The 63,791-nt window shown below is 39.3% G+C and overlaps 1 protein-coding gene and 3 pseudogenes across 1 annotated transcript; 1 reads left to right on the plus strand and 3 right to left on the minus strand.

Moving 5' to 3' along the window:
- Positions 1-11,521: 11,521 nt before the first annotated feature.
- Positions 11,522-12,242, minus strand: LOC112482501 (annotated as a pseudogene).
- A 13,509-nt stretch (positions 12,243-25,751) lies between these two features.
- On the plus strand, positions 25,752-26,699 carry LOC102887682 (olfactory receptor 8B3). The gene has a single exon (XM_006915226.1). The coding sequence runs from the start codon at positions 25,755-25,757 to the stop codon at positions 26,697-26,699; it is 945 nt and encodes a 314-aa protein (XP_006915288.1). The 5' UTR covers positions 25,752-25,754.
- Positions 26,700-27,102: 403 nt separating this feature from the next.
- Positions 27,103-27,741, minus strand: LOC102887430 (annotated as a pseudogene).
- Positions 27,742-29,762: 2,021 nt separating this feature from the next.
- Positions 29,763-29,883, minus strand: LOC112482540 (annotated as a pseudogene).
- Between the last annotated feature and the right edge of the window lie 33,908 nt (positions 29,884-63,791).

Consider the following 63,791-nt stretch of genomic DNA (forward strand, 5'->3'; position numbering starts at 1 on the left):
CCCAGCACCATTTATTGAAGAGGCTTTCCTTTCTCCACTATATGTTTTTGGCTTTTTGGTCAAAAATTATTTGCCCATATAAATCTGGGTTTACTTCTGGACTCTCGATTCTGTTCCACTGGTCCATGCGTCTGTTTTTCTGCCAATACCATGCCATTTTGATTATTGTCGATTTGTAGTAAAATTTGAGGTTAGGAAGAGTGATACCTCCAGACTTGTTCTTTTTTCTCAGGATGGCTTTGGCAGTTCAGGGCCTTTTGTGCTTCCATACCTTTCTCAGTCCATTTAGATGTAGTTTACAAAAAACAAGAAGAGAAAACGATATAGAAAATCCTGTGTCTAAATAAGATAATCAGTTAAATTCAATTTATATATATGATTTACAGTATACATAAATGTAAGATACATAAGTATGTGTATGTATATGTGTATGTGTATCTCTGTCTTCTTATGAAGATTTATGACAGTTACATAAATCGAATGGATATTAGGTCACAAAACAAACCTCAATAAATTTCATATATTACACATAGTACAGATAATGTTCTCAATCACTGTGCAATAAATCTAAAACCTAATAACAGAAGTTATTAATAAGCAGAAAACAAAAATCCTTTATTGCTTGGATATTAAAAACTCCCTTTAAAGCTACTTGTGTAGGTGAAAGAAAAAATGCAAAACTGTTAAACATTTAGAAAATGAATATGAAAATGTGACATTTCACAATATATAGGATATGTGTACAGCTAAAGCAGAAAAATAACTCATAATCTTAAATACTGTACCAATAAGCAGAACAAGGAAAATAAATGAATTAAGCACTTAATAGGTCAGGAAAAGGAACATAATAAAATTAACCAAAAATAGAGAGTAGAAATTAATAAAGTTAAAATCAAATTATTGAATTAGAAAACAAAATAAAATTAATAAATAAATTCAACAGCTGGTTCTTTCAAATTTGATAATAAATCAACTACTATATATTCTAAATTCAGAGGGGAAAAAAAGAGAGCAAATACTAAAATTAACAAATACAAGAGAAACAAAAATAGAGGAAATAAGTTCAGCTCTATTCAAATGAATTAAAAAGCCTGGATGAAATAGACCATTTTCTAGGAAAATGTAATGTAATAAAACTAATACTGGAACATACAGAAAATTTAGAGAATCCAATTCTATGCAATAAATAAAGTTGTCAAAGATTTATATTACAAAAACTACCAGTTCCAGTTTCACAAAAAATTTTTACCAAAGAACAAATCCCTTACTATTTAAACTGATCTAAAGCTTAGAAAAAAGAAGAAAAACTCCAAAATTATTTTTGTGAGGTGAGCATAACTTTGGTGCCAAAATCTGACTAGATCACATACACAAAAGGAAATTACAGACCAACCTCGTTTATGAATATCAATACAAAAATGCTAAGTAAAGTATTAGTATATATTTCAGCAGCAGAAAAAAACAGTAACTCATCATATCATAAGTAGGTTTATCCATGGGTGCATGGATGGTTCAACATTAGCAAATGGAATAATATAATGTATTAATATAGCAGAAGAGAAAAATCGTATTATCATTTCAAATGCTGAGAAGATGTTTACTAAAATTCATCATACCATCTTGATTAAATTCATCTCACAAAATAGGACTTGATAGAGCCAATTTGAGGTTTGGATCTCTCTTCTCCCTCTCATTGTCTCGCTCTCAAAACCCTATTGGCTCTATTCCATTCACTTTTATTTCTAGCCATATATGGGGCCCATCAAACTGCCTGTTAAACTATCCACGCACTCATGGATAAACCTACTTAGATATGATGAGGCGACAGTGAAAATGTTACATTTACCTAATATAGCATGAGTCACTCAGGGCCTGGGAAGAAATTTGACAAATGAAAAGTCTGCGCAGTCGCAGTCAAGCCCAAGGCCCTGGTGCATGCTCGGTGGGCCCAAGATGACGGTGCTGCTCATTACCCACACCCCAGGAAGGTCTTGTGGACGTCAAGCCAGGTAGTGTGCACCGTGGGATGTAAGAATACAGTGCCTTGGGGAAATTTTGCGGTTGGAAAGTTGCTTAGCTAAGCCTTTGAAAGTAGCTGAACTGGGTGGTACCGGATCTAGCGATTAAGAGAATGGATCCGCACCCTGTCCCTGTCTGTCTCCGCTCCTTTTATTTTGTGGCTGTTTCCAGGTTCTGGACAAATATTCTGGGCTCCATAATTTTAAGAACAAATAACAGTATATTGTCCTTAGCTAAGGACAAAAGGCTATCTGCATCATGAAGTTTGTTTTCTTAATTGTGCAAATATAGTTCTAGTGCAAAAAAAAAAAGATTTTATTTCTCTTTGAAAATTTTAGGAATAAATTTAGACCAGAGGCTATATTGATAAGCATTTAAAACTAGAGATTATTAAAAAACTAATTATGTTCATAGCACTTTCTACAAACATCTATTTTATAATTATTAATTTATCAAAATTTTCATTCCCTCCATAACTATTTATTGTATTCCAGGTGTTGGGAATAGAGCAGTAAACAAAACAAAAAATTCTTGAGCTAACATTCTAGCAATTTATTATATTGACATCATTCGTTTATATTTGTGTATGTTATTTATATCGTGATTGCCATGTCTTATCCATGCTTTCTTCATGACACAACACAGTAAGTGCCTGATAAGTTTCACATATTGAATATATTCAACATATTTAAATTTTGCTTTGAAGAACACCTTTTTTAAAAGTTTATGTTTTAATAATGAGTTAAATTTTTTATATAAGAAGTTATATAAAAATCCATGTATATATTTTAGGGACCTAAGAAAGATGCAAAATATAACCTTAAGCAAAAAAAAATTTTTTTTTTTTTTTGGTTTAAGCAATGTTACTGAGTCACCAGCACAACCTGGTGGCTGCTTAAATGAACTGCTTCGTTCAGTATTCATTTCTTTTGGGTGATTCCATTCTTGTATTGGCCTAGCCCTTTTTTGTTTTTTGTTTTTTAATCATATTAAGAATTTTATAGCTCTTGTAATTAAAATTTATGCAACTTTTTGTAAAATAAATATATGTATTTAAAATTCTCATCCTCTGGTAACAATGTGATTAGAAGATTCATCTCCCCCCAAAGTTCATTTCTAAAGGGCAAGAAGAGTGTTATACACGTTTTAATTATAGTCCTGCTCCTCTATAGGAACTTAATATTTTTGTAAAATAAAAGCAATTACCGTTTTATTTCTTTGCAACATTTTAAAGGGTTTATGGGTTTTTCAGGTGATTGATGCCACTTAATAGAGACTGAGAAAAGAACTTTTGTTAGATCTATGATATCTGTAATCTGAGGGAATGGAGACAGCCCTTCCTCCGAGTGACTCCGGCTAGAAATATCAGAGCAAAGCTGAATAATCAGCTGCCAGAAATGTCTTAAAAGGCATTTCACCATGGATGGGGGTGGTTGCACTGGAAGACCTGTGATTCTAAGATTTTCAAACCACTAAGGATTCATTAAAATAGATAGGTTTCATCTGCTTGTGCCTCCACAAACTAGTGAAGGAGTTCAGACCCTGTGAAATTTCCTTAAGAATTTCTGGGAGTCTCTAGAAGGATCTAGTTGTGCTCAAGAACCAGTCATCTCACTGGCAGAACACTACTCTTCCAGGCCTCCGCTGATCTCCTGCAACCTCCTCCTCCCCAATAGTCAGAGGATACACAGCTCTACAAAGAAGAATGACGGCTTGTGCCCCCTGAGTTTCTGTCCGATTTGCCTGCTGCCCTCTCTCACCAGAACTCAGAGAGCAGTCCAGAGGAGTACAGACACATTCTCTGAGGTTCTGTTACCAGCTCCTGACACAGAATTCCATTTCCTCCGTTCTTCATTTCCCACCTCCTACACTCATCTGCTGCTTTTTGGATACTGGCAACTCTCCTTGCTTTTTTCTTTTTTATATATCCATGTAAGAAGCATCGAAATGAGCACCTACGATGTACTGGGCCCAGCATTTGGCACTGGGGATAAGTACTGAACTATGCAGATATAGTCCCAAGTCTCATGGAGTATCCATCCCAACAAATACAGACGAAGACAAAACAGATCACCTCACCGTAAATTAATGAAGCCCACCACTTCATCAGATTTTGTGAATCTCTTTTGGGCTTATCTGGACTCCTGTTAAATAAGTTATTGATTTTACTAACTTTGGGAAACAACACAATCTTTACTGAGTTTTGGATGAAAATGTAGGCTTAATCTAAACAACAGGCAACGATGGTAGTCCATGTGACTCACGGATTAAAAACATATTCTCCCTACTAAGTTAAAAAAATGCATACATAGATGTGGGTATACGTGTATATATGTATTATTGTTTCCAAGTTCTATATATATAATAGTTTCCACATTCTGTATATGTGCTGTTCTTTCCAGAATACTTTCCTACCATGTTCCACACTTCTTATCTAACAATACATAACGTCTCCTTTTGTTCCGTTAACTCACTTCCTTCTGTTTTCCATGTAAATATTACTTTCTCTAGTAAGTCTCCCAGCCTCTTACCAATCTTATGTGCCTGAGTACCAACATATATATTATCTCACTGTAAACAGAAAATTGCTTGTCGGATTCTACCATAAACTTTAACTTTTTTCAAAACAAGAGCCATGTTTAAATTATTTGTCACAGTATCAAGATGTCAGGGGTGTTTTTGATATGTAGGCAGCAGGTTTCTAAGCTCGGAAATACTCCGAAGAAATGAGTAGAGAGCTGAAAAACAATGTGCATTACCTGGCATGTGCTGTCTTATTTATTAATTCTCTTCTGTTTTACTTTTAATCTTGAATAAATCTCATGGGTTCCAGAGTACATAGTGAGTAAAATGAACATTATGTTGAATTTGGCTGGGCACCGAATTGCCACGGCATCGCTAAATATCCTGAGAATGTGATTTGAATGTAGCCCAAATTAGACAATCCAGGTGAACTAAGTCCTTTTGATGCTCTCTGCCCCATATTTTTTAATAGTAGTAAAATTTGTATGTAACTTACCTCTAATAGTTTTTAGTGGCAAAACCCCTGAAATTGTACAAACGAGGCTGATATTACAGGCAAGATGACTCATTATTAGGAAAGCTAATGATGTTTCTTGCCAGAGTAAGAAGCTAGAATTTTCTCTTTTGATAAGTGAGGTACAGGGAAGATTGCAAAAACTAGTACTTTCAATTATTAATTGTGAATCAAGAAACCCTGAAACCTTTCTTTTCACAATGTTTTAAACTTTCACATATATTTTGCCAGTTAGTCCACGATTTGGCTTATATGGATGCAGGGAGAAAATACTGTATTAAAGTTTATGTTGACAAGGAATAAGTGACTCTAGCAGTTTATAGAAAGAACTTTGGGGATGCAGAGACTTGATGTGGGACTATAAAACCACACTTGGAGAACAGACAGAACCAAAGCAATCCCAGAGGCTGAAAGCAGAAAGTATTTCAGGAGGAACAGCCGGGCCAAAATCCCACACCCTTGCTCCAAACAACTGACACAGCCCTTGGGCACTGCTGGAGCCACATAAATGGTTCCCAACTGTGCCGTTGTGTCTGCCTCGTTCCCATCAGCTTAATTTCTCAGGTGGGAGCATGCAACTGGCTGAGCCTAGATTAATGTGCCTGTTTTCTGGGTCCCAGGGGCCTGAGGGAGGGGTTTTCTTCCTCTATGATTTCTGTAGTAGGAAGGTGGGTACTGAATCTCATTAGCGTGATACTGACTGGAATATTACCCACAAAAGACACATGCCGATACAGTTGTTTTCGTATTTATAGAAGGAAAGAACATACATTTTCAACTCTGGTTAGTGATTTGTTTACATAATAACAAATATGACATTTGGAGGTAGGTGCTTGGTTTTTTATTGTGTCATTAAATTGACGCCAGGGGAATTCGGGTCATTTTCCTCTAACTTGCTTCAATTTGTTTTCATTTGTTTAAAATGCTTTTTTATTTCTGGCAGCACTATTGAATATTGGTAAAACTGAAGAGTGAGTTGGCTGGAAAACTATACGTGTAAGCCCCAGTAGCATGAGGAAAAGTATAGAAGGAGAGATTTGGACTGACAGATGATTTAAACTTATGTGAATCAAAGAAATCAGTTCAATTAGGGTAATTCGACAATGTTTATCAATATACCAATATACGTACTATTAGATTTAATGACTGCACTCTAAAAACATATGCGTGCCTAATGATTTATGTGTTGTTACTCATTATAACCTTTTTTTGTAGTAACAAAAAAACTGGAATTAACCTAGTTATCTATGAAAAAGTGACTGATCAAAAATTCTTCAGACATTTGTACAAAAAGAAAGTGAAGTGGGTGAATGAAAAATAAGACTATCATTATGTATGACTATGAAATGATCTTCAAACTATATTGTGGAAAATGTAAGTGGAAAACCCGTCTCATCCCACTGTTCCAGTCTACTACACTGGTTGCTTTCGAGGCTAGCGGCACAGCTGTCATCCTGGGACTTCTCTTCACTACCCTTCTGAATTTACTCTTTCCTGGACCCTAAGTCTTACTCATCCTCTAGTTGTTTCTCAAGAAATGGTATATATGAAACAGCGAGTTAAACAATAGTGCATATAGTATACTACCATTTGTGTAAAATCAGTGGGGTAATGTGTATGAATTTTATTATATATGAATAAAATATCACTGACAGCACGAATAGTAACTTATAGCACTGGTTTCCTCCTGGGAGAACAACTGGGTGGCTGAGGCACGAGAAAAAAAACTTCACAGTACCCTTTTTATACCTTTTGAATATTGAACAATGTAAATACATCATGAACTCAAAACCTAAATAACTAAAAAGAACCCCAATGCTAAGAAGCTTATATAATGAGTTCTAATCCTACATATACACATAGAAAATAAAAACAGCAGAAAATCTAAGTAGAGGTGGTGGTGGTAAGAGAATTTAGTAAAAGGAAACTTTCCAGTGGAAACGGCATCTTAAGAAATAGCAATGAAAGGTCTAAGCAGAAAGAGAAAGCATGACATCAGGAAAAGTGCTTTCATAGGAGAAAATATATATTGATGTAGGAAAAGGCTCCTGACAGCAAGTGATCAAAAACAGAGTGTGAAACAAAGGAAAAAATCAACAAAATGAAAATGCAACATATGGAATGGGAAAAATTTGCAACCCAAGTAGCTGATAAGGGATTGATATTCTAAATATACAAGGAACTCAACTCAGTAAGAGAAAAATAAAAAACATGATTTAAAAATGGGCAAATGACCCAAATATTCATTTTCCAAAGAAGACATACAAATGGCCAATAGGTACATGAAAAGGTGCTCAACATCACTAATCATCAGGGAAATGTACATCAAAACCACAATCTTTATTTACTTACACTTATAAGGATGGTTATTATCAAAATGACAAGAAATAACAAGTGTTGGACAAGATGTAGAAGAAAAATATTTGCATACTGTTGGTGGCAATGTAAATTGTTTCAGCCACTAAAAACAGTATGGAGATTCCTCTAAAAATTAAAAATAGAACTACCATATGATCCAGCAATCTCACTTCTGGATACATATCCAAAAGAAATGAAATCGAGATCTTGAAGAGCTATTTGTACTCTCATGTTTATTGCAGCATTATTTACAATAGCAAAGAATACAACCAAAGTGTCCATCAATAGGTCAATAAAGAAAATGTGAGATAGATATAGATAGATAGGTAGATAGATAGATAGATAGATAGATAGATAGATAGATAGATAGATGATAGATAGATAGATAGATATAGATATATACACACATAAAAATGGGATATTATTCATCCATAAAAAGAAGAAAGTCCTGCCATTTGTAACAACACAGAACTTGAAAACATTATGCTAAGTGAAATAAGTCAGATACAGAAAGACAAATATTGTATAATCGCATTTACATGTGTATCTTAAAAAGTCGAACTTATAGAACCACAGAGTAGAACAGTGGTTACCAGACACTAAAGGGTGGGGACGTGAGAAGACATTGGTCAAAGAGTACAAACTTTCAATGATAAGATGAATAAGTTCTGGGGTTCCATATTTGAACTTTGCTGAAAGTAGATCTTAAGCATCTTGACCACACTCCCAAAAATGTGAGATAATGGGTGTGTTAATTAGCTTGATTGTGATAATCATTTCACAGTGTCTATATATATCAAATCATTGTGTTGTACCCCTTAAATACATATAATTTTCATTTGTCAATTTCCACCTCAATAAAACTGGTAAAGAAAGAGTGCATAACTTAAGTATAATATCACACCAATTTTCCCCTAAATATATCTGCAGGTGCAAAAAGACTTAAAGGTAATACACCAAATTATGGATGGTCATTTTACCAGTGTGGTATCTGATACCTAACATTCTAGTAGTCAGAGATTACTTTTGAGGGCTGTTACTCCTCATTAAGGAAATAAAATGCAATCAGTTCACCATGGTTCAAGCCAAGCCTGAGGACTACGCCCAACAGCAAATGTCTCTACTCTGCTTCTGCTGCTGCTCCGAGACAACAAAATCTCATCCACCATGATAAATTTTTGTCTTCTAAAAGTACCACAGCCACTTTGCATGCACAGCTACTATATTTGCTTGATTTTATCATCTTCTACTGACATAAGCTTTAGATTCAATTTTGAAGACTGATTTTTAATTTCACATATATAATAAGTAATTCAACACACCCCCATTTCATTTTAGTTTCTGGAGGTAAAATTGCATGTTTTTCCTAATTTATGTTTTAACCAAACCAAATCAGTTTTGTTGTTGTTGTTTCAAAGGAGATCCAAGTTCTTCAGAAAGAACAAGTTATTCTGCAAATGGGAGTGCTTATTATTCAAAGATATTAGTCAATTTGAAAGACACATTTGTTCTACTAGAAAAGATGGCATTTCTTCCTATCATATCAAACCACTCTTTTTTCAGTCTCAAAGATTTTATAGCCATGAATTTTTAAAAAGCTCATTTTCTGAAAAACATGTTAGTTTTTGTTAACAAAAAATTTATAATTTGCCTTAGTGAAAAATAATATGAAAAAAGTTCAAGCTACTAATTACATGAATTTTATTTTGCCAGATTCTAGTCTAAGCATGTGTAGGAGAAATAGGAAGATGTAAAAACCAGATGGTAAAATTCTACTTGATAAGACAGAGATGTAAACAAAATTATGATTGTCTGACATATTTATCATATATCTCTGATGTTATTATAACGAAAGTCAGATTAAATTAATTAGGTTCATTTTCTCAGTGACTCACTGGTATTAACATATTCCATACTTATTCTTATACATTAATACTTATGTTTCTTTTTGACTAAGCATAAATATCTCACAGATAGCACAGAGTCTTTAGTTTTCCAATCCCTGATGCAGCCCCTAAGAAAGTATCTTTCTTTGACCCTACTAAGAATCATCAAAGGAAAGAAATTAGTGTTGTATCTCTGTATACACATAAAACAAGAAACTTGGTAGAGCTATGGTGTTTAACATTATGAAAATACTAGGTATTTCTTTTTCCAAATATACAATATCATAATAATTAGTTCTCATTTAAATATTCACAGATTCTGTCATTTGTTGTCACATTGTACTAAATTATACTATACTATATTTTTATAAAAAATCAGATTAAATATTTCTAGACGCATAAACATATCTCCAACTTGGCATTAGAGATTTTATCAACCATCCTTCGACTAACAGGGATTTTTGGTTAAGGGTATATTTCCTACTTACGCTTTCAGACTGATTCTAAAATAATTCTGCAGATTTTTATTAGAGTTGATATTCAATATAATTTTATATTAGTTTCAAATGCACAGTCTAGTGGTTAGACATTTATATAATTTATGAAGTGATCTCCCTGATAAGTCTAGTACCCACTTGACACCATACATAGTTATTATGATGTTATTGACTATGTTGCCTGTGCTATACTTTACATCCCCATGATTATTTTGTAACTACCAACTTGTACTTCTTAATTCTTAATTTCTTCACCTTTACCCAGCTACCCAACCGCACCCCCATGTAGCAACCATCAGTTTGTTCTCTGTATCTGTGAGTCTGTTTCTGTTTTGTTTATTTATTGTGTTCTTTAAAGTTCACATATAAGTGAGATCATATGATATTTGTTTTTCTCTGTCTGACGTATTTCACTTAGCATTAAGGGACCTTCTAGGTCCAGCCATGTTGTTGCAGATGGTAAGATTTCACTCTTTTTAATGGCCAACTAATATTCTAATATATATATATATACCAAATCTTCCTTATCCATTGATGGGCTTCCTTGCCTTATATTTCCCATTTTTTCCTTTAATTCCATCCTGAGAAGAAAATGATAATGTGGAAAGAACAGAGGATTTGGAATTAGATAAATTGGATGCAAATTTGGGCTCTGCTATGAACTTTTTATGTGACCTTGAGCTGAATCTCTGAATCTCATTTTCTCCAACTATAAAACAGGACATTAAGACTTACATTATAAAGCATTTATGAAATGACAACTCCCAGTAAGAACTCAACAAATGTTAATTCTGTCTTCTCCAAAGTGGAAGTTATAAATCAAAAGTGAAAAGCCCTCCATGACAAGTTTCTGTCTATTCTTGTCTTTATGTCTTGAACAGAACTAGAAAGACTCCTAACCTTTGCAAAGGGTTCTTTTTGTGTATCTGGGCAGAGAAGCCTAATGTTGCACCTATAACTTTATTTTGAAACCAAGGATACTCACTAAGCCATGAATTTTATTTGATCTATAGGTCATAAAAATATTAGGAGAAAAAAGCTGACTAGTAGACAGGACAGTGACAATTCTCTTTGTATTATATCAGATTATTTTCCCAAAGCTTCGAAACATAGCCTGTTTCTCAAGAAATGTAATTTTCTTCATTGAAGAAGGTGAGCAGGTTGGTGACCCTCACTCATTCTTACCCATCCTCAGCACAAAAGAAGAAAAGGGCTCAACAAGTTATCTTTCACTATAGCATCTGTGAGTTAAGGAAAAAACATATATAGGAACCATGTCTAAAAGAACTCTAAAATTCTGGAAAATTTTTTGCTTTATAGTCTAATCTCGTGTTGTAATACAGTAGAAATTCCTAAAAGGCTTAAAAACAGAAAGGGCCACATATAATTTGCGGGGGGCGGGAGGGAGACAAAGCTGGTATTTATCTAAAAGATGGTATTTCACTATAATGTTTGCTTATGTATTAAAAGTATATGGAAAGAGGTAAAGTGGGAGGTGGCCTTAAAAAAGAGTAGGAATTGAAATCGCGTCTCTGGAGCATGCTATTAAAAATGAAGGTCAGTTCAGTGAGTAAGCGTGGAACCAAAAATAATCATGAGATTCAATAATATATTTGTCTGTCTAAATATGCATGCGAGAAAAATGTATTTAAAGCTACAACCCTGTTCTGAAGAAAATTGTGAGGAAACAAACACACAGTTTTCTACTTAGTTTGCAGTTCTCTTTAGAGTTTCCTCAGAGCAAGTTTGACATCCTTGTTCCTTAGACTATAGACAAAGAGGTTCAACATGGGCACTACATTGGTATAAAATACTGAGAACTTCTCCTGGTCCATAGAACCATCAGAAGAGGTCTCGAGATATATAAACAATCTAGAACCGTAGGAGAGGACAAAAGTGGGAGCCACAGATGCTGAAAACTTTGGGTCAACCCTGAGCTGATGAGATGTGAATGATATTAGAGTGGATCTAAGCACAAGAAATGAAAATAATGAAGCTGGATATTATTACAATTGTGCTCACAATAATGGAATCCACCAGCTCATTGGTATAGATGCTGCTGCAGGGGAGCTAAAGGAGTGGGAAGATGGCACACATGTAATGGTCGATGATGTTGGAATCACAAAGAGACTACCTGACTATATCTCATGTGTGGACCATGGCATCAGCAAACCCCATCACAAACCAAACATCAAAGAAAAGACGTGCGGGGACATGATGCTTACAGATGGCCACATAGCAATCAAACGCCATGGCTGTCAACACAGAACGGACAAGGAAAGAAAAAAAATCTCATGATTATTTTTGGTTCCAGCTGAGTCATACATCCTGCAAAAGAGATAAGGCTCTTCTCTGAAACAAAACTCAGCAGTAATTTAGGGGTAATGACCTAGAAGTGACAGAGATCTATGAAGATGGGTTGAAGATGAAAAAGTACATGGGAGTGTAAAGGTAAGAATTCAGGTATATTCAATTAATTAAGCTCAAATTCCAGAGTGAACATATAGTTCAACAAAAGAGAAAGAAGAGGGCTAACTAGAATCGAGGTTAATCTGTACATTCTACCAGGATGAACTGTTACTGAAGAGTTATTTTCCATAATCATCATCCACAGGAGTGTGAAGAAATGAGATAAATGTCACATTAGGAAAGAATTCAGATCCTTTGTTTCTAGACTGAGACCTTGTATTGCCCCTCAGTACGACTATCCAGACAGCACTCTGGAAAAAGAGCCAGGGTAAGGACTCCCCATCTTTTAACTTTCTTCTCTCCTTTGGTCCTTTCCTTCCATGTTTTCAAATCTCAGCTGTAAACTCCTCACCTCCCCTGGGCTGACAAAATCCAGGATGAAGTCTTTTATCATGGGCTCAAAGGCGATATTCACATTTGAGAGATAAGGAAACAACATCTTGATGAATAGGCTGACCAAGGTCATACAGCTAGAGAGCAAAAGAGACAAGAGTTGTAGTTCGGACCATTTCCTATGGAAATTCCTGAAGTCTGAGACAGTGAAGGCACTGAGATCCCCACTGCACCCTTTGCTCAACCCACTCTCTCACTCTTACCTTTCGGAAATTCAGTACCTGGCTTAGTGGAAGTGCTGAGTGTCCCCTTTGGCCCTGTACTCCTCCTACCCATTCTTTCATCCAATCTTACCTCAAAATCACAGTGAATTGTTTAGGAAAGACAGGTGGTCTCCCCACACCTTTCCACTGCTGTAGATTTGCAACAAAATCAATGTTCTAATACTTTACATGTAGTACATAATTTAACCCACATGACAATTATACTTTTCTTACAGATATGAATACCAAGAATGAAAGAGGTTACATAACTTAAATAAAATATCAAAATTAGGAAGTGGAATTTAAATCCAGACAGTCTGACTTGAGGGTCCACTCTCTTAACCACCTTGCCATGAGAAACCACAACTTCGGCCTAGTAGAATCATTGGCCCTCTCTGCTCTCCTGACACTGTACCATATTCACAACTATGCTACAGGATGTGGGTACTTCCTACTCCTCAGAATTCAGTGAGCATCCTTCATCAGTGGCAGCACAGCTGCTGGTCCTCATGGCCTGCTTGACCCTTGCAGAACCTCTGCATCTACCAAGCTGGGGGTAGGGGGTGTTGATAAGAGGAGCCCTATGCAAAATAACACAGACTCCCATTGTTCTTACATAAAGTTCAACACTTTTTAAAGCATCAACATTTCTCAGATTGTAGTGAGCTTTGGTTGATTTCCAGAGTGCTAAAATTGTTTTTGCCAATTTTGTCTAAGTTTTTAGAAACTTTTGTGAAAAAAATGTTGCTGACCGTCTCAATCAGCCATAGCTGGAAGATCCACTGAAGGTCCTATTATTTCACTTACCCACCTTTTCCAAGAAATATAAACTATGTTTGCAGCTTACTTCTAATAATTATTAATGGAAAAATCTAAAGTTGTAACAAATGGGTTGATGTTACGTGAAACAGGACTTGTTATTGGGAAAATTAACTGTAACATTGTTTGCCAAAAAGGAAGCTACAAAAATTACACAAATTTCAATGATTAATTTTGAATTAAAACCTCCTAAAATCATGTAATGCAAAGTTTATTCATATTTTTTTATTTTTAAAGGTTATTTATTAATTCAGATACTGGGTGAAAATTGTGACTTTTTTTTATTTTGATGACAAGAGCATACATTTAAGCAGCTTTCCTCTCTCTCTCTCACCCCCACCCCTTTTTAAACTCACTGTTAGAGCTTGCTGGTTCTAAGCAATTTACTCATATTTTTAGCTTAGACTTTAACCCATTTGACAGATATATGTTTTGTCAGTTAGTTCATTATTTGCCTTACAGATGTGGGAAAAAAATATCATATTAGGATTTATGTGGGCAAACAATAGAAAGTGACTCTAATACAGTGCTGTGTGTCAATTATATCTCAATAAAACTGGGGAGTGTGTCTCTAGTTCTTTTAAACAGAAAAAGAGTTAACAGAAAAAATACTGGGAATTGAGAGTCTTGGTGTGAGGTTGTAAAACCAGAGTTGGAGAATAGGCAGAGCCAAGGCAACTCCAGGGGCCAGAGCAGGAAGTATTTCAGAGGAACAGGGCTGCCCTGATACTGCAAGTTCCCTACGCTATTCAATACCACTGACACAGCACCTACACACAGCTGCAGCTACATAGATGGTTCTCATCTGTCCCATTTCATTTGTGTCATTTGCTCCAGATTTTATCTCATGCAGGATATGGGACTGGCTGAGTATAGGTCAATGTGCCTGTCCTCTGGTTACCAAAGAATGTAAGAATAAAGTTTCTCTCCCTTGTAGCTTCTGTAGTGGGAGGTTGGGAACTGCTTCCCACCCAGATGATGCAAAATGGGATTCTCTCTAAATATGAGTGAGACTCCTGTCCATACCCTCCCACAAAAAAATTGTGGGTACAAATGTGTTACATATTTATAGGAAGGAAGAATTTATGTTTTCAAAAAGAGAGAGGTTTATTTACATAAAATCAATATTACATTTTTGCGGGATGTGTTAGTTGTACTTTTTTATACAAACTTTTTATTTTAAAATAAGTTTAAATTCAGAGAAAAATTGCAGATAGTGCAGAGGATAAGGCGTATATATGGTTCACCCAAATTCCTCCTAGTTTAAATTTCTTACATATCCATGGTACATTTCTTAAGATTAAGAAATAAACTTCAGTACAACACTGTTAATGAAAATACTGGCTTCATTTGGATTTCACCAGTTTTTCCACTAATGCCATTTTTTCTGTTCCCAGATCAAATTTAGGATGTCACATTGCATTTAGTTGATATAGTTCCTTAGTTGCCTCTCATCTATGACAGTGTCTCAGTCTTTGTCTTTTTTTTATGACTATAACAATTTTGAAAAGTATAGGTCAGATGTGTTGTAGAATACCCTCATTTAGTTTTATATGATGATTTCTTTTGATAAGACTAGAAGAATAACATAGAGTCAAGTGTCTTTACCATTGCATCATATCAGGGGCTACATGGTATCAACAACGACTTACACTGGTGACATTAACTCTGGTAAGTTGGTGAAGGTGGTATCTGTCAGGTTTCTCCATTGTAAATTTACTATTTTTCACATTCCATATTTTGGAATGAAGTCACTAAGTTCAAGAGAGAGAGAGAGGAATTAAGCTCTACTTCCTGAAGGAGAATTATCTAGATAAGTATTTTGAAATTCTTCTCTAAGAAAGATTTGTCCTTTCTGTTATTGTTATAAGTTATGCTTATAACAATATGGACTCATTGGATATTTACTTTATTCTTTGGATTATAAAAATAGCATCATTAATCATTTTGTTGTTCAAATAGTTCCACTCTGGTCCTTAAGAGCTCTCAGGGTGGATCCTAAGAACTTTTCACCACAATTCCATCTTCTTTTTAAAATCTATTCTTTATTTCTGACACTACAAGATGCTTCAAGATCATTTTGTAATTTCCCAGGTCCAGCCCTAAAATGAATCGTTTCTAAAAGGAGCCCTGGTTCCTATTATCAGAGAAAGTTATTAGAAACTAAGATCTGGGTTCTGATTGTGTTCATTGCTACTGGTAACCACTACTTCTGGACCCTCTCAGTGGAGAGAGGTAGGGAATACGTGTATGTATGCAAACCTTTGTGTATATCTTTACCTGTCTATCTATATATGTATCTGTCTATAATTATTTCCTTATCTATCTATCTTTATATTTAATATAAACATGAATTTATTATCTTCAACTCAATATGGCACCTCAGAGTTCACTGTAGCCTCTTTTGTGTATTTGTAACTTACTTCTGTGACAACGGAAAACATGGCCTCCTTATTTACCATTTATTTACTTATTTGACTATATCGTAAGGATAAAGAAAAAGAACTGGATATAAACAATAATATAAATCTATAGTAATATTAATAACATAACATAATAATAATAAATGTAATGTAAATATCCTAAATTTGTTTCTCACATTAAGTATGTTCGCAACTCTGAAACTCTATTGCATGATACCGAGATTGAATAAATAATAATAAATTGTAGATAATAAAAATTTCATTGTACTCAATACCATTTCTCGACTGATTGCTTACGACTAATAATGATGATGTTGTGGGGTGCAAGCGTAGCAGCCTCGAGGGCTACCTACCTGATCCACCTGCACGACTCTGCACAGCAACTGCCACAGGAGCCACCACGCTCACCTCCACAGAGCAGCTCCACACACTGTGCAAAGGGTCCATCCTGGTCCACCGGGTGGAAGGGGCTCCCCTCCGAGGCCTACTCCGAGCACAGGGGCAGCCTCACTGTCACCTTCTCCAGAGAGTCTCAGAAGACTGGGCCAGGGGCAGCTGAGCCATTCCAGAGAGAATCCACGCCCACAGCTAGAAGCATTGTGGAGTTCCCCACCCCAAGGCCATTCCCACCTCACAGCAGGCCTGAGCTAGGCCGCCCACCAGCTGCCCACAGCCTGGGCCCAACAAGGACAAATGTTCGGCCATCTTCTACGTGGGCAACTTGGAGACACGGGTTGGCTGGGGCGCCCTCTACCAGCCAGGCAGAGGAGTGCGGTGGCTGTTTTGCCCCATGGAGAATACACGCAAGGAGGAGCGTCCACAGCCACTTCCAGGTCTTCTGCGAAAAAGGAGACTGGTATGGGGAGCCAGGGGAGGGCCCAGCAGAGGAGGACACCAAGAACAGCAAGGCGAACAAGTACATGCCCAAGATCCTGGGTCTGTTCTAAAGTAAGAAGTAAGTCTCCTGGCCCGCCAGCCCAGACCCGAGTGCCTGCATCACTGTCTCCCATCAAGCAGAGCACCTGACACTCATACCAAAACAGTTTGGAACCTGGCTGAGCCCAAAGCTTGGCTCTACATTTTGGCTCACCCAGTGGATGCCCTGCACCTGTCCTTTGATCTCTCAACACTTGGTGCTCCAGCCCCTCACTGCCCCAACTCCCATCACCTCAGTCTTCATATCCTCAGCCTCCTCTTCTTAGGTATCTACCTCCACCATGCCTGTCCTTTGACCTCTCAACACTTAGTGCTCCAGCCCCTCACTGGCCCAACTCCCATCTCTTCTCAGCACCTCAGTCTTCATACCCTCAGCCTCCTCTTCTTAGGTATCTACCTCCACCATCTCTTTGGGCTTCAGGTCACCTCAGTGACCCATCTCTTTTGCCCCTTAGTTCCCCATCTTTTAGGGTGGGCCCATCTCTTCGTGTCTCAGACTCCCATTCTCTCAAGGCCCCGTGTCTCAGGGATTCTGTGTTCTTAGAGTTCCTGTCTGCTCACAGCCTCCTGGCTATGCTACTTCTTCACTCTGCTGCTTCTTCGCTGTCTCTTGGCAGCCCCGTCCATTCTCTCAGGGCTGGTTCTCTCCCACTTCCATCTCAGGTGACTGGGGGCTCACTTCTTGTCCTGTTTCGATTCCAGTCTTCTGGCTACTTCCTTCCCTGCCTCCAGCACCTTTCTTGATGGCCCATCCTTTTGCTGTGAGGAAACAAAGCTGGTTGCAGGAAGTTTGTGAGGGAGAGCTGGAGCCAGACCCAAAGGGTGTCCCTGTTGGGAAGTATAATAGGGCAGGCCACTGGCAAGGGGGCAGGGTTCAGAGGACCTCTGAGGGGTTGCCCTGCAGATGCCAACTGAAGCGGACCTGTCCCACTCCTCCAGGAAGGCTCTGGCCAGCAACTAGGCTCTACAGCACAATAAAATCCAGTCTGGATGGATAATGCCCCAGCCTCAGGGAGGGTCTGTGACACGCCCTGACAGACACACATTCACAGGTGCCATCCCCATCCATGCCTGGGGCTCAGTGTGGAGCACTTACTCTTGAACAAGTGAGGTCTGAGGAGAGAGTGCAGTGGCTCCAGCCCCAGCCCACTGCTCTGAGAAATCCTGGTGCCCACGAGGTGGGAGTGGTCCTTGCCCTGTAGGAACCCAGCAGACTCTCAATTCCACCCTGTTGCTGGATCCTTTCCTCTTTGTCGCCAACCTGCAAAGTCTGTCCAAGGTTTTCTGCTTAACTTTCTTTTATCTTGTTCACCTCCAGAGAATAACTTTGATGTGAAATGACACATTTTGGCATCAAACGCTTAAATAGTCTCTCTCTGTAGGTGCTAACATTGTGAAATTAGTGTTTCTGCTATTTCTTTTCAGTTAGTTTTCGTTTTTCTTAAAGATTAAGAAATCCCAAAAGGGAAAGGGTTTAAGAAACGAGGCCAAGAGCCAAGGCAGCAGTTCTGACTCCCAGGAGCAGGAGAAGGGGGAGTGGTGGAGCTTGGGGGGCACTTTCACTTTCCAGCAGCTCTTGGGTTACCAAAGCCCACTGCCCAGATATGGGACAGCAGGGACTTTTGTTCAGGTGGAAAAAGTCACTGGGCAGCCAGATGAGCTAGAACACTTCTTGACCTTGATGTACTTGCCGACAAGTTTATTTTCATGCAGGCTTGTATATCACTGTTCCGAGAGGACCAGTCTAGACTTGTTGCTAGAAAAGAACCTTCACGGGAAGGAGCATTCTGCTCATGGAGAGGCCAGAGGTTGGGAGCCCAGCCAGGGCCCTCCTCCAACATCCTGCTAAATAAGACATCTCCTAAAATATGATTCTGCACATTTTGGTATTAACAAAACACACAAACACATACACAAATACAATGATGATATTGTATGCTTTCACAGAGTACTAGTGGAACATATCTTGTGTTTCCCTGTGTTTGACTGATTATAAGACCAAATCAAATTCTGGGCATCGCAGTCTTTATTCTTGGAGGAGGGAGAATAAGAGCCTTGACTCATGTTGGTTTAAAGAAAAATCCAAGCTGAATGATATCATCGTCATGGTGGAATGAGAGTTTTGTACTGTCTTCCTCTAAAGGAACGCCAGTTTAGACAAGTACCCACAGATGAGAGAGCTTTTGTGGAAGTCCAAGAGTCCAGTGGAGAAGAGCCAGCACATCACTGGAGCAAAAAAATTCCAAGATTGGGCATATTAAAGATCATAAGAGGAACATTTTCACTTTACCCATGCCATGCCTCTCCCAAGGCGGCATAGCTCAGTGTCAAGAGACAACTTCTTGACCCATGGTTTCTCGAAGTGGGGAGAATATGTGATTGAAGGCCTGGTTTCCTCAGCTGTGAAGGACACCGCAAAGAGACCAACTTCTTTCTCACCCCAGCCAAATTGCTGAAGTGTACTATGTCACTGAGGGGTGAGGAATATCAGACATCAAGAGTCTGAGCTGTCAGAGGGCACCAAAGAGATGGAGATCCTATTAACTGTGTTAAGGAAGCTTGCCGATGAGCTGCTGGGGATGCTCTAGCCCAAGGGCACCCCCACATTCTGTGTACCTCACCCCCACACACCCACATCCCATGGACTGCTCCCTGAATGAGCTTTCAGTGAAAGCAGACCTTCGCAAGGAGCACAAGCAGGAAGTCGGCTAGATGCTGCAGACCTGAAACAAACCACAAATTTGAGCATTCAGCACCACCCTAGGGAAAGTACAAAAGAGGCTATCAGCAACTGATCTGGCTTTCCAGTATTGAAAAAAGGCATACAAGCTTAGGAATTCTGCTATAAGATGAAACAAGAATTGTGGAGCAGATGTGACCATAGAAAATATCTGCCTCAGAATCACTAGCAATACTGAAAGAAAATAATGCTCTCTTAAAAACAGTCAGAAAAATTGGAGAAGACAGCAATAATGTCTTCAACAATGTCTTCAAGGAATATGAAAATTCAAGGAAGCATGACACCACCAGAGGAACACAATAATTTTCCAGAAACACACCCCAAAGAAATGGACATCTGCAATTTGCCTGATAAAGAATCCAATATACCTTTTTAAGGAAGCTCAGTGAGGTATAAGAAAACACAGAAAGATAATTCAATAAAATAAGGAAAACAACACAAACAAAATGAGAAGTTATTCACAGAAATAGAAATTATTTAAGAAGAATCAAACAGAAATTCTGAAGTTGGAGAATACAATGGATGAATTGAAAAAATGTCATAGGCAGTATCAGCAACAGACTGTATTAAGCAGAGAAACAAGTCTGTGAACTAGAAGATGGAATCTTTGAAATTATGCAGTCACAGGAGAACAAAGAGAAAAACGAAAAGAGTGAAGAAAGCCACATGAACTATGGGATACTGTCTGATAGTGGAAGAGAGGTGTGATCACCACCATATGAGAAAGTATCTCAAGACAAAAGAATAATGCAGGCAACTCCATAAAATATAACAGAAGTTATTATAGAGTGGTAGGTTGGGAATGAACAGATGACCCAGCAACCTGGTGTGTCCATCAATCTGCATATATTCTCCATAACAGACTCCTTTTATGATACTTTTTTTTCATAGTATAACTCAATACTAATGCTTTCCAAGACAAAGGGACAAAGAATGCAGTACATACCAGGGGCCATACCTCTTGGTGGTCTCTTGATGGATGATTGTTTATAATAGATACTATCACCAATCTGATACATCTCTCACTTGGATATTAATCTTCGTTGTCATGCCATTCTGGCCATTATTAACAAAAATATGTATGGCTACATCGTATAAGTTTAAGGAATACAAATAATCGATTTGGTAGGCTTGCTAAGGACAGTAAGGTTGGTTAAAGTTCACATCCAGGACACAAAGATATATTTGGTTTTTGTTCACAGCCATATCTATGCAGATACCATTAAGAGAAACAATGTAGACATTATTAGGATCCTAGAAGAAGAAGAGATGGAGAAAGGAGCAGAAAGTTTATTTAAAGAAATAATGACCAAGAACTTCCCAAATCTGGGGAGAGATGTGAATATCCAAGGTCATAAAACTCATACTTAAAGAATTCCTCTCAAGGCACATAATAACAAATCTGCCAAAACTTAAAGACAAAGAGAGAATCTTAAAAAGCAACAAAAGAAAAGAAGCTTGTGACTTAAAAAGGAATCCTCATAAGACACTCAACAGACTTTTCAGGAGAAACTTTGCAGGCCAGGAGAGAGTGGAATGATATCATCAAGCTGCTGAAAGAAAAATAACTACCAACTCAGAATACTTTACTCAGCACAGTTTCTTTCACAAATTAAGGTGAGATAAAGATTTTCCCAAACAAACAAAAGCTGAGGGAGCTCATCAAACACTATATCTGCTTTGCAAGAGATACTGAAAGGATTTCTTCAAGCTAAAATAAAAGGATGCTAATTAATTACATGAAAACATAAGAAAACACATAACACACTGATAATACTCAGAATACTCTAATACTCTAATAGGATGGTGTGTTAACCACTTACCTCTAGTAAAGGTTAAAGTACAAAAGCATTTAAAATTCCTATAGCTACAATAATTTGTTAATGGATATACAGCATAAAAAGAGGTAAATCGTGATATCAAAAACAAAATGTGGGGTGAGAAAGTAAAAAGGTAGAGTTTTTGTATGTGATCAAAATTATCACCTTAAAGTAGAATGTTATATCTATAAGATATTTTATCTAAGTCTCATGGTAACCAAAAAGCAAAGCCAATAGTGGATACTAAATAAATAAATAAGTAAATAAGTAAATAAGTAAATAGTAAATAAATAAATAAAAAGTATAAAATAAATATCTGTGAGTCCATACTGACATAAATAAGCAATTAAATTAAAAATATTAAATATATTTAATGTAGAATTTTTAAATGTTTAGAATACTATGGAGACACTATCAAACTTAAGAATGCCAAAAATCCTCTGGGACTGCTGGATTTTAAAATAGAAAAGACTAACCATATGCTGAGAGACTTATTTCAACCTTAAGGATGCAATAGACTGAAAGTGAAGGGATGAAAAAAGTACTTCGAACAAGTGGAAATGAAGAAATATCATGGGTAATATATCAGATAAAATGGACTTTAATTTAACTTTAATTACCTTCTTTAGCAAAGAAGGTAATTATAGAATGATGAAGAAGAGACATTATACCTGATATCACAGTAATACGAAAGATCATAAAAGACAACTATGAACAATTATACACCCAGGAACTGGATAACCTAGAATAAATGGATAAATTCCTAGAAATGTACACTCACTAAGATGGAATCATGAAGAAATAGAAAATCTAAACAAAAAAATAACAAGTAAGGAGATTGAATAAATAATTGAAAACCTCCTACCAAAGCAAAACCAAGAGCCAGATGGTCTCCCTGGTGAATTCTACCAAATAGGTAAGAAATAATTAATGCTAAACCTTCTTAAACTTTTCCAAAACTTGAAGAGAGGGAATGCTCTCAAATACATTTTATGAGGTCAGAATTACCCTCACACTCTTGTCAGCTAAGAACACTACAAGAAAAGAACTACAGGCCAATATGTCTGATGAATGAATAGAGATGCAAAAAAATTTCAACAAAATTCTAGCAAATTTAATTTAACAGCAAATTAGAAGGATCATATACCATGATCAAGTGGGATTTATCAGTGGGATGCAGAGATAGTTCAACATGCACTAATCAATAAATGTAATACAGCAGATTGATAGAACACAAGAAAAAAATCATTATCATCTCAATAGATTCAGAAAAAGTATTTGAAAAATGTCAGCATCCTTTCATGATTAAAAATAGGACATAGTATGAATTGCAAAGAGTTATGAGGGAACTTTTGGGGGTGATGAAAATGCTCTATAACTTGGTCATGGTGGTGGTTACGCAACTGTATTATTTTTTGAAAGTTATTGAACTGTAGTCTTAAAATGTGTCCAATTTATTGTGGGCAAATTATACTACAAAAGAATCGATTAATAAAAGAAAATTGAAACAAGAACTAGTTTCAACTGTGATCTTCTAGGCTCTGCCCCTGAAACATTTTCCATTAAATAAACCAGATTTAGTTTTGTATCAACACGAGAACCCAGTGATTTTTAAATTCCTACAGAGGTTGAATAAACTGGTGTTGTAAAAAATGGAATTCTACTCAGCAACTAAAGGAACAGACTATTGATACATGTAAAAACTGGGATAGACTTAGTAGGATCTTGCTTTGGGGAAAAAAGACAAATCTAAGAAGTTACATATTATATAATTTCATCTTTGTCCTCTGAATAACTCAATTATAGAGATGGAGAAAAGGCTACTGGTCACCAGAAGGCAGAGATGAAGTTGGGAGAGCATGGATGTGACTAATAAGGAGTAATACAAGGGAGTTCCTTTATGGTGGTGGAACATTTCTGTATCCTGATTGTGGTAGTGGTTACTCGAATCCATACAAGGGGTCAAATTGCACAGATCTACACACACACACAACACAACACAACACAAACATGCAGTGCATGTAAACTAATGAAAGCTGAATAACAGTCATAATCTAGTTAACATTATTATACCAATGTCAATATCCTGGTTTTGCTATTGGGCTACAGTTGTCTAATATCTCATCATGGCAGGAGCTGATGGATTTCAAGGGACTCTGTGCATTATTTTAGCAATTTCCTGTGAATCTATAATAATTTTAATTTTTTAAATTAAATAAATTCTTAAAAGCATGATCATAAGTTAATACATATCTGGGAATTCTAAAGTTGTACTTTCTTGAAGTGCAAGCCTATTAACAGTAATTCTTACAGATTTTATTTTAATTTATTAAAAACAAAGACATCTTGAGTTAGAAGAACCCAAGGTAATTTAAATTTCTATTAAGTAATAGATCATTCTTATATTAAATAACATTTTATTAAACAATAATCTCTTAAATAAATTAAAAATATCCTTTTGTTTGTTTCCATACAATATTCATAAACACTGATTATTTAAAGGGACTCAACTATTTTAAAAGGGGATAGTAAACTTTACTGTGATGTTCATAAATCTTTATGAACTCAAATCCTTAAAACTAATATGTTACCTAGAATTATCATTAGTAAAATTTTCAATAACATTAATTATGTACACCTTTATAGCAGAGACTTCTTTCCCCTGTGCCCTGGGAAATGTATAATCTCTGATGGGAAATTATCATTTGTTGTCAAAATTGAAGTGCAAACACAGACATCAGTTTCCTCCCTGAAGAGTTTATCATGATGAGAATGTCCTAGGGGAGACCTACAACTGGATATCTAATCAGGTCCAAAAGAATTATAAGCCTTAGGCAAATGCCATGTGTTCTATAACATGTTGGCTCACATGTCAAGTCTGCGGTTTCCTTTTACACTCTCTTAGTAAATCTATAAACAGAGGTTTGATCTACACCACAGAATGACTCTTGGATCATCCAGACTTTGAAATCTATGCTGTGACTCTTTTGCTAATGAAAGGAGATTATCTGACTACAACTGCTCAGGTTTGATATTGGAAAAGCCAGTTTTTCTTCCAGGGCAATAGAGGTGAAAGACACATAAAGGATCAGCACTGAGTTCTCTTAATGGGAGGAGAATGAGTTAATCAGTTTCCTATTTTTTTCTCACTCTCTCTGTTGCTGGAAAATGAGGGCACATATTCGTATTGAATAATAAGAAGTATGGAGTGCTAACTCTACTGCAAACATTATTGTCAGCACACCTCTGGGGGCTTTGCCTCTCAGTCTGGTAGCACACAGCTATAGCAGTTCCAAGTGACACATCAGAATACAGCAACATCAGAGGAAGAAGAGGAGATTTTTCTCTTTCTCAAGAAAAAAATTTTAATTGAAGTGTACTATATACATAAAAGAGTTTAAATGTTATGGGTATACAGATTAATACATTTTCACAAACTTAATGACTAATTTAATCATTGCTGAATTAATTGTTTTTCTTTCATGCTCTCCTACAGAACCAAGGGAAGCACATTCACCTTCCTTTCCTCATTCTCCGTCCAGCTAGGATGGAACAGCAGACAAAAATGCGTAGAAACATGGGAGTATATAGTTAATTATAAATCTATAAGCTACCAAGGCTCTCCTCAATACCTGTTATCAATTATTGACTTCATGAATTCTAGGTGTAAAGTATCCGGAAACCCTATAGGTTGTGAGAGGCTGCCTTCCAGGAAGCAGAACACCTGTATGGTCTCAGCTTTGGAGGAATCTTCTCTTTCTTGATAGTCATCATAGGAGAACTCAGGTATCTAGTACAGTAATGGAAACATAAGCCGGAAGTAGGAAGTAGAAGTTTAGATGAATGAGAAAGAGAGGTGAGGGATACATCCCCAGTACAAAAGGTCATCAGCAGGTCAACCTATTCCTCAGCTACGCCATTCCTCTATCTTCTAATAAAGACAGCATAGCTGTTTGTCATATGCAGCTCATGCAGACAAAAGACACAGTGATTTAAATATTGAGGAACGTGTGTGGCAGTCCTTTCAGACCCTTAAGATCTTATTTGATTACAACCAGTCTGAGTTCCCTTCTCATGAAAGAGTTTGTAAGGAGAGAGCTGGTTCCTCTATTAATGGAATTTTCATTTGTTCTCACAGATTTCTGAAGTCGAGAATGCTGGCTAGAAATAACTCCTTAGTGACCGAATTTATTCTTGCTGGATTGACAGACGATCCAAAGCTCCAACAACCCCTCTTTTACCTGTTTTTAATGATCTACATTATCACCGTGGTGGGCAACCTTGGCTTGATCATGCTCATTGGTCTAAATTCTTACCTCCACACCCCTATGTACTATTTCCTCTTCAACCTATCCTTCACTGATCTCTGTTTTTCATCTGTTTTCACCCCCAAGATGCTGATGAACTTTGTGTCAAGGAAGAATATCATCTCCTATGTCGAGTGCATGACTCAGCTGTTTTTCTTTCTCTTTTTCGTCATCTCAGAATGCTATATATTGACCTCAATGGCCTATGATCGCTATGTGGCCATATGTAATCCATTGCTGTATAAGGTCACCATGTCCCCTCGGGCTTGTTCTGTGCTAACTTTTGCTGCATATGTGATAGGATTTGCTGGAGCATCTGCTCACACAGGTTGCATGCTCAGACTAACCTTCTGCAATGTTAATATCATCAATTATTACTTGTGTGACATCCTCCCTCTCCTCCAGCTCTCGTGCTCCAGCACTTATGTCAATGAAGTAGTAGTTCTCTTTGTCGTGGGTATTAATATCACGGTACCCAGTTTTACTATCCTAATTTCTTACATCTTCATCCTCACTAATATTCTTCATATCAAATCCACACAAGGAAGATCAAAAGCTTTCAGTACCTGTAGCTCCCACATCATTACTATTTCTCTCTTTTTTGGATCAGCAGCATTCATGTATCTTAAATATTCTTCTCCTGGATCTATGGACCTGGGGAAAACTTCCTCTGTTTTCTATACTAACGTGGTGCCCATGCTTAATCCCTGGATCTACAGTTTGAGGAACAAGGATATCAAAGTTACACTGAGGAAAGCCCTGTTTAAAATCCAGAGAAGAAATGTATTTTAATTAGAAGCTGCAATAACATAAAAATATTTTTAATTTTTTTATTGAATTTTTATTGCTGTTTTTCAAAAAAGGGTTTTGTTTATAACAATGTTGCTCCTTCAGATTGTATTATGTGTGGTTTAACAGACTTGTATTATCATTTCCCTTATAGCTGATCTTGTCTCATGTTTTGCCTCTATATCTCTTGAACCCTGTATCATTTACTTAAGAAAATGTTTATAAACAGAACACATATACTGACCTTTTTTCTTTTTTTGTTTTCATTCATCCCACAAGAAGCCGTAACTCTGTTAATGGTAGAAGCAAAGCAGTACACATTTCATACCAAGCTGCAGTTACTTTTTTAAAACACATACACACACACACACGCACACACACACACAGAGTCCTTGTTTTTAGATGCTTACATTGTTAATTCCATGTTAGCACTTACAATGTCATTACTATTGTTCTTCAGGGTTCAACCTGCCTTTGCTCTCAATACATTTACTTGTGACATGACCAATTCTATGTCCTTAACTTCCACACTTGTTTCATCAACCTCTTCTTTTCTCTCCTCTTGTACAGTTGGAGTCTGTGCGTTTTCTTGAATGTTTGAGACAGCTTCACCTTGAACTTAGAATTCTTCAGCAACTGCTAGCTGTGCTTGCTGAGATAAATCCTCGGTCTTGGCTTCTCAAAAAACTATGTCAGTATCTGAAGCTGGGCTCTTGTAGACATCAGGTTTTGTGATGACAAAGAGGATATTCTTAGATTTCCCTATAGTGACTCTATGACCCCCGTATTTGTCGTAGACCCAGTTTGGACCTAGCCTACGGTGCCTTCTTTTTACTCCAGCTCTGTTTTGCTTTAATGACTGGCTCTTCATCAATTCCAGTTGCTGCTGACAGTTGGGCTTGTGTGGTTGCCTGTTTGGAATCTTGTTCCTCAATCTCTGGTACTATTTCATCACTGTCAGATTTTGTTCCAGACCCTGTCTCAGCCTTGGGCTGTGGCAACTTCTACTCTGTAGTGGGACAGTTTCTGTGGCTTCACCAGGCATTTCTGTGTGGAGACTGTGGAACCATGATGTCAGCAGAAAAAGCTAGGCTGACTTTTTTTTCCCCATTATATTTTGTACTTGGGTCTCCTGGGCTATTCCTAATCTAGACGAATGTGGTGAATTTCATAAGGCATAGAACGTTAAAATTACAGCTTGCTCACCTAAACACAGAAACACCAAATATTATAGAAGCATTTTCATTCTTATTAATATTATTTCTGGTATAGCCAACAAGATTCAGAGCAATGTCTTCATTAGAAACTATCTATATAGTTTAAAATATAATCAGATCTCCCTGATCTTGTCCTTTTGTTCTATTTTTTCCACCAACTTTCTTTTCATTTTATGTCCTTTCTTGTTCCCTTTGAGAATGGCAAAATTCGTACCACACATCACTTGTGTTTGAGAGCCCTTATCAGCCCAGTTCATTTAATATTGATGAGAATACATATAAATTTACCTTTTATTGCTAAAGATAGCATCAACAGAGTATGATTAAAGGAATACTACATATATATCTTAGGATTCTAAAGGGGGAGGTAACTTGTTTATTACAAAACTTGGATCAATTGCCATTTAATAACATAAAATATTTTTAAAATAACATATAGTAGTTCTTACTTTAGAATTTATCATTTAGATGTAAATGTTGCATGTTAAGTTAGAAAAAATATGTTAGGCATTGTTTTACTTATCTAATAAAATTTATCATTAAAAAGTATATATTAATAGTAACAAACTGTATTCCTAGCAACATTTTGTGAGCTTATTTAAACCTGTCTCTTAGTCCAGTCAGGCTGCTACAACAAAATACTATAGACTAATTAAACAACAGAAATTTACTTCTCACAGTTTGGAGGCTGGCAATCCAAGTCAGGGTGCCAGAATGAATGGGGGAGGGCCATCTTCTGGGTTGCACAAGTCTCATTATATCCTCACGTGGTGAAAGGTGCTAGTAATCTCCCTGGGACATTTTTTATAAGGCACTAATTCCATTCATAAGGATTCTATCCTCATGACTTAAGCACCTCCTAAAAGCCCTACCTCCTAATATCATCACCTTTGAGGGTTAAGGTTTTAAAATTTGACTACAGAGCACCTGTCTCATCAATAAGATAATAAACATATTTAAAGTAGATGCTATTTCCTATAATTTCCCTATTTCTTTAATGCTTTTCTTGTTTTATATTTGGAATATTAGATATATTTAGAGGACAAGAAATACTTGTTGAATTGTGTTATATTCATTGAATAACAACAATAAATTTTATTGTTATAAACAATATTTAATAAAATATAATAAGAATAATAATAAAGAAAGAAAACAGAAAAAAACTTTGGGGTATAATTTCTTTTTGGAGGGTGGACTGTGGCAGCCGTAAAGAGGTGTTTCTCACTCTCCTTCAGCAGAAGCAGCTGTGGGGAGCATCGTTAACTGAAAGTCTATAGCTGATATTCCTTTGGCTCCACTATAGTGTTCAAGCAGAGTACCTGCTTAACCTGTGATGTCCCCAGCCAATGGCTTTGCATGGTGAGTCATACAGGAGCTGGCCTGTTCTGTGTAATAGTATTCCCTTCTAATAAGAAATATTTACTTAGGGGCTTCCTATCATCCTGAGTGACTTTTTAGGACTTTATTGTGGTCTGTGATTCTTCTACTCAATCCTTGCTTCTCTCTCTCCTTTCTTAGGTGTCAAACTTTCATCTTGGTCTGCATGCCTTTATCACTGACTCCCACTCTCTCTCATTTTATCCTTCACAGGCATTTATCACAATAAATGTCTTGCAAGTCTAATCATTTCTTGGTATCTGCTTCTTGGGTAACTCCAAATTACACAGAGGACTTACATAACTAATTCTCAAACTTAGTATAAGGCTCTGATAATCCAGACAGATAGGTTTTTATTTTTTTATTTTTTTAATTTTATTTATTTATTTGTTTTTTGGTGAGGCAACCCTTGGTTGACCTCACAGATTGCAAGGACCTTGTCAGTTTATGATCCCTTATTTTTTATTTTTTACACCTACAGCACCTGGTCTTCCTAGGTGGTCTCCCATTCAAGTATACTAACCAGGCCTGACTTTGCTTAGCTTCCGAGATCAGACAGGATCGAGCTTGTTCAGGGTGGAATGGCCGTAGACAATCCAGATAGATAGGTTTTTAAATAAAGATAGACAATTAAATTATGATAGAGAATAGAAGATTCAGAAACAAATCTTCTCTTATACAGTCAAATGATTTTTTGGCTAAGAAACAAAGTAATTTCATTAAAGAAGAGCTTTTAAGCAATTGACGCTAGACATATTACCTATTTATGAGAAAACAATTAAACTGGATCTCTACCTCACACTATAAACAAAAAATTAATAGCAAATAAAACAAAACCGTATACATAAAGCTTAAAGATAAATCTTCTAGAAAAAAAACATAGGAAAGCATGTTGGTATAGGTGCAGAGTTCTTAGACATAGTCTAAAAAGCACTACACCCAAAAGAAAAACAGATAAAGTAAATTTCATTAAAATTAGAACATCTATTTATCAAAAAAAATTCATAAGAAAGCCACAGACTTGAATAATATTTACAATATATCTACCTGATAAGGGTAATGTATCCAGAATATATAACAAGTTAAAAATTAAATGCTGTCTCAATAATAAAATAAATTATAAGTAGGCAAATGATTTGACACATCTCAAAGGAAGGCGTGCAAATGGACTAACAGTGCACTGGAGTTCACTTGTCTTCACAACCTCAACAGCATTTGTTATCTCCTGTTTATTTGTACTTATTTTCATCATAACCATTCTAACAGTTGGGAGATTATATCTCAATGTGGTTTTGATTGGCATTTCCCTGATGATTAATGATGTTTACCACCTTTTCATATAGTTTTTGGCCATTTGCATGTCTTCTTTGGAAAAAATGTCTATTTGAGTCCTTTGCCCATTTTTAAATCAGATTATTTTCTGGTTTTTTGTTAGAGTTGAATGAGGTCCTTATTTGTTTTAGATATTAATGCCATATAAAATATATGGTTTGCAAATATTTTTTCTCTTCTGTTGGTTGCCTTTTCATGTTGTTGATGATTTATTTTGCTGTATAAAAGTGTTTTTAGGTTGACGTATATCCACTTGATTTTTCCCTTGTTGATTATATATTTGGTGTTATATCCAAAAAAAATTATCACCAAGAAATATGTCAAGGAGCTTTTTCCTTATGTTTTCTTCTAGGAGTTTTACAGTTTCAGGTCTTAGGATTTAAAAAAAAAAATTCTCTTTTTTTTTTTTAATTGAATGTTTTCACACAAAACATTGTATAAATTTAAGGCGTACAACGTGTTAATTTGATACAATTATATATTGTAATACAATTGCCATTGTAGCAATATTTAGCACCTCTATCATATTATATAATTATAGTACAATATTGTTGTCTATATTCATTGTACCCTGCATTAGATCTCTATGGCTTATTTAATACTTGTTGCAAGTTTGCACCCTTAAACAACATCAGTCCCCTGCAATATTGTGATTTTTAAGAAATGTATATTTGGTCATTCAGAAGACCAAAATATATTTTTCATATATAGTTTGTCTTTGTCTAAAATTCCTGGCTCACAGCTCCCAGAACTATTGGAATTTCCTAAGCGTTAAGAGTGAAAAAGGTGTCTTTTATTTTGTTAATAAGATGGCTTTGGGAAAGCAAGATAGAATAGGGGCTGGTTGCCAAAGGAGCCAACCAAGCAATTAGAGAGCTGTAACTTTCAGTCCTACCCCTGGATCTCCTGGCAGGAGAAAGGGGCTGGAGGTTGAATCAATCACCAAAAGGCCAATAATTTAGTCAATCATGCCTATGTAATGAAGCCCACATAAAAACCTCAAGAGAATGATGGGATTTGGAGAGCTTCCAAGTTGGTGGAACATATGAAGATTCAGAGAGAGTGGCATGCTTAGGGAGGGCGTGGGAGCTCAAAGCCCCTTCCCATATACCTTGACCTTTGAAACTCTCCTATCTGGCTATGCCTGAGTTATACCCTTTTACAATAAACTGGCGATCTAGTAAGTAACATTTTTCTCAGAGTTCTGTGAGCTTCTCTAGCAAATTAATCAAACCCAAAGAAGGGGTTGTGGGAACCTCTTATTTATAGCCAGTCAATCAAGGGTGCAGATAACAACTAGACTTGCAATTGGCATTCTGAGTTGGTGTGGGTCCTTGAAACCTCCAACCTGTACTCAGTTGGTCATTAGCACAGAAAGCCTGGGCTTGCTGCTGGTGTATGAAGTTTACGGGGCAGGAGATACAGCCTTGAAGAACTAAACCCTTAACCTGTGGAATCTAATGCAATCTCCAGGTAGATAAGAGTTGAAATCAGGTTGAGTTCTTGGAAAGCCCATTGGTGTCTAAGAATTGTTTGTTAGTGTGGGGGACAGCCCCCATGTTAAAATTAAAACCAGAAACTCGATTTATCCCCTACACTCCATCCTCCAACCCCTGACGAGCTCCATCATACTCTCTGCTTTCCATTTGGCTTTCTTAGATACCATCTATATGTGATAATGTCAATAATTATATTTCTATATCTGACTTATATCATTAACCACATAATATGCTCAAGTTCCTTCCAATCATCGCAAGTGCACATACAATGATAAGTATATCATTCACTGAGGGTTTCTTCATTACAGTAATGACAAAAAGAACTATAAAGGGGGAAAAATAATTCATAACAACTCACTAAATGAATCAAGATCTAGTAAACCACTAAGTAAATGAGTGAGTGAGTGTGTGTTCGAAGCAAGGCAAATGTGAATGATAAACTGTTCCATATAATTTAAAAACCAATTGATCTCAAGAATCAACATCATTAAAGTTGCCATACTACCCAAAGTAATCTATAGAGTCAATGCAATCCCTATCAAAATACCAATGACATTTTTCAGAGAACTAGAACAAACAATCCTAAAACTTATATGGAACCATAAAATCAAACTATACTACAAGGCAACAGTAATCAAAACAGCATGGCAGTGGCATAAAACATAGGGCCACTCTACTAACACTGGGAAACATAGAGAAAAGCACAGGGAGGCAGCCAAAATGTAGAGACAAAGAAACAACATGTCTCAAGTTAAAGAACAGAACAAAGCTCCCAAAAAAGACCTAAACAAGATGAAAATAAGCAATCTACCAAATGCAGAGTTCGAAACACTGGTTATAAGGATGCTCTATGATCTTAGTGAGAACTTCAACAAAGAGATAGGAAACATAAAAATGGAGATAGAAAGCATATAAAAGAATCAGTCAGAAATGAAGAATACAATAACTGAAATAAAGAATTCATTAAAGGGAATCGACAGTAAATTACATTAAGCAGAAGAATGAATCAGCATTTTAGGAGATAAGGTAGCAGAAAACACACTATCGGAACAACAAAAAGAAAAAAGAATCCTAAAAAGAAAATAGTTTAAGGAGCATCTGGGACAATATCAAGCATACCAACATTCACATTATTGAGGTACCAGAAGGAGAAGAAAGAAAGCAAGGAATGGAAAACCTACTTGAAGAAATAATGATGGAACACGTCCCTAACCTGGCAATGGAAACAGACATATAACCCCAAGAAGCTCAGAGAGTCCCAAACAAGATGAACCCAAAGAGGCCCTCACCAAGACACACTGTTATTAAAATGCCAAAGGTTAAAGACAGAGAGAGAATCTTAAAGCAGCAAGAGAAAAGCAGTTAGTTACCTACAGGGGAGCTCCAATAAGACTGTCAGCTGATTTCTCAACAGAAACTTTGCAGGCCAGAAGGGACTGGCACAAAATATTCACAGTGATGAAAGACAAGGACCTATAACCAAGATTACTCTACTGAGCAAAGCTATCATTTAGAATCGAAAGACAGATAAAGAGCTTCCCAGATAAGAAAAAGCTAGAGGAGTTTATCAACACCAACCCAGTATTACGAGAGAAATATTAGAGGAACTTCTTGAAGAAGAGAAAAAAGAGATGAAAAATATCGATAATAAAATGGCAATAACTACATATCTATCAACAATTACTTTAAATGTAAATGGATTAAATGCTCCAATCAAAAAATAAGATGACTGAATGCATAAGAAAACAAGACCCTCACATATACTACCTACAAGAGACTCCAGATTGAAAGACACACCAGACCGAAAGTAAAGGGATGAAAAAAGATGTTTCATAAAAATGGAAACAAACAAACAAAGAAAAAATGCTTACACCAGACAAAGTAGACTTTAAAACAAGGGCTATAACGAGAGACAAAGAAGGACCCAGTAATCCCACTTCTGGATATTTATTCAAAGAAACCCAAAACACTACTTCAAAGAGACATATATATCCATATGCTTGGTCAATGAAGAAGTTATTGAAGTTATGGAGGTATTTCTCATTTGCTATACGTTGACACTGGAAATTGACCTCTAGACTTCAGCCTGAATCCCACCTTCAGAAGAGTTGCATATACTAGGGAGTTCTAAGGCTGACAGTATTGGATGATGCAGCTCCCCGTCACTCCTCTCACCCCGAGTGTCTCAGGTCTAGTCAAGTGGAATGCTTTACTACAGAAACACAAAAGGTCCTACCCATGGGAATGTCACTTCATTCGAAGATCTAGAGTCAACCTTGCTTTCTCTGAATTAGGGAATACTCAATGCAAGAGTCTTCCTGCCATACCTGCACCTGAATTTTTTTTTTTTTTTTGTGCACCTGAAATTTGTTTGTGCCTTTTTATGTCACAGATTTCTCATTTATATCCATCCACAGATTCCAAGTGCACAATTAATATTATCTGAGTTGCAAAACTCAGCTCCATATTATCAAGATTTGGGGCATGTTCAAACCCATTCGTGTGGTTTAATTAACATAAAAGTAACATGCTGTTAAAGGCCTGCAGAACTAGTTAAGTTTGCTGGGTCAACTACCTCTGTGACTAAAATCTAGGGGGAAAGTCTCCTAAGAAGCTGTTCTCACTGCTAGCATTTTGATACTTCTAGGGGAGATAACATTTACTTCATCTGTCTATAATTCTTTAATACTCAGGAAATCTTATATGGCCAAGTGCATAGCTATATCGTTCCAGTGGCTATTGTTCTCTGGATTCTGGAACTGAAAGATGATCATCGGGGACTTGAGGAAGATTGCTTTACATATACTCTGATCTGGGACAACACAGCAGTCACCTCTAATGCCCTCATCCATAGCCTCACCCAGTATCTCAAGCCCTTCAGTACAACTAATAGTGTGGTGACAATACTGTGGCCCGTGTTAGTCATGAAACATTCTGGCTGCAGAGAAGGAAGGCTTTCAGCAATTAGTAAGCCTGACAGGAAACAAGGGAAATGGTTTCCTATAAAAGATCTTTGTCCTTTTCCATAAATGTGATGGGATTTCTTAGAAAGTTCAATAGCACTAAACAGAAACTTTTTTCTCTCATCAGCCAGAAAGCTACTTTATTTACTTTTGGGGAGAGTATCACTTAAATATTTATCAGTTAAGCTTTGCTAAGACATTTCAATAGAGCATTCTACCAGTTATTTAGTGAATTCATGTGACTTCATCTGTCTTGAATACAGAGACAGTTTAATACAATACAATTGGTTCTAGATTTTTAAAGGAATGTTTTATTTTATGAGCATACATATGATATAGGCAGCACATACATATAATCAAGTACTACAATATTAATGCTAAGGATCTTGTCAAAATTTTCCAAATATACTGTTCCACTCATACTTCAAACATGTAACATCTTTAGGATTATTTGCCAAGTTTTGGCATAGCTCCATATTAAAACTATAGGTTTATACACCCTTCTTGTAATTTATAAATAGAAGTTTGTCTAAAGTGGGGAAAAGATATCTCACTAACTCTGACTGCTAAAAACAAAATATTTTTTTAAAAATCAGAGAATGAAGTATGGTGTGATAGGAGATATAAGGATGGTGGAAACAAACGAGCCACAGGGACTGGCAGATTGAAACCTGGTGAATGTCATCATACACAAGGAGCTCTAACTTCAGCTAGATGCTGATTGATTTGTGATGTCGCCTAAGTCCTATCAACTTGGGTGTTTGCTCAAGTGGGATGGACAGATTCCAGGATCCCTAACAATCTTTCTGGTTCTTAGAGCTTGCTGTTCCAGTTAAATCAAAAGAATGGAAACCATCCTGAAAACCCACTGAATGTTAGCAAGAAATAATTGGACCAATCTCCAGCATGGATGGTCTTATCTTCTGTGGAGGTTTAGTGTTGTTATGGGTGAGCAGATCTTTCAGCCCAGCCCATGCGCGGTCTATGAGAATCCACACCTGGGATTAAATGGGCAGAGAAGCCAGCCAGGCCCTCCACTAAGGCACAGTGAATTTCTTGGAATCCTTACCACCCTCTGGTCTAGTGCCTGTGTCAACAAGTGTATTCCTTTTTTTTTTTTTTTTCTGAATTGAAAACTTTTCTCCCTGTTGTCTGCTAGGCTCTGACATTCTTAAAGCCGAATCTAAACCTAGCTGGATAAAAGGGGGCATCTATTTCTTGCTGATCCAGCAATAACTTTTCACTTGCATGTCTATCCAACAGGAATACAGTTTAAAAAAGAAAGCACTGACTGTGTTTGGGGAGAGTGGGCAGTTTGTGGTAGAGGCACATTATGCGCCAGCATGAGACAGGGGACCTTGCCCCTGAGAGTCTCATTTCATTGTTGGAGAGACCAGTCAAACACATAGAGAATAACAAAATGGCCAAGTACTAGACCGGCGCCAAATCAAGAGAACGACCTGGGCTGGAGAGAACCCACAGAGATCATTGGATTTGAATAAGCCTTCAGGGGGAGTGGAGCCTTTGAGCAGGGAAGGGAAGATGGAGGACTGTGTGAGACAGGCACATGGGTGATCGTGTACTGAAACAGGGAGTAAAGCCTGGTTCTTTAAAGGCTTTTGTTGAGAAAATAAAGATAGGTTTGATAAGGTAGCCCTGAGTTATGGGTAGTCTAGAAAATTATTCATTCATCTTCCAGCTCTGCCTCTTTCTGGTGGAAAGGGAAAGAAAAGAAAGGAGAAATGAAGGGAGACAACCTAGGTGCCCATTTGTCCTCCTGGCAGGAATCCCAACAGAACACGCCTTCAAGAGACCATTCTTCTTAGAGCCTCTGGGTAACTGCCAGCCCCCAGAGTACCTCCTCCTTGTCCTGGCCCAGCTCAAGCAGAATCATCTCCCCTGGGGGAGCTGCCTTCTTCACCAGGGCCTCTTCACGTGCCTCTCTCCTTCAGGAGCAATCTTCTTTGGCCGCCATGGGGAGCACCAACATGTGGGGTTCTGGTGTGGGTGGGTGCCATGGGAGGTCCCAAGGAAGGTCAGAATGGGTGCCCTCTAGGCTTGCTGGTAGCTTTGGATGGGTGAGACGAGTTGGATTCTGGCAGGAGGGCAGTACTTAATGCTACAGAACTTAATGCTACAGTACAAGTAAAATGGTTTAAATGGCAAATTTTATGTTATGTGTACTTTCCACAATTAAAAAAACATTGGGGAGGTGGCTCCATAGTGTAGCGGTTAGCATGTCTGCTTTACACGCAGAAGATCCTGGGTTCACAACCCAAGTGGAGCCATGGACCATACCCCCAGGGCGCCAGGCCCGGGGTGCGAGCAGTGAGCATGTGAGAGGAGACACCCCACCTTCCAAGATCTGTTCTTAAGGGGAGATGGCATATCGGCAACATCCATAGGTCAGGGGTGGAAGTGGGGGTTGGGGGGATTAAAGAGGGGAATAAATAAATAAATATTGGTAACATGCAAATATATACTTACATATATGTGTATGTGTGTGTATGTATATATAATCTTAATGGCTTAGAATGGAAAAATTTTAAGCCAAACAAAGGCTAATCACTAATACATGCTAAAACATGGAAGAGCCTTGAAAACATGCTAAGTGTAAGAAACCAGACCTAAAGAATCCATATTGTATGATTCCATTTACATGAACTGTTAAGAATAGGCAAATCCACAGACACAGAGAGAAGATCAGTGGTGGCTAGAGGCTGGGGGGCTTAGAATAGAACAATTTTAAGCCAAACAAAGGCTAATCACTAATACATGCTAAAACATGGAAGAGCCTTGAAAACATGCTAAGTGTAAGAAACCAGACCTAAAGAATCCATATTGTATGATTTCATTTACATGAACTGTTGAGAATAGGCAAATCCACAGACACAGAGAGAAGATCAGTGGTGGCTAGAGGCTGGAGGAGGGTGGAATAGAAATGACTATTTAATGGGTACTGGGTTTCTTTTTGAGGTGATGAAATATTCTAGAATTAGATAGTGATAACGGCAGCATAACTTTGTGAATACTCTAAGAATCACTTTTTAAAGAGTGAATTTTATGGCATGTGAATTAGATCTCAATTTTTTAAATTGTGTGATGAGTAAATAAATGCATTTTTTAAAGTCAACGCATACCATTCTGCATGCTTTATTTAGTTCCCACTTTACTTAACCCCATAGAGATAAACACAGACCACCCACATGAGAACAAACACTATTCAGAGCTCGCTCCGTAAAGCAAGAGAGTTGAGCAGCATCACTTGCCTTTAGAGACTCAAACGCAAACGGAGAAGTGGGAGACCTTTCTGGTGGAAAAAACGAAGACACATCCTGATCCAAGGTTGGGATGCAGGGAGGCTGGAGGCGGGCTGACTTGAAGGCCGGCATCCTACCTGATTGCTTATTTGGCTTTCTCCCGTCTGGTTCTAATGGAAAGCGGGGCTAAAAATGAGGAAGCTGTCAGTCATAGACCGTTTCCCGACGAGATCCAGAGAAAACTATATAAAAACGGCCGCCAGGTAACTCAGAACTACAGACGAAGACCGTATCGGGACGGATCTGGGTCCGCGAGGCCTTCAAGGACTTATTTCTAGGCATCTTGTGAGCTGGGTCTTCACGGTTCCCATCAGAAAAAAAGAGGGGGAGACCCTGGGAAACCCTCTGCGGTCTTCCTCGCCTCGGTCATCTGAACCGGGTCCCCAGCTCCGGAGGCAGGGAGGACTTTGTAAAATTTGGAAGTTCCGAGAACCGAGATCCACGAGGCGCCCTCCCCGAATGTTCTGGACCAGTCTCTACCTCCATCCAGGTGGGACAAGTAAAAATTGGAAACGGAAACTCCAAAAACAGGGAGAGCCTCTTGGTTTCCCTGCGGTGGCCACGAATGATTCGCGAGTGCTGATGACCCAGCCGGGGCTCGTTCCCTGCGGTGGCCACGAATGATTCTTGAGTGCTGATGACCCAGCGGAGAGGCACCACGCGTGCTGATGACCCAGCCGGGGCTCGGGCCCGCCGTAACCCGATACTTGCAGATCCGATCGCGGGCGAATGGATGCCACGCCGACGCCCTGGCACAGCCCCGATCACCCTGCTAGTGCTGCAGGCCACCTGGAACTCTGCCTCCGGCACCGCCGTCAAATCTCATCTCTGCCCTTTTTGCTGGAGCCCCGAAGGATAAAAAGCAACCACCAGATGGCGCCAAACAACCGGCGCGAAGGTCAGAGGGACGGATCCGAATCCTCGGCTGGCGAGGACGCAGGGCCGGTCCGAAGCCTAGCGGCATCCGGGCCCACCTCGGAGCGCGTCTCTCCCATCGAGTCCGCACGCGCCGGGTGAAAGGCGTCAAGAGTCAAAGCAAGTGTCCTCCTTGAAGCTCTTGGCTGGCACGGTTCAACCCATAATTTTTTCAGGAGGTCCCTCGGATCATCATTCCCCTCCAATGTCAACAAACAAGTGTGGGAAACATTTGTAAAAATACATGTGCGATAAGATAATTGATATAAGTATTACTCAATATAACAACAACATTGGGGGAAAATAGCCATTAAGAGGGACCAGGTAAATAAATTCTAGTAAATCCATACAATGCAATACTCTCAATTAGGTTTACTTGTATTTTTTAATGAGGCATTTCTATAGGTACTGACATGAAAAGATGTTGATGAACTGGCAAATGAAATGTAGCAAGTTGTAGAATTTCCAGAGGTAAAAAAAAAAAGAAAAAAGAAAGAAAAAAAAGCGTATGTATTTACTTTTTAAAAATACTTATACAAAAAAGCAAAAGAATTAGAATAGCTAAAAGCAATTTTGAAAACAAGAGTAAAGTCTTCTGTATATCCTGGTGTCCAGAGACAAAAAGAAGAGTGTCTTCAGAAACAAAGATAGGCCCCACCTGCTTCTCTGCTCCCTCCTGCTACAGTCCCCAGGCAGGCAGCTCTCATCCCAACCCCTCAACCTCTTTTCTCTACCCAGGCCCAGGGCCAACTTCCCTTATACCAAGAGCTTGTATCCACTCACTGGGCTACTCCAATCTCTAAGCCAGGGGTTGCTGGACCCAATCTACACCAGTGCGGTCCTCTCCACAAGCCTTCGGCTGCTCTTCAGAAGAAAGGACATTCCCTTTTCACAGCGGGGACGAGCCAACGGGACAACTGAATTTTTGCTCCTGAACCCATCATACTAACTTCATGTGCACTCAATTTCCCAGGACACAAGACTGACCAAGGCCTCAGGCCTGTTGTCATGCTCACGGCCAGTGCTCTCACAAAACATGCAGGGGCACTCAGCAAGTCTGGGAGTGCCAGGAAGAAAGGAGAAACACACACACACACACACACACACACTGGAGGCTAATGGGTAATCCTGTCAGGGCTGGCAGTAGTGGGAGTAACAAAGAAATCATTGTTGTACTTCTTGGGTCTCCTGGGCTGAGATCTCCAGCTGATTCAGACAGATTCTGGTTTATTGATGTTTCTGTGGGAGAACGAGAGCTTGGAGCTTCCTAGTCCTTTTCGCTGACCATCGCCCTACATTCCATTGTCTGTTGTGCTGCTTCTCCTCAATACAGACAAAATTATGAAAACGACACTGAATACATCACATTCAGTTTTCAAGTTGGAGCTGTTTTGAACAGTTTAGTAAAGGAATCTTTTTTGAAACTATCAAACCGTTCAAGTACAGGCTATAAAGACTTAAATATGTTTAAAATTAGGGAAAATAATGACTCCTCAGTGCTCTCTCTTGCCTGACTTCCTACCTCCACCCCAGCACCTGCGACCCTAGACTCATCTGATAAAATATCTGCTTCCCACTGATCTAGAAATTTGTGCTCTCACTCATCTCTCTCCCTTATGTTCATCACATGCCTAATGCCATTACAGCCACTAACATGGTAAATTAAGAACGGCTTCTATTATTCTGTGAGCAAGGAGATAGAATGGAGCTATAGGAGAAACACAGATGATTAAAGCTGCGAGGTCCTAAAAAAATGGAAGAGAAAAGGAGACTTCATCCTACAGGAAGGGTCAGACTGGAACTGTCCTAACACACAGCAGTCCCAGGAGCCATCGCAGACTTGTGAAGCTAAACCTGTCTTTTCTTATATCTGGTAATGAATGTTTGATTTGTGTTGAGATGAGAGAGGCAGCAACTGCTGACTCCAAGTTTCATATAAAGCTTGTTCAGTCATGAAGAACTTTGGACATTCTATCAGGGTTCTTTGGATTTTAATGATATACCTGTGGCTTTTAGTCATCAAGCTTTTGCTGTATAAGAAGCATTTCACCCGTTAGCTCATTTACTCGCTCAACACAATATAGAAGTTATTTAACCATTTCACACATAAGAACTGTGAGGGTTTGTAATGGGGAATAATTTGCCCGTTGTCACAACCTATAAGTGGCAGATCATGGGTGTTGCTTGCTTTGTACTTAGTCTATAGATTTCATTAAAATTTGGGGGGTGCAGAATTTATTTACGAATTTCCAAGTACAAATTTTATCATCACCAGTCTGGATGTCAGAATTAACATTTTCTTATGAAATGTTCAGGTTACTTCACATCACACCTATTGTGATATTACTTTACAGTGACTTTATTGTGTAGTCAGAGTATGCATATCTCTGTAGGACATCTAAAAGGTATATAGATAATTTATCACAGATACCCATGATTTCCTCTTCTGCTCACCTATAGAGAATGTTGCTGAATTGTGTTAGAAACCCATGGCTCTAACTTTATCCAAATTGAACAGACTCCATTTGTAAGAAATGCTGAACCAACCAATGTGGCACAGTCAAAACTGAAGGCTCAAAAAGCTATGCCTTCGACCTCACAAACATCGTCGGAGCACTTCTGCCCAGGCCAGAGTCTGCATGGGTTGAGGGAGAACAAGCCCAGGCCAGGGGCCCAGAGCAGGCATTTCATCCCATCCACCTTCTCAGGGCTCAAGACAGTGGGGTGTCGTGTCAGGCAGGGGCAGCCCCTGGCCTCTGAACCCACTGCCTTTACAACCCATCATGAAGGCATTGTTTCCTCTGCCAGAAAAACCAATCTTCCAGGGCATGTTACACAAATACATACATTCATTTTCAATAACTTTCTGGTAAACAGCAAAGTCCAGAATAATTCAGGACTCTGGTATCAGAAGCAACTTCTAGTCAGATATTTTTCATGAAGGAGGGACTCACAGACCTTTCTAAATATGTACTAGGTTATTTGTCCCAAAAGAACGTATTGTCTTTCATTGTTAAGCATTTGTCTGCCATTTAATATCCAAGTATTTATTATTCTTATAGATATATCAGAGATCTTCAAACTCAATTGGATTTATAAATTTACCATCTTAATACACCAAATAAGATCTCACTAATCATGGGGTCTTCTTCACTTAAATTGCAACATGGGTGACACAAGCATTTGGGTTTTCTGGCTGAAAAATGCCATATCAAAAAAATGTCTGAAATCAGTGTGTGAAAACATGGCTGCTCCTTAATCAGACGGATAGGAACACAAAAGGGAATGCTCTGGTTTATTAAAACTGGTTCTGAATATAAATTATATATTTCTTTTTATGTAATGTAAAACCTAGGAACAAACCTAACTCTGAGAAATAGTTACCTCTCTCACTTACTGAAGATATAAAAAGATGCCACTTCAACTGCATCAGAACAGCCTCCTGATAACAGGATTCTTTAGCCCACAATGTCAAGGGAGGAGCTGAAACCATAGATTCTCCACAGAGCACTGCCAGGGGCCACTTTAACGACCATTATTTCCCCATGAGCATAAACTCTGCTGGAGTGGACGTGCCCTTGACATAACACGGGTGTGGCTATTTTGGAAAAGTCATTTGTGGGATGTGCTCATGAAGCTCCAACTTGGAGATTAAATGTTTCAAGCTTAGGTCATGAATTCATTCCGTCTTCACTTTATTTAACCCAGATTTTCAGACCAAATTTCTCATTTCAGGATCTGTTAGGATACTATTGACTCTCTTTGGGAAATTACTTCAGGTAGCAAGTTTCAAAAGATAGGAGACCCTGAGCAATGCCAATAATATGAATAAAATGAGTGAATACTATCAGCAGCAAATTATACTGGCTCACTTTCTTTAAATGTCTGTAAATTACTTTATTAGAAATGTTTGTATGCACCTTGATTTCTCAATAGAACTGGCTCTGAGCTCATTACTTAAATAGAATTTAATAGATTCTATTCTTAATAGAATCTTAATATTCTTATTTAATTCTTAAGTAGATTTTTGTTAGATTCTCTAAGCCGATCTCGTTGCACATCTTTACCTTGATCTCTGCCGTCTCAAAAATCTACATTTGGCTGAAATGTGGCTCTGGTCCTTGCTAAAACTGGCCAGCTAAAAGATGGCCAAGGCCAAGGAATCAGACACAACAAACTGCAAATATAAAGTGTACTGAAGAGATTCAAAGGAATTTAAATCCTAACTAGCCTCAGGGTGTAATCTGCGGAACAACCAGCCCTTGGAAGATTCAAGAGCCATTTCCAGCTGCATTCTGGAGTCTCGTCAGATCAGCAAACACTGCCAAAATCAAAGGTGATGTCCCCAAAGCAAAGTGCAAGCCAAATAATTTCATAGTTTAAGATCTCCTATTCTGAGGAACAGAAATATATGGCAGTTTTTGTAGCTGATGCTAATTCAGATGGGTGCTGCCTTTTAGTTACACTGCGATTATTTCTTGTGTGAAAGAAAGCATCAGACCGATTCTTCTCCCCAGTATAGTAAGAATTGCACATTTGGTGTCTCAGTGTTCATCTAACCAAGATGACTGGGAGTAATGTAACCAATTTTACCTTTATTCAAAAGAGATTTATTCCAAGCGGCAAAATTCACTAAACATACTATTTCTCTAGAGCAGAGGTTAGCAGACTTTCTACGACGCTCCAGAGAGTAAGACTTGGCCATATGATCTCTGTTGAATTTGCTCAACTCAGCCCCTGGACCTGGAAGAGCAGCTTGTGCCCAGAGAAGTAGCCTCAGCCACTGCGGCCAGCAGTCCCCGAGCTGCTCCCGGTCCTGGGCGCAGGGAAAGCTTGGAGGCAGGCAGCACCGAGAGAGGGTGCCTGCGACTCCTCGGCCTCGCTGAAGGGCTCCAGACTGGCGAGGATCGGCGCACGCGCGGCTGAGAACCTCCCTTGACGCAGACACCGGAGCTGTGCGATGCATCCTCCACTACACACCCACCTCCATGCCCAGCCCCAGAGTCTCTGCTGCCACCACTGCAGGAACTTTGGATGCCTGCAAGATGGGGTCAGCGGGCAGGGAAGAGGAGGGCGCCGATAGGCGTTATTCCAGCGGCTCCTCCTGCTGCTAGGGGTCAGCCTTTCCCTTCGGGAATAAAGGGTCATCCCCGAGCTGAACTTTGGGGCGCGGGGCCTCCGATGTGCCGCCGCCGTCCTCCTCGCCCCGTTCCTTCAGAGGCCCCGAGCCGGCAGTTCTTCGAGAGGCGGGGGTCTCCAAAGGGCGCAGGCCGGATGCCTCCAAACTTAGCAGCTGTGCCCTGAAACTTGTCCGGGTCGTGAACCCCCTGCTCTGGAGCCTTAATGCCTTGGGCACTTGAAGGAGCGTGCAGCACGGGTCCTGAGCTTGCGAAGTGAATGCAACTCCACTTGGGAGACTCGGGCTTTCAGCTGCAGCTGCCCAGCGCGGGGCAGGAGAAGGATGAGGGCCTGAGGCGGCCTCTGGCGAGGCCATTTGGGCTTTGAACCTGTCCGCGGCGGGGGAGGGCCGAGATCCCCGAGAGCTGGGGTCGAAAGTGGGACTGGCTTTCTGGAAGTCGGGGTCTCGGTGTTAACAACACCTTCCCCCTCGCCGCCGGGGGGGGCCGCGCCTGTCCTCCTCTCGAGCGCCTGGAGTGGATACCTCAGCTCGACTCAGCTTCCGGAGACACGGGCCTGGACAAAGTCTTCCTCCTGCCCAAGAAGTTGACCTCCAGGTCCAGAGCGGTCTGCCCTCCAGAGGGTCGCAAAATGGTCCCCTCCCGGATTTCGCATTAGCCTAGGGAGTCTCCGAGGCAGGCGCGCAGTTGAGGATTATTGGCCTCCCGGGAAGCTGGGAAGCGACTCCCTTTCTTCCTATTCCTTCCTTCCCCAAACTTAAGGGAGTCAGGGATACGATCTCACTCGACCGGTCACTTGCCTCATGGCCCTTTGAAAGCCAGGTGGCGGAGCTGCCGCCAGTAGTTGCCAGGGGTGGCTTTGGCAGAGTCTGAGGTGGGGACAGTGAGGAGGAGCAGCCAAGCTGCGAGGCAAGAGCAGGTGGAGTTCCTGCCAGGCCAGGAGTACACGTCCCGGCTCCCTCTCAGTGCCCAGGGGTCCAGGGGGAGCACCTGGAGGAGTACTGCTAGCTGGCACCAACACTGTGTGCACCGTCTCCCACCGCTTAAAAAGGCGTACAAGTAGCCTTTACTTGTTAAAAAAATTTTTTAATTTCCCAGTTATGGTTGGCATACAATATTATATTAGTTTCAGGTATAGAACATAGTAATTAGAACTTTATGTAACCTAAGAAGCAATCATACTGATACATCTAATATCCATCTGACACCATACATAGTTATTACAATATTATTGATGATATTCCTTATGCCATACTTTACATTCCCATGACTATTTTGTAATTACCAATTTGTACTTCTTAATCCCTTCCCCTTTTTCACCCCTCCCATCTGGCAACCATCAAAATGTTCTCTGTATCTATGACTTTGTTTCTATTTTATTTGTTTATTTTGTTCTTTAGAGTCTACGTGTAAATGAAATCATACAGCATTTGTCTTTGTCTGATTTACTCCACTCAGCACAATACCCTATAGGTCCATTCATGTTGTTTCAGATGGCAAGATTTCATTCATTCATTCATTCATTTATATGGCTGAGTAATAGTTCAGTGTGTGTGTGTGTGTGTGTGTGTGTGTGTGTATCACCTCATCTTTATCCATTCATTCATTGATGGACACCCAGACTACCTCTGTATCTTGGCTATTGTAAATAATGCTGCAATGAACATATGGACGCACATGTTCCTTCAAAGTAGTGATTTGCATTTCTTTGAATAAATTCCCAGAAGTGGGATTACTGGGTCCTTCTTTGTCTCTCACTATAGCCTTTGTTTTAAAGTCTATTTCGTATGGTATAAGGATTGCTACCCCAGATTTCTGTTTTTCATTTTAATTTTCATAAAATATCTTTTTCCATCCCTTTACTTTCAGTCTGCATTTTAATTTTCATAAAATATCTTTTTCCATCCCTTTACTTTCAGTCTGCAGTTTACTTTGATCTGAAGTGAGTCTCTTCTAGGTAGCATATGTAACGGTCTTATTTTCTTATCCATTAATTTTGATTGGAGTGTTTAATTCTTTTTCACTTGAACTACTTATTGATAGATATGTAGTTATTGCCATTTTATTATTCGTATTTTTGATCCATTTTTTTCTTCTTAAAGAAGTCCCTCCAATATTTTTCATAATACTGGCTTGGTGTTGATGAGCTCCTTTAGCTTTTTCTTGTCTGAGAAGCTCTTTATCTGTCCTTTGGTTCTAAAGGATAGCTTTGCTGGGTAGAGTAATCTTGGTTATATGTCCTTGCTTTTCATCACTTTGACTATTTCCTGCCAAACCCTTCTGGTCTGAAAAGTTTCTGTTGAGAAATCAGCTGTCAGTCTTATGGGAGCTCCCTAGTAGGTAACTAATGGCTTTTCTCTTGCTGCTTTTAAGATTCTCTCTTTCAATTTAAACTTTGGCAATTTAATTATGATATATCTTGGTGAGAGCCTCTTTGAGTTCATCTTTTTTGGGACTCTCTGAACTTCCTGGAGTTATATGTCTATTTCCTTTACCAGTTTAGGGAAGTTTTCCATCATTATTTCTTCAAATACGTTTTCAATTTCTTGCTCCCTCTCTTCTCCTTCTGGTACCCCTAGGATGCAAATGTTGTTACACTTGATTTTGTCCCAGAGGCCCCTTAAACTATCCTGATTTTTTCATATTCTTTTTTCTTGTTGCTATTCTGATTGAGCGTCCACCAATACCCCATCCTCTAAATCGTCAATTCGATCTTCCGCTTCACCCAATCTGTTGATTCCCTCTAATGTACTTTTCATCTCAGATATTGTATTCTTCATTGCTGACCGGTTCCTTTTTATGTTTTCTATCTCCATTTTCATATTTTTATCTCTTTATTGCAATTCTCACTGAGTTTTACTACTCTTCTCCTAAGTTTATTGAGCATCCACATAACCAGTGTTTTGAACTCTGCATCTGGTAGATTGCTTGTCTTCATTTAGTTTAATTCTTTTTTTAAGGCTTTGTTCTGTTCTTTCATGTGGGACATCTTTCTTTGTCTCTCAGTTTTGGCTGCCTCCCTGTGTTTGTTTCTATGTATTAATTAGGGCTCCTAAGTTTCCCAGTCTTAGTAGAATGGGTTTATGTAGTAGGTGTCCTGTGAAGCCCAGTGATACAGTCTTCCCTAGTCACTTGAGCCAGGTGCTCATGGCGTGTTCTTTGTGTGGGTTGTGTGTGCCCTCCTGTTGTAATTGAGACTTGTAGCTGTTTGCACATTGTTGGGAAGGATTGCCTACACCCTTGGCTGATTGGTTGTGAGGACTGGCCAATGAGGGGCCAACCCTACTAAGCAAGATTCACTTTAGCAGGGCTTTGGTGCCCACCCAGTCTGCCCTTTGGGTGTGCCCTCCTCAGATGTAGCCCTGGGTGGTGCTCCAGCTCCAGCTCCAGTTCTAGTCAAAGCAGGCCACCAGGTGTGCTGGCCCAAGAGCCTCCTAGGAGGAGCCCAGCTTGCCAACCAGATTCAGCTGCAGCCTGTGCACTTCCGGGGCTACCTGGTAAGAATAACCAAGCAATCTGCAGATGGCTGCCACCTGTGTTGGGCTTTTAGGTGCCTCGAGAGGCCAAGCCAGAAACCAAGGCCAGCTGCTGCTAGTGCCAGGCTTAGGGCTGCTCAGCAAGAGGTACAGAGCATGCCAAGGCCAAATACTTCTTCTCTGGATTTTGTGAGCCTTTGAGAGATTTTTGGAAAGTCTGCAGCATGAGCCAAGATAGGCCATTTGTATGGAGAAAAAAAAATACTGGAGGTAGCTTGGGTGGGCCTGCAAGTTGGGAGAAGCAGGGTCTCAGGGAATCATATGGGCGGAGTGACCTGTGTTAACCAGGTTGATGGAGACTCAGCTATGGCAGCGGCCTGCATCTGCATGCTGGGAGTGGGGAAGTGCTCAACAAAGGAACAAATGGATTCTGCTAGCACTTCTATCCTAGGAAAAGCCACCCTCCAGCCCTTACCTTGAAGCCAGACAACTCAGTTCATCTTTGGACGTCCCTGGCACTCCTCGAGCAGCTACCCCAGCACTGGAGGTCAGAGCAATGAGTTCATCACTGAGTTAGTCCTTGTGTGAGCCCTTTAAGAGGAATTTCTGCTTCTCCTGCAGCCTTCTGTCTCATTCAGCCCCAATCTCAGCTGATTTTCACAGCCAGAGGTTGTGGGGACTTCTCTTCCCAGCACTTGAACTCTGGGCTAGGGAGCTCAGTGTGGAGCCAGGATCCCTCACTTCTCAGATGGTTCCTCTGCCAATTCTCAACTGCCACACGCGGTCATAGAACTGGCCTATTTCATGTCTCCACTCCTCCTACCAGTCTCGAGATGACCTCTTATGTATGTTCCCAGTTGTAGGATTTCTCTGCCTTTATTTTTTAAGAGAACATTTGGACACACAAGCACAAGTAAATCACAGTCAAGTCTGGGCAAATATTTCCCGAAAATGACCTCAGGTTCATCTACTTGCTGCTAGTGAGCCAATAATTGAGAGACAAGAATCGGGGGGAGGAAAGCAGGTTTGTTAAGAGTCCGCACCTTGAAAATATGGCAGACTACTGTCACAAAGATCATCTTGCTCCTTTAGTGACCACAGAGGTTATTATAGGAAGGGGGCTGAGTAAAAGACAAGGGAGAAATTCCAAGCCACATCCTGGAAGGGAGGGAGAATGTCTCTCCACCAACTATCTTGTCTTCTCGGTCTTAACTTATTTCTCATGCTGGAGTCAAAGACTCAGAGTCATCCTATGAGGCATGCTCTGATAAACATCCTGGAGCTGTTCAGGCAAAGATCTGGGAACCAATTCAGCTTCCTTTGAAGTCTGTTCCTAAGGTTCTCAAGCAAGTAAGCTTTTATCTACAAGTTACACATTAGTTAAGAAGGCATTTTTATGTATATAAAAATGAGAATGAAATTGTAAGGACAAAAAAGGAAAAAATGGTTACAAACTACAATAAAACTACAACAATCACAGTTACAATCCCAGTAAGAGAAAAAAATCACCTGGCTGGCTCCTACCCCCACCAGGTTTTCTCTGAGAAGCAGATGAAGGTGCAAAGGCTCAACACTTGCACCGGCAGTCCGGAGACATTCTTGTGTGTGCCGTGGCCTCCTCAGTCTGAGAGTGTCTTCAGCAAGCTGCAACATCTACAGTTGAAAACAAATTCCAAGATTGTATAACCATGCTCAGGACTCAAGGGGCTTTTTAATGGAGAAAAGCATGAAAAGCTTTCAAAGTTCCTACTGCTCAAGGCCTTGGAGGTTTGAGCCTTGGGTCTAGGAGAGAGGGGAAGGCCAGGTCACTAAGATAAGCCCAGCTTGTCAGGGTCTACTCTGTTCCCAGTCCCTTGTCCTATTGACTAGGAATAGAACTAGGGTGTTTTTTGTTTTTATTTGTTTGTTTGTTTTTTCCCTTAAAAAAAAAAATCCCACATGCCCACATTGATTTGTTTTAGTTTGGGAGTCATCTATTGCATCTATTTTGACCTGGGGCCTTTAGGCATCTGCTTATTTTTTATTTACAAACAGACGATTGCCTTACAATAATGTTTTCTATTTTACCCGTGTGATGTCAAAGCTGAGACTCTAGCTGGTTTTGAAATTCCAAATCATACAGCTTCCCCAGGAATCAGAGAAAAGGTAAACAGAGTGAAAAGTTTCTGAAACAGCTGGAACAAGAGACACCACTTGGAGATGTTCTGAAACAGTTTATTTACAAACAGACGATTGCCTTACAATAATGTTTTCTATTTTACCCGTGTGATGTCAAAGCTGAGACTCTAGCTGGTTTTGAAATTCCAAATCATACAGCTTCCCCAGGAATCAGAGAAAAGGTAAACAGAGTGAAAAGTTTCTGAAACAGCTGGAACAAGAGACACCACTTGGAGAACACAAATGTTCTCTAGCCAGGGCCTCCTGACTTTTCATCCTCACACAATACCTGAGAGCCTGTCTTTTACTGACATCACAGGGCACCAGAAATTGATTACCTTGTAAGGGAGGTGAGGGAAGCAGCTGTGAGGAAGGTGAGTATCAGGACTTCAGGGGAGAACATTTTAGTCCACGCAGGGCAGTGGGGGGCTGTGTCTGGCAGAGTGGAAGATGGAGGGGTAGGGAGGGGCCAGGTATTGGGGCTTAGGGCAATGAGATGACACTGAAGAATTTTGAATCATGAGTATGACTAAGTAGATTTAAGTTTTGAAAAGCTCATTCTGGATGCTGGATGAAGAACAGATTCCAGGACCAAAATAATGTGTGGGTACCCATTAGGAGGTTATTATAGTTGTTTGAGTGAAGGGTGATCATACCTGGGTGTAGAGTGGGTGATGGTGGGGTGAACAAATTTGAGAGCTATGAAGGAGTGAAAACCAACATGACACATTTATGGACCAATATAGAGGTGGCGGAGGGAGAGGGAGGTGCCAAGATAACATAGGATCAGATATGAGGGGTTGGACTGAACGGGCTGCAGGCACTAGGGCAGGAAACAACATGGAGAAACAGAGAAAGGGTCCAAGCATAAATCCTAATTTGGACATGTTAGCTTAGTCACACATTGGTCTAGAGCTTGAGGAGAAAAAAGGAGGGGCAGGCCCAGGACTGAGCTTTCAGCAGCTCTTAAAGGCCGGGAGGAGAAGGATGAGGCTGCAAATGGAGAGAAACCAAGCAGCCAGAAGGGCCTGAGGAAACAAGAGACAGTTGTTCCTTAGAAGCCAGGAAAGACTTCAGAAGCAAGAGAGGTAAGCGCCCCACTCAGGGTCCACGGGGACTGTAGGATCCTCTCCCTTGCTTCCTGAAAGGTGTGGAAACAATGGGTGGTCTCTGGCTCCCACCCCACACCTCTGCTCTGGCACACTGGGTGGTACAGATGGCTTCTCTCCTAGGCTAGCTGTCCCCTGAGGTTCCACCTGAGACAGGGACCAGGCCACTTCTAGCCTGCAATTCAGATCCCTCAAGTTAATAGTTAAATGATGTCACATGCAAACACTTTTTGAAATTTAGACCACACAGACTCCTAAAATGTGTTTAATCCTACTTCAAATATCATGTAGATCAGCTGCTGAAATATTTACCCCAGATATTCAGAGGCTCCTAAATTTACTATGAGTTTTAGTTACCTATTGCAAATAATGATAATAATAATAATAATAAAGCAGTTGCTTATCAAGATGCTAACAGCATTTCAGCATTTATTCTGTTCATGAATATGCGAGTTGGGCAGGGCTCCCTATAGGACTGATTGTTCTCCATTTTTGGTGGCTTAAAGACTGGGTCTGGAATCATCAATCTCCAGGTCTGGAGCCTGGTCTGGGAAGACTCAGAATGCTGGGGCTGGAGTCTGATGCTCCTCAGGCATTTCTCTGTGTGGTCTCCAGCAGAGTGGCCTCGGGGCTGCCAGACTTGCAGAAGCTGTATCACTTTTAATGACCAACCTCAGAAGCTTCCCGGTGTGTCTTCTGCTACACTCTGCACCTTAGAAGTGAGTCACTAAGGAAGACGCATCCAAAGAGTGAGAAATTAGATTCCAACTTTTAATGGAAGAGGGTCCAAGAAACTGCAGGCGTATTTTTAAACTACCACACTATGATAGAACTGGACAAATGAGAAAGAATCCAAGAGAGCTCAGCTAGTTTAAATATCAAATTTTTTCAATCTGGAAGCTGAGGCTCAAAGAAGAGAAGTAAGTTGCTGAAACTTTTCACTCAAGGCAGGAACTGAGCGAGAATAAAAACATGCCCTTGACTCTTAGTCTTTGAGACTGTGCCTCAGGTTAAGACATTTTCTACTTAAGATAAGATCTTATTACTATTGGTTTTCTTTTGTGGTGCTTAAACTTATCAATATGTAATCTGATATTAACATAACATGAAACCACATGTAATATATGTAATGTATTAAAAGAGCAGAAGCGCCTTAGAAACATTTTCCCAAACTCGTCTTTCGCTTTTTGAAAGAGATTGACTTGCTTTAATTTAAAGTCACATTGATTTTTCAGGGGCTTAAATGTCATGATGGAAACCAGTCTTCAAGACAATTTCTAAATTTTGCCCCCTTTGTGGCATTTTTCTGGATACACCTGATCAGTAATCACAATCCTCTCAGAGGCGGATTTACCGTCACATGACTAAAGCCAGAGTGGTCATTGACCCCTTCTGATGTTCAGATAGTCAGTCTCTTCTAAATTTGCAAGAGTAAGATATTTTAGCTGCAATCAACTAAGACCACTGGGAGCGGCCAGTGGCATTCTTGGGATCCAGATGTGGGGCAGGTGGGTCGGGGACATATTTTCTTTGAGTTCAATGAGGGTGTGTTTAGGCGGTTTGCAGTTGCCTGTGTGCACATCTAAGGCACTGTTAGATGTTGGAATGGCATTAGAATGGCTTACAGGATGCTCCTGTGACCCATTGTGCCTACTCAGCCAACAGCGTGACAGTAAGGTACAAGGCTAGAGTTCACAGTAGCACATGAAGTTGTCCTAAGGCTCCGTGACAGGCAGTTCCACCAGGGCTCCCAAGGGGCCCGCCTCCTGGTATGCAGGCGGTGTATAGTCTGCTTTCCTGTGTGTGGTGGGGCCTAGGGTTTCCTTTCCTACCAAAAACTGATGAGATGTCACTTCTGTGATTAGGTTACTAGAGGATGCGGCTAGCATGCCCTTGCTAGCATGTTCTCTCTTGCCCTTTTGCTTACACCATCTGACGAAGCCAGTTGCTATGCTGTGAGATATTTGATGGAGAGGCCCATGAGGAAAAGAACACATTTTATAGTAGTCATGGGAAATAGAATTTATAAGAATCCTGTGTGTGTGAAGAGGTATTTTCCACTTAATTGGCCAACATTTCTAATCAGTTCTTTTTTTTTCTGCTTCTGTAAACATATTTGCTACATAGTACAAAGATCTTGGGGTCAACTGAGAATTCACCCTCCCCTTAAGATATATTGCTTTTAGTGTTTAGACAGATGTATCCCTTCCCTTTAAGATGTATTGCTTTGGTGCTAGTTAGAAAAGATGTATTGCTTCAGCGCTTGTTAGCAAATCCTATGCTCTGTAACTGCCTGTAGCCCATAGCAATTTCAGGGATCTGTGAATCAGCCCATGCCAACTGAAACAATGTGGGTATAAAAGTGAAATTGCCCCTAAGCTCTGGGCCCAGATTTTCAGAGCACTAGCTCTTCTGGGACCGCCGGCATAATAAAACTGAGTTCTCCTTCTCTCTGGGTTACTAAATAGCAAATATAGCTTTCATAGTTAATATATGAAAGAAACTTGATGGAGGGTTTCTAAAATTTTCCTGAAAAATTACAGGGGAATTATTTTCTCATTCTGAATATTCATTTTCTCACTTAATTTTGTACTTATAATCTCGTATTGTTTTCCTTAAAGAAGTCTTCTTCCATTTTATAAATTTTAGGCCTCATATGACCAGGATCACCACCACCCCCCCTTTTTTTTTACTGGTGCTGCTTTTACTTAAAATGTTTATAGTTTGTTCTTCATAGATTTCTTGCTTTAATTTTGATTTTTACAAGATTTACTAAAATATTTATCTTGAGTGCTTAGTTTTCCGAAGCTGCCTCATTCTCCTCACCCTAGTCTTGGTCCCGCTTGTCAGAAGTGATTAAAAAGTAACCCGAAATACAGTTCCTTCCTGATTTCTTAAGTTAAGATTTAACTTAATGTAGTTTTGAACATTTTAAAAATGTTTTTTCATATGCACAGAGTATCACTGAAAAGTTGTCCAAGAAGCTAGTAATATAGTTTGTTTCAGGGGAGAGGAAATAGGAATGACAGGGAAGAAGAGAGGGAGCCTTGCTTTAGACAATATATTTTTAAATTTTTAAGAGAAATTTTATTAAGGTATTTTTTTCCTTATTACAAAAGCAATATTTGTTCACCTTGGAAAAATTAGAAAATGCAGATAAAGTAGGAACTGAAGGTGTAAACATTCATAAACTTACCATCCATCGATAGTCCTGTTAGTTAATATCTTAGTGGCTATTTTTTCCTATCTGACCTCTTTTCACTTCTGCAAACCTATAGCATAAATTGCCTGCTTCCCTGGCATTCTTCTTACCATTTACTGCTCTTGGTGGTTCTGACCTGTTTCTAAATCTTAGCCTCAACTATCATATTTCTGCTTGGAGAACAGGGACTTGTCTCAGTGGTCTGAGTAACCTGCCAAGAGTGAGATATTGGAGGCTTAATCTGAACTAAAGACTAGGAGGCAAGTTATGTGACCTCCTTGACCTGCAGTTTCCTTGTCTGTAAAATGGGATGATGTTAGTACCTACTTAAAGAGGAAAATCCATGCAAATTGCTTTTCGCAGTACCCAGTAACTAGCTATCAATTCAACACATATTTATCACGTACCTACTATGCGGAGACACAGCAGTCAACAAAACAGACATAAATCCCTGCCTTCAGGGAGTTCACATTCTGATATCTGGGAGTGGGAGAGAAACAATATACAAATAAATATATAAAATATATGGCATGCCTGACAATGATACATGCTATGGAAAACACAAAGCTTCTCAGGTAGTAAGTACTCTTTAGACATGTGTGGATTGAGTCATTTTCTTCCCCCAGCTACCCCTATCTTTCCCAAGGTCCCCTTTCCAATGTGATTAAATGATGTCCACAGGGCCTAAACTCTTGAGATCAACAGTGTAGACATCATGCAATGGATCTTGGAAAAGGCTAGAAAGTGCTGTAGCACAGAAAAACAAAGTCCAGAGTTCATGCAACGTTTATACCTATGACATCGGAAGACACCAACAAGTGTTTTGATGCAAGTGTTCTTCCAGATAATCACTTTGCACTCAGTTGTGATCAACAGGAACTGCACTGTAACATCAGAACAGTAAACAGCCAGCTCTCGGGCACTGTGTCGGGTGAGGAGTCAGCAAGGCACTGGCTAAAGAGCATCCATAAGCCCTGTGTGCCAAGGTCTCCAAGTGGTATCTCCTGAAATACAAGTTGCTGGCTGCCTCTGGTACAAGAATCCTTCTCCTTGTTTACTTTTTCTCTGCTCCCTAGGGGTACTTTCTGTCACCAAATCTCTGACTAGAGCCTCAATTTTGATTACACTCATGGTAAGGCAAACATCTCTTTGCAAATAAGCAGATGCCCAAAGACCCTGAGTTAAGATGTATGAGCCCAGGCCTAAGAATGTGGGCATATGGGTAATTTTTTAAATGGAAAAAAAAAATGTTTTAGAGCCACTTTTCCATAAGTATATGCTTTCCATAGCATATTCAACACGAACAAATGTGAGTTAATTTATTCTAGCAATATTCCAATATCCAAACATTAATATATTAGTTTATACAAAATTAAGCCCTATATGTTAATGTTTTAAAATTTTATTATTCCATTATTATGATGATTAAAATTTCTCAACAGAGATCATTTGCTACTAATCAGTGCAGGATTTGCTTTAATACTACTTAATTTGTGTTTATCAAAGTTTAAATTAAGACTTGTATTGTTCCCTTTTTCCAACATATTTTCCACAAAAGCCATAAAACAAATCTATGACTTGTTCTATGTAGTAGGCAGCCTCCAAAATAGTCTCCAGTGATATCTACCTCCTGGCATTCATGCCCTCCCCAAGACCTGTGCAATCAATAAGAGATTGTGAAAGTGATAATGTGTGACTTCATGAGGCTAGGTCATGAAGATAGTGAGGATTCCCCTTGCCCTCCCCTCAAGCACTTTCTTTAGAAGAGCCACCTGCCATGTCGTGAGAAAACTCAAGCAGCCCTATGGAGCAATCAGCATGTGGGTTAACCTCCCTGGAACTGGATGGAAGCCTTCAGATAGATGACTGGTGTCCTGGCTTTCACATCTTCAATGCAACCTCATGAGAAACAGGCAGTTCCGCCCAACAAACCACTCCAAAATTCCTAATGTTCAGAAATTGTAAAGTAAATGTTCATTGTTGCTTAAGCCACTACATTTGAGGTAATTTGTTATGCGGCAATAGATAGCTAATGCACTGTTAGTACATAAATGTCTGTACCTGCAGAGGGAAGGTCTAGAAGGACGTGCATGGAGAATGTGGCGGAGTTGGAGGGCATGGAGTAGGACCAAGGAAATTAATAAATTTACCTGTATTGTTTCACTTCTTTCTCCAGATACACATATGTATGTTTCAATTATGTAATTAAAAAGGAATTTAAAGTCAAAACTTGGAAGCAACCAAGATGTCCTTCAATAGGTAAATGGATAAACAAATTGGTACATACTCACTATGGGGTATATACGGTATGATTCCAACTATAAGAAAAGCCAGAGATTCAAGGGGAGGGAGGAATGAATAAGTGAAGCACGAGGGGTTTTTAGGGCAGTAAAACTATACTATATGATACTGTAATGGTGGAGACCTGACATACATTTTTTAAAAACCCATAAAATGTGCAACACATACAAGGAACCCTAATGTAAACTATAGGCTTTATGTAGTAATAATAATAATATCAATACTGCCTCAATTGTAACAACTTGACCAAACTAATGCAAGATGTTAATAATCTGAGGAACTGAGTGGGACTGGGGAGGAAGGATTGTTGAAGAGTATATGGGAGCTATACTTTACATTCAATTTTTCTGTAAACTTAAAATTGCTCAAAAAAGTATTTAAAAATAAAATTTTTTAAAAGATCAATACAGACAATCATGCAAACGTCTAATTAGTCATGGAACCAAATCAGGGCCAGCTGGAACAGCAACTTCTTTGAGCAAGGTGGGAACATTGATTTGTCGCCCTTAATTCTGCAATTTTTTTTTTTACAGAAAGCAGATGTGTACAAAAATTCAAAATCGTTGACTTTGCGTTGAAGAATACGCTAAAATTTAGGTAGGTCCCTTATAGGCTTGTACTGTTAAAACAGGCCCAAGAAACAAAACGCAGAATGAGAATGGTCTCTAATGTTCCAGGAGGATCTTTTAGAGCCAGCGTGTCAGAAAGTCTCAAAGAATGTCTACATCTTAGGAGTGAAACTTGGAAAAATTCCCCGGAAGCGCCTTCGACGTCCAGACCTCACGAGTCGCCCCCTCATCCCTCACAGGACCTGCCATGCCGACACCATGGCCAGGCCCAGGGTGTCCTACGCAGGCAATGTGGGTCGGTCACCGCGGCGAGGGGACCTGCATGGGCTGGCCGACCGAGACACGACTGCAGTGCTATCTCCGGGGACGTCACTCCCCGCATGAGTGGGATCGCCACCCGGACGATCCTGCCTTCTCCGACTTCCTCTTAGAACTCTGCCTGGATCACCAAGGCTGGATCCTCTCCCTTGAACCCTTCTCCCGAGTTAGAGAAAAGCAAAATGATCCAGGTATAGCAGCACCACCCGTGTGGAAGCCACCGGGATGGATCTGGGTCCCCGGGCCAGCGAGGGCTCGCTCGCTGCGTGTCACCGTGGTCCCCACCCCACCACGCCCCCACTCAACTCCCGCCGCCTCGCGGAAGGAAGACGGGGAAGCCCGCGAGGCTTTATCGGTGACGTCTACCTCGACCATTCCAGTGTGGTCCCCAGCTCCAAATTAGAGGACTTGTAAATATTTGGCGGAAAAAAATTCCTACGACCGCGCCCCACACGGGACGGCGTCTGAAACCACGGCGCCCTCTCCTCTTATCTCGCAGGAGCCCCGCCGCGGGAGAGGAACTCGGAAAAATCCGGTGGAAGACCCTACGAGCGGGCCACATACAGGACGGCGTCTGGCAGCAGGGCACGCCCACCCCCTTCCTCCGCTAAGGTCCCGCTGGCTCCCACCCGCGGCGGGGCACGGGAGCCTGTTGCACGACCCGCCGGGCCAGCCCCACCACTCTTCCCAGGAGAGCGGCAGTGCTCTCGCCACTATACTGTTGCCTGTCCAATCTCCGGCGAATGGTTGACGCTTCAATGCCCCATCGGAACCAGGACGATCCTCATATCTCTGCCAACTTCTTGGAACTCTACAACCGGCACCGCGGCCAGATCCTACCCCTTTGATGTTTTTGCGGGAGCTTCGGCGAAAAACTACACAAGCGGCCGCCAGGTGGCGCCCGACAACAGACGCGAATGTCAGCGGGAAGGGTCCGGATCGCGTGCCGGCGAGGGTGCACCGCTGGCAACGCGGATCGGGTCTCGCGGACCCTGGGCGTCCTCCTTAGAGCTCCCGGCCTTACTGCCCAGCACAGCACTACCCTGGCAACGGAAGAGGGACTTCAAAAAATTTGAAGTTCTCACCCAGGGACGGCTTCCGGGAAGAGGACAGACACCGCCCCCGCCCCGCCCCGCCCCCATGCAACACCCAGGCCGGCTGGGCCGGTTCCCAGCTTTGGAGGGGACATGGAAATTTTCCCGAAGACACCTCCGGCCAGAATGCCCTGTTGGTGCTTCCCAGAGCTGCACGAGCGGTGTTCCTAGGCAGAAATTAGAAAAATTCTAGAAACTTAGAAAATTAGAAAATTCTGCCAGAGCTCAGCTGGTGTGGACTGCAAGCTGAAACCTTGAAAGTACTGGTAGAGAACATGGATGAATCATTTTATTCTAGAATTTCAGTGTAGAGAAGGTATTTCTAAAGCATAAGACAAAAAAAAAGAAAAAGAAAAAGAGTTATAAGGATATGATTGGTAAGCAATCACAGGATATTAAAATAAAATAGAAGCAAGGTTAAAAGACAGTAAATGTGTGGAGAACATTAGTACAAACACATGTTTGGTAACATTGATTTTGGCATTACTTACGATAATAACAAAAATTGGGGCGAGAGAGAATAATAGCCATTCCTCAAGAGGAAAGTGTGTTAAATAAATTCCCGCATATCCTTACAATGCAATACTATGAATTTGTATGTGTATTTTCTTAAAGAAGTAAATGTTGGTGATGAACTGTTAAACGAAAAAAGCAAATTGTGGGACTTCCCTTGGTGTTAAAAGAAAAAGTATGCATATTTATCTTTAAAAAAAAAAAACAACAACCACCTCTCTGGACAGACGAAGAAACTAGACTAGCTCGAGCAATTTTGAAAAACAAGAATTAAGTTGCCCCTATTTCAACACTTATTATATATCTAATAAAGAACATATGATACTGACAGAGAGGTAGACTCATTAATCAATGAAATAGAATAAAGACCCAAATATGCCCAACTGATCTTTGATAAAATTGCTAAAGCAATTCACAAGAGGAAAGATAGCCTCTTCATCAAACAGGACTAGGGCAATTGCACATCCATAGGCACGCGCACGCACACACGCACACACGCACACACACGCATAAGACAAAAAAAAAGAAAAAGAAAAAGAGTTATAAGGATATGATTGGTAAGCAATCACAGGATATTAAAATAAAATAGAAGCAAGGTTAAAAGACAGTAAATGTGTGGAGAACATTAGTACAAACACATGTTTGGTAACGTTGATTTTGGCATTACTTACGATAATAACAAAAATTGGGGCGAGAGAGAATAATAGCCATTCCTCAAGAGGAAAATGTGTTAAATAAATTCCCGCATATCCTTACAATGCAATACTATGAATTTGTATGTGTATTTTCTTAAAGAAGTAAATGTTGGTGATGAACTGTTAAACGAAAAAAGCAAATTGTGGGACTTCCCTTGGTATTAAAAGAAAAAGTATGCATATTTATCTTTTAAAAAAAACAACAACCACCTCTCTGGACAGACGAAGAAACTAGACTAGCTCGAGCAATTTTGAAAAACAAGAATTAAGTTGCCCCTATTTTAACACTTATTATATACCTAATAAAGAACATATGATACTGACAGAGAGGTAGACTCATTAATCAATGAAATAGAATAAAGACCCAAATATGCCCAACTGATCTTTGATAAAATTGCAAAAGCAATTCACAAGAGGAAAGATAGCCTCTTCGTCAAACAGGACTAGGGCAATTGCACATCCTTAGGCACGTGCACGCATGCACACACACACACACACACGCACTCTTGACCTAAACCTCACACCTTATGTAAACATTAACTTGAAATAAACAGCAAACTTCAATGTAAATTGTAAAACTATAACAAACTTCAGGGGCGGGAGGGAGGAATTATAAGATAAAAGTTTGGGATCTAGGACCAGAAAAAGAGATTTTAGATTTGACACCAAAAGCCTGATCCATAAAAAGAAACTGATACATTGGAAGTCATCAAAATTTAAAACCTAGTTTCTGTGAAAGACCACAGAGACCAGGAGAAAATATTTGTGGACTACATATCCAGCCAGTATTTGGAATGGATAAAGAACCCTCAAAATTCTTCAATAACTTGATTGGGCCAGAGTCTCCCCTACCTGGCCATCCCTGGTTGTGAAAGCAGTTCCCAGTTTCCCAGGCTCTCCTACAGACTTAGAAAATTCCACAGGGTCCAGAGAATAACTTTCTGCATCCATGAGCAGCATAGGGACACAAAATTTTTTAAAGACGCTGTACTTGACCTAATACAGTTGCCATCCATTGCATGAGATGCACCACAAACACCTAAACAGCAGAGAATACAGCAAGGACAAGAGCGATATGTTACATGGAGGGCATGGTAGGGGGACAGTGTCAACCACACAACTAGAAGAAGCCTTCCTGCGGGAGATGGTATGTAAGCTGATGTTGAAGGAGAAATGGAATTTCAGAAGAAGAGGAGGGACAGGTATTCCAGGGGAAGGACAAGTGCTAGGTCAGTGCCTTCCTCACTCTTCCTACTTGTCCTTGCATTTTTCGTTTTTCTCACTCACCACTGTCATGGGGACTGAATCCCTGAATTCCTAGTATTTACTCTCATGGAGAACTCAGTGGCTTGTCCTGCCTGCCTCTCCAGTTGACTCTTCTCTTCCTTGCGACTACTATTATCTCTTGGATGCTTCTTTCCACCCATACAACTCTCACACCCTAGCCCTGAATTGAGCACTGACTGGTGGTTAGAATCCTGCAGTGACCAGCCCTGAAGTTTGACTCAGGAAATTGGGACGTTTACTGGGCCATCAGGAGGGCATCCAAAGGAATATAGCCAACTTTAGAAAGAAAACTTGTATAGGATTTAAGGACCAAATTAAACTTTGTCTGTACAAACTTATCCTAAGAAAATTTAGGTCATTAACAAGAATCAGCAGAACCTCTTCAGCTTCCAGAGACTATCATGTGAAATATCTTATTGCTAAATCTTGTTCTTTACCAAAGCCACCAGATTTACTAACCAAATTCTTCAAATCTCCCCTAAATATTTAGTGGGTTTTAGTTGTGTTTTTTACCTATCACTTTATGATTTTCTGTCATATGATCAGGTTTTATTTTAGTAATCACAAAACAATCATTGGATGAATTCAGCTTCTAGTTATTATGAACTAGATAATTTGGAGCAACCTTCTACTGAAGACAACAAATAAAGCCAGAATAAATATTTAAAGGTATTAAAGCATCAAAAAGATAATAAAATACTGAGAAATTACTTTACGAGATCCAGGAGAGACCCAACAGAGCCCCAAAGAGAAGCTGAGGCAAAAAGCAAAAACAGACAATTCAACTCATAAAAATTGGAGACTTCAATCCACACTTTCAGTAATGGATAGAACACCTAGATCAACCAAGAAATAAAAGACTTGAACAAAATTATAAACCATCTAGACCTAACACACACCTATAGAACCTTCCGCCCAACAATAGCAGAATATACATTCTTCTCAAGAGCACAAGGAACATTTACCAGGAAAGGCCATACGTTTAAAAATAAAACAAGTCTCAATAAATTTAAAGGGAATGAAATCATACAAAGTATATCCTCCAACCACAATGGAAGGAAATTAGATAACAATAACAAAAAGAAATCTAAGAAATTTGAAAACATGTAGAAATTATACATTGTCCTGTGAACAACTGTATGCCAACAACTTAGATAGGCTAGATGAAATGAAAAAAAATTCCTAGAAAGATACAAACTACTGGAACTGAGTGAAGAAGAAACAGAAAACCTGAATATAATAATTAAAGAAATTGAGTGAGTAATCAAAAAAATTCCCATGGAAAAAAAGCCCAGGACCAGATGGCTTCATTCATAATTTTTTTTATCAAATTCAAAAAATAAATAAATACCAATTCTTCACAAACTCTCCCAAAAAATAGAAGATAAAACAGTTCCTAATTTAATCTCTTAAGCCAGTATTACCCTAACCCCGAAACCAGACAAAAATATCACAAAGAAAACTATAGACCAATATCTCTTATTAATATAAATGCAAAAATTCTGAACAAAATAACCTGGCATTGTACAAAAATTATTATCCTTCATGACCAAGTGAGATTTATCCCAGGAATGTAAGGTTGATTCAACATATAAAAATATCAATTAATATAATACGCCACCAATGACAGAATAAAGAATAAAGCCACATGATCATCTCAGTAAATGCAGGAAGGAAAAACACAACAGCCAAATACAACAGCCAAAAAACTCTCAACAAACTAGGAATAAAAGGGAACTTCTTCAACCTGATAAATGGTATCTGCGAAAAACCTACAGCTAACATCATGCTTAAGGGTAATTCTGAAAGCGTTCACCATAAAATCAGGAATAAGACAAGGATGTTTGCTCTTGCAATTTCTATTCAACATTATAATGAAGCTTCTAGCCAGAGCAATTGGACAAGAAAAAGAAATAAAAGGCATCCAGATTGTAGGAGTAAAACTATGTATTTGCAGATGACATGATGTTATATTTGGAAGATGCTAAAGAATCCACAAAGAAAAAATTGTTAGAATCTAATAAATGAGTTCATCAAGTCTACAGGACACAAAAATCAGTGTATTTCTAAATGCTAACAATAAACAATCTGAAAAATTAAATAAAAAAGAATTTTATTTACAATAGAATCAAAAAGAATAAAATACTTAGAGATAAATTTAACCACAGAACTACAAGATTTGTACACCAAAAACTACAAAATATTGCTGAAAGAAAATGAACAAAACTTAAATAAATAGGAAGACACTTATGGATTATAAGATTTATCATTGTTAAGCCGGCAAAATTCATAATTTATATACAGTCACTGAAATTCCTATCAAAATTCCAGCTGCCTTTTCTTTTACAACAATGGACAAGCTGATCCTAAAATTCATATGGAATATAAACAGCTTGGAATAGCCAAAACAATCTTGAAAGTAAAGAAAAAAGTTAGAGGACTAATACCTCCCAACTTCAAAATTTACTGCAAGCTACAGTAATCAAGATAGTGTGACAATGGCAAAAGATAGACATACAGATCAATGGGATAGAATTGGGAGTCCAGAAATAACCCCATTAATCTGTATCAATTGATTTTAAACAAGGGTGCCAAGACTATTCAAATGGGAAA

Source organism: Pteropus alecto, unplaced genomic scaffold, assembly GCF_000325575.1.
Source record: "Pteropus alecto unplaced genomic scaffold, ASM32557v1 scaffold135, whole genome shotgun sequence".
In the NCBI taxonomy this organism is placed as follows: domain Eukaryota; kingdom Metazoa; phylum Chordata; class Mammalia; order Chiroptera; family Pteropodidae; genus Pteropus; species Pteropus alecto.

Excerpts from the sequence above, each read along its gene's own strand:
- LOC102887682 (XM_006915226.1), top strand. The coding sequence starts at position 25,755 with ATGCTGGCTAGAAATAACTCCTTAGTGACCGAATTTATTCTTGCTGGA.